At 43.1% G+C, this 72,089-nt stretch overlaps 1 long non-coding RNA gene across 1 annotated transcript; it reads right to left on the reverse strand.

Moving 5' to 3' along the window:
- Nucleotides 1-11,348: 11,348 nt before the first annotated feature.
- On the reverse strand, nt 11,349-38,259 carry LOC118905854. The gene is made up of 3 exons (XR_005022349.1): nt 38,187-38,259; nt 14,870-15,006; nt 11,349-14,434 (listed from the first exon to the last, which is right to left on the reverse strand). It is a non-coding gene; the product is annotated as an uncharacterized LOC118905854 (long non-coding RNA).
- Nucleotides 38,260-72,089: the final 33,830 nt, after the last annotated feature.

The following is a 72,089-nucleotide window of genomic DNA, read 5'->3' on the forward strand; positions in this document are numbered from 1 at the left end:
GAGAGGGAGACCAAGAGGAAGAAAGGCCGTGTGGAGGCCCATTCCGACCGGGGCTGCCTTCCCTTTCCAAGTAGCAGAGGTCTGAGGCCAGACAAAGCCTCCACTGATGCCTCCTTTAGGGCAGCCCTGGCCTGAGGGCTGATTCACCAACGAGGCAGCTGTTCTGCATCGTCCAATGAAGGGCAGGATGCCTGAGCACAGCTGGGATGTGATCACTACTGGGAGAATGGAAACCAAGAACTCCTGAGGAGAATAGGCATTCTTTCCAAAGAAGACATACAGATGGCTAACAGGCACATGAAGAGATGCTCATCAGGAAAATGCAAACCAAAACCACAATGAGACATGACCTCACACCTGTCAGGATGGCTATCATCAAAAATATAACCAAGTGTTGTCGAGGTCATGGAGAAACGAGAACTCTCATGCACTGTTGGTGGGAAGACAGCACGGAGGTTTCTTAAAAAACTAAAAATAGAACTACCATATGACCCGGCAATGCCACTCCTTGGTTTTTATCTGAAGAAAACAAAAACACTGATTTGAAAAGATCTGTGCACTCCTATGTTCATTGCATTGTTTATCCATTCATCTGTTAAAAATCTTCCTTTAGTTTTTAAGTTCTTAAAATATTTTTCCCTATTTATAAATGTAGTAAACAAAACTATAACAAACATCTTTAAGGATTTCTTTGGCTAGTAGTTACTTGGTTAATATTTGGTCCACTTTATAAGCGGCATTAATTTAACACATTCAAACATTTATAAATTTAACATATGCAATTTTTTCTTAAGTACCTCAATTGTCTGCTCAAACAAAATCTTACCAAGAACTTTTGAAAAACATATAAATCTAATAAGTTAAATGGATAAATATAGTAACAATTTAGGTTTTCCTAACTTTCAACACCATACATAAATTTATTAAACTTTCAGCTCAAAATCGTAAGTCTAACTCATTTACTCAATTACACTTTAAAATCTGAATTATAAGTCTCACCCTTCCTCTAATAGAGCAAATTCTCGTCAACTTTACAAGTACTTAAAATGCCAAATATGCATAGGGTACTCTTAGAACAAAAGAATCAATACTATAGGTTTATCTTTAAATCATTTCTATACTTGGTTATAAATCTTCCTGGGCTGAAAGAAGTTTTCCCAGACGGTGGGATTTTCCAGACTTCCCAGAAAATAAGAACCATGTGGGGCATTTCTTAAATATACAGATTCCTAGGCTCCAACCCAGATCCAATGAATTTGCATTTCCATGGAGAAGACTAGGTAATCTACATGATCATAAAAGCCCCAGGTTTATCTTAGAAGTTTGGAAACACTTTACTTAGGGAAAAATTTCTTCTCAGACATCTATAGACCAGATTTCAGCCAGGCTCTGACTAGATTCTTGTGAATAACTCTGAAAGGACACCTCAACCCTATGTATCTTCCTCTGCAGGGTCACTGTAAGCTAGGAGAGGTGGCCTTCCTGCCTTAGAGGTGTGTCACCGCTGCTTAGGATTTCAAGTTAGATTACAGCCAGTGGGCTTTGTCACTGGATTGGACTTTGCATTTCCCTGGCTCTCTAGATAGTATAAATGTCTTCTCCTATCTCTAGAACTTTGAGTGTCATTCTTAACATATTTCTCCAGGTTCTCAGGACCATACATCCTTATAGACACTAAAATGCTGCCCCATTGAACCCTGGTGTCTCCCTCAGCTTTGTCTGACTTGTCAGTCATGACTTCAAGGTCATTTTCCGGACAGGTTCCTAACTGGTGCCCTGATTCCAGCCCTAACCCCTCCACACAGCAACTAGATGATCTTCCCAAGATGCAGGACCAGGGCACACGCTGCTAAACCCTCCCTTGGCGTGGCATGAAAGGCCTGGCTCACGAACACCTGCCTGCCTCTCCCCGGGTCCATCTCAGGCTGCTCCCAGTTGGCCCTAGGCCCACAGAACACCCCGCTCCCCGCAGGGCTAGTCAAGCACCCCTGATTCTGGCTGGCACAGGGGCCAGTGTTTGCCAAAGGAGTGGTCAAAGATAGTCTGCATCAGAATTGCTGGGCAGAGAGAGGCATGTTTACTAACATGCAGATTCCTGGGCCCCACCCCAGATAATCGGGCTCTGAACCTCTAGGGAACGGGGTCCAGAAATACTCCTCGTTAACAAGCCCCCATCTCCACCCCCAGATAATTCTTGTGCTCACTAACATTTGCAAAGCATGGCCTGCCTAGTCCAAGAGCAGTAAAAGCAAGCTTCACTTTCCTAAAATAGGAAGAAAAACGTATTTCTGTTGCCAGGGTCCAGACTTCAGCAAAGTAAAAGAGTCACAATCATTAAACCCCCTCCAAGTGAGCGTTATGGTTGTGTATTTGTCACAAAGGCACAAAAACCCTGTGTGTGGGTGCACATGCCTGGGTGTGTGGGTGGGGATGGTCTTTGCACTTGAAGGAGGTTACGGTGGAAGACGGCAAGGAGGAGGCAAGAGGAGGGTAATTAGAAAGAAAGGGGGTCTCCAACGGGACTACCGGACAAAGACAAACCCAAAGCCCATGGCCCTTCAGGCTGCAGGGTCACAGGAAAGATGAAGGCTAAGGAGGGGCTGCCTGAGAGGTAAGATGACACACCACAGCAGGGCTGCGTACCAAAAACACAATATTGAGTGAAAAGAAAGCATCACAGAAGAAGAATACAGTGCATTCCATTTACATGAATTTTTTAAAACTAGCAAAAGCAAATAGCATATTGTGTAGGAACGCATACTAAGGTGGTTACACTGTAAAGAAAACCAAAGAATGATGCACTGAAATTCAAGACTGTGATCCCTGGGGCTACCTCTGGGAGAGAGGGGACCACAGGGGACTTCAAAGGTACCAGTAAGTTTCCTAAGAGGTGGGGGGGGTACTCAAGCGTGGTTATATATACGTAACACGTATCATTTTGCATGTATGATATATTAAGGTTTTTAAACATATATATGAAATGGTGAACAGCATGAATAAAATAAACCACTTGCTCATCAAATTCTGAAATACTAGGAAAAGGTGTCACCTTCTGGAATTTGTGGCAGGTATGGCTTGAGCAAATAAAATGAAGCCCCATTGACCAAGCAGATTATGAATGTTGAGCACTTGTGCTGGCTGACCGAGCCTCCGGGACAGCCATGGGCAGGTGAAGAAGGCCTGGGGACCCGACTCGGAGAGGAAGCACCACGTCTCATGTCCAGGGCTGAGAGCCACGCAGCAGAGGCAGTGTCCTGTGGAGCGTGTGGGCCCAGCTCAGCACCCACCTCCATGGAGTCCTATCTGTTCCAGAAAGGGAGGTGGTTTTGGACCCACTAACAAAGAAAAAAAAAATGCTGTTTCCATTTACAGATGCCTTCTTCACTGCAGCCTTTACTAAGGGTCTGGCGTTTCCTTAAAAGTTCCTTTAAAGCAAACAGGAAAGGATTTTATCTAAGAGAGAATCCTCTGCAACTCCCCACCGTGAGCGTGCTTCAGTGAACAGTCCAGAATGGGCAAGACTGCAAACACGCACCCCTGGGTGGGGCTGGAAAACCTCCCCATGAGCCGTGCCCATCACGCCTCTTCTGTCCCTTGGTGCCAGAATGGGATTTGCCAGCACAAACCAGCAGAACCACCTGGCAATTTCCACTCACTTGAAAAGGGTTTCCTTTCAAGTCTGTTTCCTTGCTTAGTCCCAGAGTTCTCAAAAGCAGCAGCTCCCTGGTTCTCCCTCTCTGGACCCCTAGTACTTGTTGCTCTTCCCCAATTTTGTGCAATTCACTGTGCCCTGCTGTAGGACAATTCCCAGACTGCTGGCCCTTCAGGTTATCTAGTTATCCCTTGCATTATTACTTTCTACTAATAACAAAACAACAGCCTGCTGTGCCTATGGGCACCTCCTGCAGATTTTTTGTAGGAAGAAGACTGTGCCAGGCCTCCTCCTAGCTCCTCCTCCTTGGATGTCTGTTGGGTTAAATTACAAGGAGCGATTTCTAATCCTTTCTTCTAAAATGACTTTTATTATCATCATCTCTTTTTTTCTAACTAAAAGAGAAATTTGTTGTATTAATTTCCTATTGCTGCTGTAACCAACTTCCACAAACCTAAAAGATTAAAACAACACAAGTTTATCATCTGAAAGTTTTGGGTGTCAGAAGTCCAAAATGAGTCTCACTGGGCTCAAAGCAAGGTGTCAGCAGGGCCAAGTTCCTTTTCTGGAGGCTCTAGGAGAGAACCGGTTCTCTTGCCTTTTCCAGCTTCTAGGGGTCGCTGGCTTTTCTGGGCTTCTGGCTCCCTCCCATCTTCAATAGCTGGTGGAGACTTTCTCCCAGGGCATCAATGTTCTGCCTCCCTCTTCCACATGTAAAGACCCCTGTGATGACATTGGGCCACCTGGGTTATCCCAGCTGCTCTCACCTTCTCCAGGTCAGCTGATTAGCAGTGACAGTTCCATATGCAAATTTAATTCCCTTTTGTCATGTAACCTAACATAGTCACAGACTCTGAGGATTAGGATGTAGACATCTCTGGTCATTATTCTGCTACAACATATATGCTCATTGTAGAAAATTTAGACGCACAGGAAAAGCATAAGGGAGAATATAGAAGCCACTTCTAACCCCACTTCCCAGAGATAACCACCACCAATTTATTGTGTATTCATCAAGTCCTTATTTTATTTTATTTTTATTTTTTAACATCGTTATTGGAGTATAATTGCTTTACAGTGTTGTGTATCCAGTCCTTTTAAGTGCATATGTTTCCTTTTCTTTGTAAACTAGGTTTGAATAATACCATATATATATATATGTTTATATAGACATATATATAGTGTTTAGTAATTTTCCTTAATAGTATGCATGTACTTCTATGCTATTTACTATTTTGTTACATTCCATTTTTTAATGGCTACCTAGCATTCCACTATGTGGATGTACTATAATTTATTTAACTAATTTAGTTAATCCTTTATTGTAGGACACATAATGTATCTCTAACTTTTCTTCGTGCCTAGTAGCCCCGTGATAAACATCTCTGGAAGCTACATCTTTGTACACATTCTTAGGATACATTCCCCAAAGGTACCCCAAATATTGGGTGGCCACATCATTTATCCCCCAAAGCAGGACATTTTTAAGAATGAAAAAGGGTAATCTTAAAATTTAACAGTAACCGGTAACTAACAATAAGCCAGGACGGACCTGGGCACGATACGTTCGGCAAACTGGCTTCATGAAATGTTGCCGTGGTTTAGTCCTGTGGGCAGCACCCAAGAATCCTGCTCTAAGCCCTTGTCAAAATTGCCAGGCCTCCCCGTGCCCCCAGCTCCCAACCTCCATCTTCCTAAAACTGAAAACCACACGGAGGCAAATGTCATCCTCACTTTCCCTGGAGAGGTAGCAGTGGCAGGCCTGTTTCTTGTGGCAGGGAGAAGACAGCTAAGTCCTGCTTTGCCCTGGTAGCCAGTGATTTTACTCTAGGTGAGTCTATTATAGCTCCTGATCCAGGTAAGGCTGGGTTAGCTTCGAGGCAGCAGTGACCAACCTGCCTTCCCTACACACAGGCCCAGGTACAGGCTCAGAGAGGAAGCTTCTCCCAGGGCCTTTCCCCAGACCCAGGCAGGTGCCCCCTGGGTAGCCCTGTAACAAGACAGTATTACCTGAGCAAACTTACCTGCCAAACTTACCTGAGCAGGAGACACTGACCCTGAAGAGCCTAGAGCAAGAGCTTGGAGCTGCAGTCAGCCCACGTTCCCTAACACGGGGAATGTTACAAGGAACAACTTACACTCTCTCATCAGAGGACTTCCACTTGGACAGAACCCTCTGAAACCATCAACCGTCAAGAACATACCCAAATAAAGCAGTCGCCGAAACCACAAAAGTGAAAAGACTAAATTCACTGTTTTGTAACATTCCCGTGGGTCTTGTTTTGTTTTTTTATTTTGGTAGCGGTCATTTGACCTGGCCACCCAGGCTACCGAATGCTCTCAGGGAAAAGACTGGGGCCCCTGCACAGGATTGTGAATGCAAACACTGAAGAAAAGCTATCAAGTCCTCGGGTTTCTTGTTGCGGGCATTTCTGACCTTCTGAGTCAAGTAACCTGACGAAACAGTCACCTCATCTACCCAGAGGCCACTCAGGAAGCATCTGACTCATTCTTGTTGACTCATATGCTGGAAAAGCAAAACCAAATGGGCTCTGATAGCAATCTAGTTTGGAGCAGTTTTACTTGTAAGCAACTGGCTCCCTGCCTACAGAGAACATAAACCTACAGAAATAAAGAAAAAAGCTTAGCAACCCACTCCCTACCCCCAAATAATGTTCCAGGTGATATTTTGTAAGCACAGCTGCAAACTGTGCTCTGTTAACATGGAAATGGAGCAAAACACACCTGGACACTGTGCATCATTTGTGAAATGAGCAAGGGGCAGAGCAGGCCAGCCCGGAACACGAACTGGCCAGTAGGCAGGTCTCGAACACTTGGGTGTTCTCTCTCTCAGAAAGAGCTGCTCTTTTTTTATTTCACCTTTGCATACTTAGTGGACATGTCGTTCAGCTGGAGATCTGGACTGTTTGATATAAGCAAAGGCAGAGTCGTGGGATCACCACTGGCCACATAAGGGAGTCCAAAAATTTGGGGAAAGCAAACACCGGCCCAGACAGTGAAGCGTGTTGGATTTCTCACATCAAAAGTCAGCTGCTCAAATAGGGGAAGACACAGCCAAAAGTACTAGACATGCATGCCTCTGGAGAAAGGGACTAGGAGGTAGAAAGGATGCTCTTTTTTATTATGAACATCGCAATACTATTGACTTTTAAACTACGAATATATATTACTTTGTTTTAAAAAAATTAAATGTTTCTAAAAAAAAAGGAAGCAGAACTGAAGCCCTAAGAAATGGGGTCAGTTCCATTTTTATGGAGTTTTAGGGGCATCTTTTGAGGCTCTAGAAATTGTAATTTTCTTGTTGTATGTTAATTAAGCTTCTCCACCTGGGGGGAGAAAGTCAGCTTCTGGATTTGGAAGGATGGGAGCCAGAAAAGGTCCTGACTGTGGACCTAGAGCATGGCCTCCCCACGTCTCTGTGGGCCCTGGGCAGGTGGATTTCTCTAAAGGTATCTTTGGATGCTGACAACAGGGCTGGCCAGAGAAGGGATACATGTCAGATCTATTCTTAGCCCCTAGACTCTAGACCCCTAGATCACTTCGTGTGTCATCTCCTACAGCTGCTTCTGGTAGAACCACAGGCCTGAGGAGATCCACACAGAGGCTTCAGGCCTTTGCATCCTTTACACTGGCGATTCCTTCTTCCCTCGGATATGCACCCGGCCTGCTCCCTCGCCCCCTTCAGGCCTCTGAGCAAATGTCAGCCGCTTAATAAAAGTTATGCCTGGTCAATTACTACCTGAAATGGCCTTAACAATTCTCCTGCCAGATTTCCCTTCCTTACACTTATTAGTACTTCCTATTATGTGATCTATTTATGTACCCAATAGAGAGAGACAGAGGTGGGGTGGGGGAGAAAGGGATGGAGGGAGGTAGGGAGGTGGGGGGGGAGGGAGGGAGGTGGGGGGGAGGGAGGGAGGTGGGGGGAGGGAGAGAGAGACTGGTTGTAATTCCTCCTCAGGACCACAAGATGGCACCATTGCTCAGAGTCTTTACTCTGAAAAGCAAATCAGGCAAGCAAAATCTAAGGCTGCTTTGGGATTCCGGTCTTCCCTCCCTCCCTCTCTGTCCGTCTATCTGTTTTAGTCTTTCTTCTTCCTCCACTCCCCCTCCCTCTGCCCCACCCCCCTTCTTCAATACCGACTTACTGAGCTTCTGGTGGCATTGGGCAATATGATAGCAGAGGCCCTTTTGTGACGCTCAGAGCAACAAAGATTCCTGAGACTGATGTTTGTCTACACAAAGTGCAGTGGTTGGCTCATGGGGTACGACTGGAAAGGCTCAGTCCACCTGCTTTTTCTTCTCTTTGGACCCTGCTGGTACTGCCCTGGCCCTTGGCAGCTTCAGGGACAATCTGTTCTCTCACCCTTCCTCTTACCACGTTCGCCCCACCTCCCAGCACGCACATCTTGGAAGCTTTTGCCCTGAGATCCGGTTCTAGGGGGTCATCGGAATGACTCTAGAGAAACTATAAACACGTACAAAATGTCTCCTGGTGGCGGTTCTGAGGTCTCCTTTGTATTTTAGCTTGAGGAAAAAGCAGCCAGTGGTTTGGGGATGGTGGGTGGAGCTTGCAGTATTTTTCTAAGATTTTTGTAGTTGGGGAATAAATCTCCAGGGATGGGCAGGGCTGCAGGCTAATTCCAGTACAGCAGGATCAGGGCTATGAAAACATGCACACAAAGGAAACTTCAAAGCTCTTCCTTGAATCTGAATGGGAAGGGGCCTGCGGAAGGTCGTGTTAACTTTGCACCAAACGACCTCTTGCTTTCAGATGGCCCTGCAGCTCTGCACACACTTCTGGTCCAACCCTCTCAGTGGGGTCAGGATTCAACAGGTCCCTGAAGGCAAAGAAGAAGGCAGAGCCCAGAAGTTGGGGTCTGAGTCTAACTGTTCTCTGGCCTGAAGAGCTGAGGCTGATTTCCTCTTTGCAAACTGAGCCCAATCACTGAAGGAACTCTCCCCACTTCAGTCCCGGCCTCTTCCCCAACCCTGGTCAAACCCCGACACAGCTACTTTGCAGGGAGTGGTGAGAATTACTACTGCTGGAAGGTCACTTAAGGTAATAATCAGAACAATCATTAATTCCTGAGGCCTAAGTGACTCATTTATCTCTGATATGCACAGGGATCAAAGGAGGGCATTTATGGCTTAGGAACAAGCTTCCCATACTTTCCCCTGCTATAGTAAATAATAAAGAGCTCCCAAGCCTGCCTTCTTCACCCATCTCTTCCTGGAGGGTTTTCTGTCTTTACTGTCCCTGTACAAAACCAACCCACCTCTGCCTTCTCCACTCCTCCCTCTTTAAGAACCCTGGCAGGTCAAGCTGCTTTCTGCCCAGCTTGGAGAGTCTTGGTTGCAGCTGTGCGGTGGAGTGAGTGGTGCTGATCCCTCCGTCCCAGGGGAGGGCACCAAGCCCCTGACCTCCGGCAGCCCCAGGGTGGGCATCAGGCGGGCTCTCCCTGTTAATTTGCTATCTTTACTTTGCCTGGGTATGTACATCTGTGCCATCAGTCTGCCTGGGTCAGCTGGAAACCTGGCCCTGTCACCTATTAGCTGTGTGACCTTGGGTGAGTTCCTTAACCTTTTTCAGCCTCAGTTTCCCAATCTTTGAAATAGGGATAATAATAGCATCTAAGACTGGTTTATGAAGATTTCCTAAGATAAAATATGTGAAATGCTTACTTAGCACAGAGCCTGATACAAAATAACATCAGCTACATTTGTCAGTGCCTCAAAATTCTTATTTCCAAAAACTTGTAGCTGCAGTGCAAACTGAGTCTTTCATGTTCTGATGTGGCCTCTAAGAGATGCTGAGGTGAGGATGCATGTTGCCCCCACCCCCAGGACCCTGGACCACCACCATAACAGAAATCAGATGGTGTGTGTGTACGTGTGTGTGGTGGAGGGTCCTCAGCCTCAAGGAGGCTGTGAGATGGGCCCAGGTCAGTTTCTCAACCTCGGCATTACTGACCTTTTGGACCAGGTAATCCCTTTGTTGTGAGGCCTGATCCTGTGCATATCAGAACGTTTAGCACCATCTTTGGCCTCTACTTACTAGGTGCCAGTAGCAGCCTTCTGGTCACAACAATCAAAAATGTCTCTAGACATCACCACATGTCCTTTGGGGGGCAAAACTGCTCTTGGTTGAGAACCACTGGTGTAGGCAGACGGGGAAGTGTGAGGGTCTCTCCGCAGGTGCCTGGCTGAGCTAAGGGGAGAAGGCAAGAATGAACGTGGTCAGAGAGGATATCCTCCTGCCCCAGGCAGGCCTCAGGCAGACCCTCAGGACTGAGTACAGAGGTTGACCTCAGAAGGTAAACCCCCGTGGTTTTCCCTAGTAAGGATGTAGCCTGGCTTCCTCAGGAGGCCATGCCCAGCTTGGATGTGGACCTCTGCATTCCCTGTAGGCAGAACTCAAATACATAACCCTGTCCAGCCCCAGGAGCCCTGGCCAAGAAACAGTGCCCCAGTGGCACAGAATGATCACCGAATGGACAATTCTTACCTCAGGACAGAATGCACAGCCAGGCTGCCCAGGTGCGAATTCCTACGCTGCTACTACTTGCTGTGTGACCTTGAGCAAATTGCTTAACCTCTCTGTGCCTTAGGATTCTTATCTGTAAAATGAAGACAACAATAGCACTGACCTCATAGGGTTGTTATAAGGATTAAATGACTTAATGTACTTAGAACAGAGCCTAGCACACAGCAAGCACTAAGTGTTTGCTAAATAAGCCAAAATCTGAAAAGAAGCTGCTACAGACCAGGAGATGCAGCTTCTGTAAGTCAGAGTTTGCCCCTGCTATGACCTCAGGTCCAGCAGTTGTGTTTCTGGGGGCCCCTGGCCACCTGTGCTGGGGTGTGGGGTTGAGACTCCCTGGGGCAGCTGCCCTGCTGAGGTGGTTGTTCTTAAGGAAAGTTCACGTGACCAGAGAGCAAACTCAATGCAAAGGGCTCCAGAACTTCTCAGCTGATAGCCCCTGGGGATTCCTTTGATTAGAGAGTATCGGGAGGAAAAACTTTTTTCTCTACCAATTTAGGTTCGGGGGTTGGAGGTAGGGGATAGATTAGCGGGAGAAAAGACAAAGTTTGTGCACACACTGAGTGCAGGAGCACTGTGTAATGAGTAAACTCACTGAGTAACCAGAAGCAAAGGTTCGTATACCAACTTAACAAAGGCGGGCGGGGGAGGGGGAGGGGGAGGGCTTCAAAGGATGGAAGGCTCTGATGAGGCTTGTTTACACAATTTCTTTGGGAATGTCCTGGTGCCCAAGGTCGGTGCCTCCCTGACTGGAGAGCAGCTGGAGGGCGGAGGTGGGGCGGTGGCTGTTGATTCTCCATGCTCTGTGCCAGGCAGGTGAGGAAAGTTCAGAGGAGAGTTCTGCATCTGCTGCTGGGCTATTGGTTCCATCAAGGGAAGCACCTGTGGAAGGAAGGAACGGGGTGAGTGGCTGTGACCTTTGGGAGCCCTAATATTTCTGCTGTCAGAGGAGGCAAAACCCCAGCCAGGAAACCCCCAAACCCATAGCAGGAAAAGCCACACAGTGTTGCCAAGGGCTTTGTGTTAGTTATCTATCACTGTGTAACAAATTACCCCAAACTTCAGAACTTAAATGATAAACATTTATCATCTCTAACAGTCTAAGAGTCAGGAATTTGGAAGCAACTGAGCTGGGTTGTTCTGGCTCAAGGTCTCAAGATGTTGAACGGGGCTGCTGTCATCTGAAGGCTTGACTGGAGCTGGGGGTCCACATGCAAGATGGCTCCTCTCATGGCTGTTGGCAGGAGGCCTCAGTTCCGTACCACATGGACCTCTGATAGGGCTGCTTGTGTGTCCTGACAACATGGCAGCTGGCTTCTTCCAGAGTGAGCAGTCCAAGACAGAAACTAATGCAGAAGTCATAGTGTCTTTTATTGAGCTAGCCTCAAAGGCATATGCCATCAATCTGCTGTATTCTGTTGGTCATACCGATCAATCCTGACACAATGTGGGAGGAGACTGCACAAGACCATGAAAACCAGGAGGTGGGGCTCACTGGGCACCATCTGAGAGGCTGAATACCAGGGCTTTCAGGTCTCCCTCTGAGAAGAACATTCACCTGGGCATTGGCCCAGATGACAGCCCGGTCAGGCATATCCTTTACAGAAGCCGCTAAGACTGAAAACCCAATGCACTATGTGGGATTTGGTGCCGCTACCCACCACCTCAGTCTGCTTCCCCACCGAACAGTACACCCACTCGGAACTGGGTGAGCCACCCCCTCGGTGGAGTGAAGGCTGGATGCAAGGCACTGGGTGGGAGAAACCCTGAGCTTGTGGGCCCCTCTCTAAGTTGAGACTGGGAAACAAAACCTTCACACTCACACACACACACACACCATAACAGTAGGGGAACATGCAATTATAAAAGGTTGGTCCAAGATTTCAGAGGAGGGGGATCTGGCAGGACTGGGGCAGTTCTGCAGGCTTCAGGGAGGAGATAGAACATGAGCGAAGTCCTAGCACCCAAGGCTCTTCCGGAGCCCCAAATCCAGACATGATGAACTGCTGACAGCTCCCTCTGTGTCCTGCTGTTTCATGCCTCCCAGCTATTGCAATAGAATACCTTTCCCCCATTATTCCCCTTCTTGTTACCTCTAATTTACCCTTTCAGACTCAGCTCAAGGAGGACCACCTCCAAGAAGCCTCCCATGTGATAAAGCTTCCCACCTCTGTGGTCTCAAAGCTCCCTCGCCCCTCACAAATCCCTACCATGCTTGACCACACTCACCACTTGCTCCCCCCTAGACTCGACTCTCCTTGAGGGCAGGGGACAATGCCAGATTCAATGGGGGCTGCCACGTGCCTTGTGCACACTCAGCACTGACTATATGTTTCTAAGGAAAGGACGGAGGGGAAGAGGAAGAGAGAGAAGGATGGATTCGGGAGACAGCAAATAACTCATCGTCTCTCTTTCTCCCCCTCACTCCCCAAGAGTGGGGCTTCGAACGGAAACAGAGCTGCTGGCCAGAACCGCTCACCTCTGTCCTCCACACCCCAAGCAAAAAAGCTGGACATCATATAACACTCTGTCTGAGAAAGTTTTTGGTACTGAAAGCACATAAAAAAGGAGGGCTCAGGGGCTGGAGGAGTACTTGTTCCCAGGATATCCTGACTTTGCTGGAGGAACTCGAGGCTAATAACAGGTTGAAAATACCCCAGGGTGACGATCTCTGTGGGAAAATCTCGTGATCCAACAGGTTTCCTGAGAGCAGTCAGCGGTGCTGGGAGGAGGCTGAAAGTCTGTGGATAAAAGCAACTCAAGGCCAAGCTATGGAGTGACCCCAGCAGGAGATCAGTGGGAGGGAATCACAGGGACTGCAGAACTGCTCTGTCACCTCTGGGCACACATCAGACCTCTGGTTATTCACAGAGTTCTCTTTCCACAGGCATCAGGTTAATATTTTAAACATTAACTGATGTTTTGCTTTGCTTCAGTTTTCTGTTTGCTGAGACCTCCTTTGCTCAGGATCAATTAGCCACATGCACGCCATCTTTATTAGCACATGCAGGGCTCACTTTTATTTTACTTTATTTTTTTGACCCCTTCACCCCATCCCCAATCTCATTTTTCTCCTCTTACGTCCTTGTGATTCTTTGTGTCTGGCCAATCTATATTTCTATTTGCATCTAGGCCCAATATTGGTATTATTTTGTGCATATTTTTAAAAATATGCTTAAGTAGTCTTTGGTAAACATGTCATTCTTTTATCACTTTTTTCTAGTCAAGACTATGAGATTTTTGAGATGGCTCCAAGTTAATATAAGTAAATATGGACCAGAGCATTCCTTTCATCTGCTGAATGGTACTCAGCATTTTCATATAACCTTCTATTTATCTACTTTACTATGAATAAACTTCTAGGTGTTTCCAAATCTTCATTATTACAAACAATTCTACGAGAACAAATCCACACGTTTCTTTGGGGGCCTGGGCAAGAACGTCTCTGGGCTCAGCGTCCCCAAGTACTGGGTTGTAGGACTGGCCCATATTCCATTTCACTTAACACTTTCAATCTGCTTCCCAGAAAGATTAGTTAACATTCCTATGAGATATTCTGCTTTCCTCCACCTTTGGTGGCACTTGATATCATCCAACTTTTTAGTATTTGCCAATCTGATATGTCTAAGACCCATATCTCCTGCTTAACCAAATTTCCCCCCTGGTTTCCTTCCCATCCTGTTCTGCTGTTCCCCCTTTTAAAGCCTCAGGTTGTTCTTTCTCACTCCCTCAGGGAAGGGATGTGATATGAAGCACTGCCCCGGAGGGGATGGAGGAGGGAGAAGTGTTTCCTTCTGGCTTTTGAGTTTCAAAATCTTCCACTCTTGGGGGACCAAAAAGGTTTCAGAGCACAGAAAAAAGATTTGGGAGAAAAACATCATGAAAAGGAGGGGAAAGTCAAGCACCTACTTTGGCCCAGCCCGACCCGACCCGTGATGGCTGGGCCCAGTGGAGGAGAGTGAAGGCCCAGAAGGAAGGAAAGGCAAGTTCCTATGGGTTGCAAACCAGAGGCTGATGTTGAAGCTGGAGCATAGATACAGGAAGTGGGCTTTAAGGGCACCAGGGAGTGGTGGGGTCTGTGGTTCCCTGGACGGCACCTTCTTGTAACACTTCTCAATTCGGCTGGTTGTTACACGGTGGAGGTCTGGGCTAGTGTTACCAGGTATTTCCATTTTTCCAAAAGAATACAAAATCAGAATTTTTATGTGGAAGGTCTCCTTCAAAAAAAAGAAAAAAGAAAGTCACTTTGGCAAATTTCAAAACATATGTAAAATTAGGCAAACTAGTATAATGAACTTCCTTGTACCCATGACTAAGTTTCAACTCATGGCTAATTTCGTTTCTTCTATAACCCCTCCCTTTCCCAGTCCTGAATGATTTTGAAGTAAATCCCAGACTCATCGTTTTCTTTGTAAAGGTAAGAACTCAAGTATTTTTAAACCATAACACAATATCATCACTAAATAAACTCCAATAACTTCCAATCAATTAGCCTGTCAGTGTTAAAATTTACAGTTTTCTCGTGGCGGTCATAAGTGTTTTATTTTATATTATTTTATTTTTATAGTTTGTTTGAAATAGGACCCAAAGTCCACACTGTGCAAGTGATTGATGTTTTTAAGTTCCCTTTCATCTCTAGGTTTGCTCCCCACCTTTTTGACTCTTGCGATGTATCTGTTAATGAAGCCAGGTCCTTTATTGTGTAGAGGGTTCCACAGTCTGGATTTTGTTGGTGTCATTTAACATACTTCCTCTGTCTTCTGCATTTCCTGTAAATTGGTAGCTGGATCTAAAAGCCAAAACTCTCATTTAAAAAGATGTTCATAATCTTTTCAAAAGAATCTTTAAATACTGTCTGAGCCAGATAAAAACCTCCTGGACTGGATCTAGACTGTTTGCTACCCCCTTCTTAGATGTTAGTGGATCATGGGCAAGAGGGTTTGGGGACCTGTGTCCTGAGCAGAGCCCCAGGGAGAGGGCAAAATCCTGAATGAACATGTAGGATCTGAGAACAGGGGGCCTGTGCCTCATTGTCCACATAGAATCCCATTCAGAGAGGTGCCAAGACCCCACAGAAGGGAGGGGGTGTGCAGTGTGTCAAGGCAGACAGAACCTGGCATGGCCTGGCAGGGTGACCTGCAGGCACTCAAGAGCAGCACAGCAGTGGAGGGGCGCCCAGTCCCCAGGGACCCTGCGTCCCCATAGCAACCAAGGAGCACCTGCTGTGCCATCCTCATGCCACAGGAAGTCCTCCAGAACTAGACACCCGGAGGAAAAGGGGGCGGACCGCATGTGGCTGGGATGAATCGGGACACCTTGATGGTCTGGGAGACTATACTAGAAGTTGAGCTGCGTCAAGGAAAACAGAGAAGCTTCTGTTTCTTTTTCACTTGAGTTGGTGGACTGAGGTTTGTACCCACTACAAGGGGAGCCTCCAGGGACCCCTGACAGCACACCTTAGAGCCGAGGCATTTGGGGGCAGTGGCCCCCTCTCCGTGGGAGAACCGGATTGAGGAGATGAAGGGCCCTCAAATGCCACTTGTGATTCTAGAAATCCTCCTTTCCCTTCTTTCTGTTTGATTTTGATAGAAATAGTCATCTAACTTACCAGGTTTTTTCTTTTAAAAAAACCTTTGAGTGTACCTCATAATTTACTAATGGATTCTGTTTTTCGATCTGAACTGGGGTGCTTTGTATACAGTAGAAGAATTTTGACTGTATTCATTTACTATCATGTTTAGTCATTTCCTGGGTTCATATTTTATTTTAATTTTTATATTTCCTTATCTCTTTTCCTTATTTGTATCTTGCAAGTAAGTATGTGTGGTAAGTCATATTTTGTTTTTAGCAGTAATGGGCAATTGACTTAAAACAAACAATAAACATTTTCTTTTCTACATTTGGTCCTAACTAACAACAATCAGAACTTTTAACTCTCTTCTATGAGAAAAATTTTTTTTTGCTTTTCACTGCCTACCAAATAAAAGGAAAAAGTATTCAAAAGAATGAAAAGATCATCATATAATGGAAAAGACATGTTTAATAATAAAATATTAAGAACATTGAATATATATGACCCTAAAATACAGTTATAAAATGCAGAAAGCAAATATGGGCATAAATACAAGAAAATTTCATTTTAGAAAAACAATTATAGTAAGAGATTTTACTGTCCTATCCTCAGTGAGGCTTGAATTCAACTGCATAATAATAGAAATGCAGGTATGGCAGATTAATCAAATGGAGTATTTTTCCTAACTAAGGTAAAGTCTGGCAGGCCTCCAGGGCCAGCGCAGAGGTTGTGGAAGTTATCAAGTGTTCCGGCTCCTCCTAACTTCAGGCTCTCCTACAGTGTGCTGTTCTTGACCTTGAAGGGTAGCAGAAAATACCACCCCAAAATATGCCAGAGAGATCCACCCCTCACTCTTTATCTCCTCTTTGACTTCTTTGCTTGTCTACTGTTGGACCTGCCTCACTGTGCGTGTGACACATTATTTCTCCACCTCTCTGGCCTGTCGTACCAGCTATTCTCTCAACTATTCCCCCTCTATTTCAGCAACACACTCCTAGGCTACTTGAGTGGTGCCCTTCCCAGCTCAGCCTGGAACCAGAGTCCCCCTGCTAATACAGTTTTAGATATTCCTCAACTCTCACTTTAGTTCCTGAGACTGTCCCAGCCCCTGAGAAAAAAATCTCTTAGAGATAGAATTAATGGATATCTTGTACTATGTATAATTTCCAACTGTCCATGGCAATTGCCCATATGGTGTCATACATCACATGCTAGACCACAGACATAATCTCTATTAGTTCAAAAAGAACAGAAATGAAATGTGCTATGTTCTCTGGCCAAAATAGAATGAAATATAAAGTAACAACCAAAACAAATAAAAATAAACCAACTACTTGGAAAAGTAAAAATACTTACTGAGTCAACAGTTGAATTGGAAAGGAAATAAAGAACACAAAAGGAGTTTATTCAGAAAACAATGCTGGTTAAAACATGCCACAGTAATCTCTGTGGAATGTAGTCAAAGCAGTACTTTTAGGAAATTTTATGATTTAAAATTTTCTCTTTTTTGGTGGTTGATAAAAGGGAATATTTTAGAAAGAATTCAGTTTACAATATGAGAAAAGGAAGGAAAAGACAAGCCAGACTAAAGAGGAAGAAGAAAATATGACCATAAAAGCAGAAGGAGATCATTTTGAAAGTAAAAAATAATTTCTCTGGACTCAGTAAATAAAACCAAAAGCTAAGTATTTGAAAAGTAAAGGCATTTCAATAAAATCTGAATTGAGAAAGGAGATACCAACCAATATATAAAATTTAAAAATAAGAATAGAACACAAAAGCATTTGCTAATAAGATTTGAACATATGAGTGAAAAGAACAATTTTTTTTTCTTTACAATATGGAAGTCCATACTTAACCTAGTAAATATTAAACCAATAACTTGTGAGGGAGAAGGAAATTTAGAAAGCTACTCAACCAGAAGTGTCCAGGTATATAGATATAGATCTATTTTATATATATATATATATATATATATATATATATATATATACACATACATACACACACACATACATGGCAAGTGTTCTGTTGCTGCCTAACAAATTACCACAAATTCAGCGGCTTAACATAATACGTATTTATTATCTTACAGTTTCCCTGGCTCAGGAGTCCAGGTACAGCTTAGCTGGGTTCCTGGCTCAGAGTTTCACAGGTGGTAATCAAGGTGCTAACTGTACAGTGTTCTCATCTGGTGCCTTGATGGGAAAAATCTGCTTCCAAGCTCATTGGCTGTTGGCAGAATCCATTTCCTTATGGCTGTTTGCCTAAGGCCCCAGCTTCTTACTGTTGGCTATCCTCAGGTCCTAAGCCACCTGTAGCTCCTTGCCATGTGATCCTCTCCACAGGCAGTTCACAACATGGCATTTTGCTTCCTCAAGGTCAACAGGAGAATCTCTCCAGTCAGTCAGTCTGTCTGTCTGTCTAGCTAGCTAGCTAGCTATATCTATATCTATCATATGTAATTAAGGAGTGACACCCCATCACCTTTGCCATGATACACTAGTTAGAAGCAAGTCACAAGGTTCCACTTACATCTAACGGGAGGGGATTATTATACAGGAGTGTTATTTATTGGAGGTCACCTTAGGGTGTGTCCACCACAATATGGGTGAATACTAAATCCTCCCAAACTTTCCCAGACTAATTACCTCCCGTGAAAAATGGAAATCAAGGAGTTCTAGCCCTTTAAGACAGGACTGAAGCTCCAAAAGAGGCATGTGCTACAGGCAATATAAGCCTTTGAGAACAGAGCCTGGGGCTCTCACCCTTGTGTACTTTAATACCTATTGCAACATCCCAATCTACAGCTCAGCTGGTGACTCCAACCTCTGCCCTCCACTTCTTCTCTCTGGGTTCAAACCCAGCTACTGTACTGTCAATCCTTGGCTTCACTTCTTGGCTTTACAAGCAGCTGCCCCAATGGAGTCTTGTTCTCCATGGCTGCCATGTTCTCCTGCTAAGCAATGCATACAGCTTTAGGGGTCTAGTGACATTCTAGGCCCTCACCCCTTGGTTTCCTCTCCTGTCCTATAACCTGTCTTATCCACTAAGTATTGCAAATACTCTGATCCACATGCTGAAGGGCCTGAGATTGATGCTGTGAAGAAAAGAGCTTGTGGGCTACAATTTACAAAGTCTTGCCTGGCAAAGTCTCTCTAGGGACGGACTGAACCAGAATTGGAAGGCCCTGGGGCTGACTTTGTTAGTGATGACAAAGGTCAAACGTATTTCTTGGTCTGTTTTTATTAGGATGGTCAGAGAGGAGCTGATGAATAGACTTGGTCTTTACTCAAAGCAGCTCTGCTATTCCATACATTGTTTCTGAACTTTGAAAAGTGTGACCTATTGCATAGTTCATTCCAAGATGTGAAGATACACAGGGCTTGATCCTGAAATCTAATAAAGGTAATGTACAGGGCTTCCCTGGTGGCGCAGCAGTTGAGAATCTGCCTGCCAATGCAGGGGACACGGGTTCGAGCCCTGGTCTGGGAAGATCCCACATGCCGCGGAGCAACTGGGCCCGTGAGCCACAATTACTGAGCCTGCGCATCTGGAGCCTGTGCTCTGCAACAAGAGAGGCCGCGATAGTGAGAGGCCCGCGCACCACGATGAAGAGTGGCCCCCACTTGCCGCAACTGGAGGAAGCCCTCGCACAGAAACGAAGACCCAACACAGCCATAAGTAAATAAAATAAATAAATAAAAATAAAATTTAAAAAAAAAAAAAAAGGAACAACCGCAAGAACAAAAACAACAAAAAAACCTCAAAAAAAAAAAAAAAAGGTAATGTACAAAGAATACAATAGGCCATGTATTCACAATGGGGTGACAGCTCCATGCATTCCAATGGAGCAATTTGGTTCTTGAAGGGGCTAAAGAATCTTACTCTTTTTTATGTAGGAAGTGCAGATATACAAACAGTACAAACACAGATAGTGTATCTGTGGAATTAAAATTACATGGGGGACAACTAAGGAAAAAAATTCTTATTAGGGGGACAATAGTGATAAAAAGAGTAAGAAGCACGGTCTAGGGAATCTTCACCTATAGATCAAAGCCACCCACAAATCTCACATTAAAATATACATAAATTTCATTAATATTTATTTATGGCCAAAGAGGCTTTATCCCAAGAATGACTGAAGGGTTTGACACAAAGGCAACTATTATTAATAATAACAATAAAATATCATCCAATTCACTAGATTAAATAATGAAAATGTGATGATTTCAACAGATGCTGAAACAGCACTTGATAAAATTCAATAGACACTTTTCATTTTAAAAAAGAGGAATAGAAATATATTACAATAACATAATACGGAGCTATTTAAAACAGAGCTGGTTTTATCTTTAATGCAAAGCAGACATTGTTATTAAAAATAGTAGCAAAACAGGAAGCCCTATGAGTCCCACCTTCACCCCAGCCACCTAAAATGATCGTCTGGCCCCTGTAGCCATGCGGAAGCTTTATATGAATTAATAAAACAGTTGAGTAAAGTGGATGAATATAAGATGCAGTGTATATTCAAAACACAGCTTAATTCCTTTGAACTGATTAGAAATATTAATTAAAAATGAGATCCTATTCACAATAATAACAAAGAAGAAAATACCGAATTTAGAATTTCAGTCATATTCAGTATGATCTAATTCATGTTTTCAAAAATCATGTATGTTTCATGTGTTTATAAATGTATGTAAGTGAATAATAGAGAGAGGCCTGAAGTCTGAGACAAGTGCTTTTCCCAAGAGAGGGGAAGAGGATGGAGAGAGTAAGGAGGAGCTTTCTGCTTCCTTTGAATTTCTTCCATTGATAATGTATTAACACAGAACTTTTATAATCTTAAAACTTTACAAAACAGCATTTATGACCTCATTTTGTCAAATTACAGAAACATTTATGTACACTTAGAAAATGTCTCAAAAGATGATTACACAAATTTTATAGTAGTTATGTATAGATGGTGGGATTTTAGGTGATTTTCACTGTGATTTTTCTTTTTAGTATTGTTTAATATTTAACAATGAGCATGTGCTATTTTTATAACAAAAAGTCATGAAGATATCTTCATTTTGAAAGCAAACAAAGAGAATCTAAGGAGTGCTATTCATGACATAAACAAGGACACTTTTAAAACTAAGATAGCAGAAGAATATAAACAAATGGAAAAATAGATCATGTTCCTATTTACAATTTATAGTATATTCAGATATAAATATAATACAGATAAATCTTCCCAAGCTATAAATAGATTCTATTGTCAATTAGCATTTCAAGACCAGAAGCTTCCTGTAAAATATTTATTCCACTCTCCTCTTATGAAGCCAAATGAACAAAGCAAAAGAAATGAAAAATAGAGGGAGGAGGCCTCTGTTTTCAATGAGACAAGGAAGGACCAAACCTGTCAATGAAAAACCATGAGTAAACCTGCTGATTACTGTGGGATCAGAACCGGAAGAGGGAAGAGAGATGCCAGGTGCCTCCTTGGACCCACGGTAGGACCCATATCTTTCCAAAGGTCCATGGTGGAAGGTTGGCTGATGACATCTTTATTCCATCTTTGAGATGTGGTAGCACAGGCTGCCTCCAGAGACTGGGGAATGTCCTGTAGAGAGTGGGATTCATCCTGCAGAGTGGCAGGGGAGGTAGGGCTGCAGGAATCACCTTGTTGACCTTGCCTCCAGAGAGAGAGACATGTGACAACAGTGCATGGGGTGATGCAAGGGGATGGTGCAAGTGAGGCAGCGACCACTGGATTGCACCACAGGAAGCTTATGAGTCTAAGTCACATGGCTTTCCAGAACACTAAAAGCTAAGAGGAGATGGTCCCCAAAGAAAAGGAAATAACTGAAAGGGTGTGTGAGACAATAAGACCTGTTAAAGTTGAAGGACTTTAATTCCCCCACCAACTTCTCTACTTGTCATACTATTATTCAGCCAGTAGTAGACCTCATTCAATGACAAGTAATAATCAAAAAGAAACCATAATGGGATTTACACATAGAAATTGTAGAGAAAGGGAATGTACACAAAAGCTGCTTAAAAAATAAATATCACAAGAAGAATTACCCAAGGAAACAGAAAAGATGTTCAGATAGATTTTCTATATTCTCAAAGAAATTTCAGATAACACTATCTTTCTAGAAAAAGACCCTAAAGAAAAGACATAAGAATTCAAAGAAGTGATTTTAAAAATGAAAGAAAAAGATAAAAAGCAAGCTAGTATATTCAGGATAAAAATGGAGGAGTAAACCTTGATAAAGATGGAATCTACATTAGATGCAAAAGAAAATAGGATACAAATAACTGACTATAGTTTGAACTATAGTGGAAAGAATCTGGGAAATCACACAAAATGAACAGCAACAACGAAACCAAGATTTGTTAATGTTTCTAGAGAAAACTGCCATTGTTACAGAAGACCAATGGGATCCTTGGCATTTCTGAAGGAATATATGCGTTTCTGAAGAAGGAGAATACAAGGAATTAAATATAAATTATTTTCAAAAATAAAATTGAAGAAGAGAACTTTCTTAAAACAAAGATGACTTGAACCTACAAATCACAAAGGGCATATACATTCCAAGAAAAATTGATATAGACTCTTCAACGTCAGAATATATCCTACTGAAGTTATAAAACATCAAGGATAAAGAAAATCTCACATGGATAGTCAGATAGTTAATAAACCATATAAAGAGAGAAAAATCAAGTTTCTTCAGGCTTCTTCCCAATGCCAAAAGACAGAGGACCAACATCTAAAAAGGTCTGAAAGAAAGTAAATTCAAGGGTTGTGTACATGCCAAGTTATCCTCCAAGTATAAAGACAAACATTCTCAGGCATGCAAAACCTTAGGGAATAAAGCATCCAGGAGCCTTATCAAAAAACAACTTTTGAATGAAATCTATCCAACCAAGGAAGGAGTCAAAATAAATTCTAGAATAGAGAACCTAGGTGCATTAGTTTCCTAGGGCTGCCATAACAAAGCACCACAAATTGGATGGCTTAGAAAAATATTGTCTCACAGTTCTGGAGTCTAGAATTCTGAAATCAAGGTGAGGGCAAGTCCATGCTCCCTCTGAAGGAGCTAAGGAAGGATCCTTCCTTGCCTCTTCCAGCTTTTGTAGCCCCAGATGTTCTTTGGTTTGTGGCAGCATAACTCCAATCTTCACATGGTGGTCTCCCTATGTCTCTTTATATGGTCTTCCCTCTGTGCATATCTGTGTCCAAATTTCCCCTTTTATAAGAACACCAGTCATACTGGATTAGGGCCCACTCTAATAACGTCATTTTAACTTGATCACCCTTGTAAACACTATTTTCAAATAAGGCCATGCTGAGGTACTTGGGAATTAGGACTCCAACATGCCTTTTTTGGGGAGAATACAATTGAACTTGTAACACTGAGGTAACATGAAGGGGTGAGCACTGAGTCCATTAAATACAGAGCTAAAACTAAACAACAGCAAGAAGTACAGTCAGAGAACAAAATGAAGTGAGCTAAACAGTAACAATGGAATATAATAAAAGTCAAGAGACAGAGTTGGGCATGGGATAAAATGTAAGAGTGGGTAATTCCTCATCATTCACAGCAGAAGATCAATAGATATTACTTAAAATTGAAAATTGTCTTTTTTTTTTTAAAGCATAGCAAATTCAATCTTCTAATGTTTTTCATTCTTTTTTTTTAATTCTAAAAGACTCTTTTAAGAACTTGTGGTGAAGAAACAACCAATTTAGTCATTTCTAAGTTTTGCTTCAATTCTTCTAACATTATAGTCAAGTAAAACGATATTAATTTTTTTTTCATCTAAAATGGTGTGCAGAGTATAATCCTATTTTTATAAAATTTTTTCAGTCATTCTATCTATTTATTCACATACCAATAGAGTCTCTAATGATGCTTTATAAATGTTGGGAATGGTTGTCTCTGGGCAGTAGGATTCATAGTGAGTTGGTTTTTTTACTTTTTTTACTGCACTTTTCTATATTACTTGAATTTTTATAATAAATATGTTATTTTAAACAAAAACAATAAAATCATTGTTTCACATTATTTTCCAAAAAACTTTCTTGGTAGGCATTAGGGGTGGGGCTCCACTTCAGGTCCCAGGAGGTGGTGGGTCCAGAAGGCAGGATATAGGATCTCAGGGTCCTGTGACAGCTGACACAAGGTGACCGGGTTGTTAGGAGGCCCTTTCCCAACTGGGGGTCTGTTTTCGCAACCACTGTGGCAGAAAACTCCTCAACGGCAAATGCCACTACAGGCATTAAGGACTTTCCACAGTCAGACTCTGTCCCCAAAGAAGCCACATGGCTTTAAGTTCAGCAAAGTGAGTCAGGCCTGCCTTCTAATTTTTGACAAAGTCCAACATTTGCTTTATTGTGACATCAAAGAAGCCAACGCTCCCAGAAATCAACCCGGAGGCTGGCTCTGTTCTTCTGGACCCCCAAGCAAGAGAGCTGCCCCTGTGACTGTCCTGCGCTCACAGCTGTGTGACCAAGTTCCCCACTCCATCCTCCAAGCTGGACTTTTTCGACAGGAAGGGCATCTGGGAGCATAACAGTCGTCATCATTTTCATATTTTATTGTTCCTCTCCTTATACCTGGTTGTCACCAAATGTTCGACAGGAAAATTTTCTTTGATTACTTCTTTTCTTGTATTTTAATGGAGGTGGTGGAGCTTTCTGTGGATACAGCAGGCAGTCAGCTGAGGTTTTGTGAGGCTGAGCACATCACAAAAAAGTTGTGGGCTTCCAGCCTTACTTCCTGCAAGTTGGTGCTGGCCCTCACATTCGATCTTTCTAGCCTGCATAACACAGCTGGTGTCCCAACAGGAGACACCAGCTCAGGGGCAGCAGTGGGTGCAGGAACAAGCTTGGGAGCAGCGGCAGGGCAGTCTGCAGTAGGAACAGGGTCCTGACCTAGGCCAGCGAGTCCTGTGGGGCCTGAGGCCCTAGGAGTGTTACCTAAACCTGAACACAGGCCGAGAGTGTGGCCCGGAGGACCTGCAGACTGGGCTCTGCCAAAGGGCTGGGGATCACATGCAACCGGTGTCTCCAAGGGACAGAACCACTGGACAGGTTGTCATAGTAACACAGTCATAGAGGGAGGGATAGGCCTTCAGGGAACACAGAGAAACACAGCAAGAGTCTGAGGGTAGCCCCTACCAGCGGTCTGGGGAAACTTCTTAGAAAATGTTGTCTGTACTCAATTTTTAAAACCAGAAAGATTATAACATTATTGATATTTGTTAAAACACACAGAAAATCAACGTATTTGAAATAAAATAATACTACAAGTCCCATGTTCTCTGTGTTCTGAATCTAAGTCTTAGGATTGTCTGTTGCAATTTGTTCATCTCCTCTTTGCTCTCTAGATCATCTAAGACCGGTGCTGATTATTCAGAGAGGCCGAGTGTCTCAGAGCTTATTGCATTTAGACAAGGCAGCAGAGACCACCTTTTCTCCCTCCCTGACCTTTGGATTACTTGCAGCTCCCTCACCACATTTTACCCTTTAGTTCTTTGATTCCTGATCAGCTTCTTGTGTGTCACTGTGCCTGGCAAGACTTTTTTTCTTCTGATAGTTCTAATTTGGGCAGATGGCTTTTGCTCACTTAGCTGCAACTTCTCCATACCAAAGTTTATATCTCTAGAGAGCTCCCTCAGTTTATTAAAGATATGATTTTATTCATTCAGCGAAAGTAGGTTATGAACAAACAGCAAAGTGAATATGGTCCTTTCGCCACAGCCTTCCAGCTGCCTCTTACACTCCTGCCCACGATAGTGTTGAAAGAAGTCTGCCTCATCTGGTTTCAAATCTTGGGTGACTCTGTTTAGCCATATTCATGTGAGCCACTTCCTCAGCTCATTCACTCGTCAGCCTGCTTGAATTGGCTTCTGTCTCCTCTATGCCACTGATATATGCTCTTTCCAAGACCATCAGTGAACCTTACTCATGCTAAATACAATTGACGTGCTTCAACTGTCACTTCCCTAATCCATCCTCTCACATTTGAAACTACTTTCTCTCCATCTTTAAACTCCCTTGGCCATTGATTTCTCTCACATCCTTCTCTCTCTTGGTTCTTCTCACCAGCTTCCCAACCATTCCTCCCACACTTCAATGGGCTTCTCTTCCTCCTCTACCCATAAGCTTTCAGGGTTCCATTCTCCGCGAGCAGGCTCTTTTATCCTCGTGTTTTAACTACCAAAAATCTCCCAACCCAGACCTCTCCAAAATTCCAGTCGCATATATCCAACCCCTATAGGATGTCTTAATTTGCCCCAAATTAACACACCATGGTGCCCCCAAAGCTCTCTCTCTCTCTTCCTGGGTTACATTTCCTGCATCGCATTACATACATTTCTGCAGCCCAGAGAAACGTGCCCATGAATAGAACTGAAAACCATTCTGGGTCCCTAAAGCAGAAGTAACTCAGAGCCGCAGTTACTGTTTGATCAGAAATCATGGCCTCCAGGGATTCAGGAGGTACTGACCTCAGAGAGGAAGTTTCATTGCTCTTCCTCCTGTGTCTGTGTTCCTTTTGACATCTTTATCTTCCCAAGTAGAAAATGGACAGGAATAACTCTGCTTCTCCTTTGCACCAGTGATGTCAGCCTGGAAGTGGGTATATGTGAAAACATGGTCTGGGGGCCTCAAGTGGATGAAAAGTGAGCTCAGTAGGATTTCCCCCAAAGCGCCAATGTTTCCCGAGAATACAAACCAGGCCAACTCATTTAGCTCTGAACTCTGGAGCTTTAATCTTTCAAGAACATACTTCCTTCCTGTATTTCTAGTAATTACTGTTTGACTTTTCTGGAAATCCCACGAGTTACCCTCTCTCTTCCAAAAGAATTGAATCACAAAAATAGAACCATGAGAAAAGTGAGCTTGACCCCTTTGCTCTTTGAAATGTGCTGGGTGGAAAGAGCCTGGGGGAATCGGGTGGGGGCGAGGGGTAGAGGTGAGGGTCGGGGAGAGTTCTTCTTTAACTGATTCTTCTATCTCAAGGAAAAATAAACTGAGGGAAAGAATTTTTTTTAAATGCTTTAAATTAGTCATCCACAGGAAAAGGATTCTGTGGGAAACAATTTATACTTGGACTATTCTAGTTTTAGAGAAGGCATTTTTAACCTGAGATCCATGAATGGGCTTTATCCGAATATACGATCCTCGAGAAACTGTGAGCTACATGTTTTTGTGTCTGTGCATTTTTCTAAGAGGGTTCATAGCTCTTATGAGATTCTCAAAGGGGTTCCTGATACCTCACCAAAGGTTCAGAACTGCTTACTTAGAGGTTAACTTAGTTGCATTGGTTATCTATTGGTATATAACAAATTACCCCAAAACTTAGCAGTGTTAATACAGCTGACATTTATTATCTCACAGGTTGAATGGGTAAGGAATTGAGCAGTGGTTTAGCCAAGTGACTTGGCTCAGGGTCTCTTGTGACATTGCAGTCAAGAAGTCAGCTGGGGTTGCTATCATCTGAAGGCTCGACTAGGGCTGGAGAATCTGCTTCCAAGATGGTTTGCTCACATGGCTGTTGGCAGAAGGCCTCAGCTCCTTGTTGGCTGTTGGCAGGAGGCCTCATTCCTTGCTACATGGACCTCTCCACTGGGCTGCTTGAGTGAGTATCCTCACAACATGGCAGTTGGCTTCGCCCAGAGTGAGTGACCAGGATAGAAAGCAAGGAGGAAGCCACAGTGCCTTTTATAACCTAGTCTCAGGAGTCAAACATTGTCACTCCTGCCACATGCTATCCTATAAGCAAGCCAGCCCACACTCAAGGGGAGGTAATTTGGCTTCACTTCTTGAAGGGAGAAGTATCAAAGAATTTGTGAATATATGTTTGAACTACCAAAATAGCTAAGAGGCCTTACTTGATAGTCTTGCTGAGGAGCAAATCCACGCCCCCCCATACAACCCTTCCCCTTCTTCTACCAGATCATTTTGCAGTGCTTGGGACTCCCCTCAGTTAGGGCTCCCCCATGACCTTGGACAAATTACTAAACTTTATGGTGTTGCAATTTTTTCATTGGTTACTGGGGATAATAATAGTACCTACTTCATAGGATTGTTCTATGACGATGAAGTGAAATGCTAGATTAATAGATGTTAAAAAATGTTAGTTATAATAATGGTGCCCCCCACTCAAATCTAGAGCTTTCCATTTCCATTACATAGAACTGTACACTTATGGATTATCAGTCTTCCAGATGGGGTAAGAAGTGATTGTCTTCTGAGAATTTATTTGTAGAGCAGGTGCTATAAGGCAGGGAGATACAAAAGAAGCTAAAATTAGACCCTGTCCTTGATAGGTCTAAAATGAAGTTGGGGAGAAAAGATATCTATACATGAAGCAGAGGAATGCTTTGGAAATCCATTGACACTCATCTCTGTTGAGAACAGGGGAGAGTCCCTGCTTTGAGTGTAATTTTGAAGGTTAATATTCAGGCCAGAGGGACTTCCCTGGTGGTCCAGTGGATAAGACTCTGCAGTCCCAATGCAGGGGGCCTAGGTTCTAGATGCTGCATGCCACAACTAAGAGTTCGCATGTCACAAATAAGAAGCTCACATGCCACAACTGAGACCCAACGCAGCCAAAATCAATCAATAAATATTTTTTTAAATGATTTTAAAAAAAAAGATTCATGCCAGGGAATGAGTAAAACTTTAAGGAGCAATGGATGCTGAAGTTTGAAGGGGGACCACAGAAAGCTTTTTAGGGACCATAGCAGGCAAAAATAAAGGGGACAAGAGAAAGATTTATGAAGTCAAGATTTCACAAAGAAAGGAATGGACTTAAAGAAAAAGGAAAACCACAGGGGTTTCTCCGAGGGAAGAACTGGTTTGTGCTGTGGTAATCTCTGAAGGAGAGCTTTATTATATTTATCAATCTATTTATTGAAACAGAAAGATATCCTGTTAATCTTTTAAGGGCAAGGAACATGTCTGTAAGTTTCTGTAATCTAGCACAGTGTGGAGGATACTTTCCAAAAATACACACACTGAAAAACTACTTCTTTGACTAATTCAGAATTTAGATTAAAATGTTTGCTGGCGAGCATTCCACTGGGCTGGTTCTCTGCAGCCCAGCTTTTCTGTGTGTTTCTTATTGTGGGAGGGGCCAGACTTACAGGAGCTGCCTGATTCTACTGGGCACGTGCACATTTTCAGACCTCACAAGCAACCTCCAAGGCTGGAGGAGGGAAGAGAAGAGAGGGGTCTCGAGTCTAGTCTCAAAGGCCCATCTGCAGCGTGGAGGGCCCGGGAAGCAAGGATGATGGCGTGCAGACTCCTGAGGCCTGCAGTTACCACCTCTCGTGGCTATGGTCTGGCTTCTCCATTTTCTTGTGGTTGGGAACCGGCCTAAGATCATTTTCGTCTATAAGTAGCCCAAACAGTTTGAAGTGGGTGAGAGTCAGCTGCTCACTCACCACCTGGCTATTAAGTTATAATGAAAGTAAATCTCAGACCAAAATGTTCCCCCTATATAGACATTTTTTTTTTTGGCCACGCCATGTAGCATGCGGGATCTTATTTCCCTGACCAGGGATCGAACCCACACACCCTGCAGTGGAAGCGCGGAGTCTTAACCACTGGACCGCCAGGGAAGTCCCCCCTATATAGACATTTTGTTAAAATTAGTTATCTATTTTGTACATATTAGTGCATATATGTCAATCCCAATCTCCCAATTCATCCCACCACCACCACCCACCCCTGCTTTCCCCCCTTGGTGTCCATATGTTTGTTCTCCACATCTGTGTCTCTATTTCTACCCTGCAAACTGGTTCAGCTGTAACATTTTTCTAGATTCCACATACATGCGTTAATAGACGATATTTGTTTTTCTCTTTCTGACTTACTTCACTCTGTATGACAGTCTCTAGGTCCATCCACGTATATAGACATTGTTTAAACAAATATTAACGAGCAATTAGGCACAGAACACTTCATGCAACTGGCTCCATAGGTTCCATGCAGTCCCAGCTCTTGTCCTTTTAAGGGATCCAACCACTACCTGGCATGAACAGTCCACTGGAGGCATAACCAACAACATTTCAGAGGCAGGATTTCATTATCCTTGTGGTAGCAACATCAGACAACCAGAACCCTCCCAAAGCTACGTCTGGAGACAGGAGTGGCTCAGGATCAAGTGTCTGGCACCATCCTCACAGGTTCATGCTAAAGGTCTTGCTAGGCTCTGATACTCTGTCCAAACAAACACGAGGAGTGCCTCTACAATATTTTAGCCTATTCACATACTTGACTACCTTTAACTTTGTCAGTGAGAGCCCTTTTCTATCATTCCTCATGCTAATTACCAAGCCACTAATTCCATCACATAAAGTCCATTTAGGATATTCATTGTGCTGATTGGCAGTGTCTGCTGTGGATCAAAATATAAATTAATTTATATTAATTTCTTTCTGATACAATGCTAGCTGATGCCCTGGGGTGTAGACTGCTCCTAGAATTGAAGCTTAATCTAACTAGTGAGTACCCAGCATTACACCATCTATGCTGCAGTATTTTCCAGTAAATTACTGACATCAAGACACTTGCTTTGACCTGGGAGGAAAAAAACAATCATTTTCATAAGTTTCAGTAAAAAGCTAGTCAATACCAGGACCATCAGTCCCAGGTTCTAGGACTATTTCATCAGTTGTAACTTCTGTCTGGAAAGAAGATGATGAATACGAGATATGACTGAAGTCTGTGAGATTGTACTGGGGACTCCAAATTCCTAAGCATTATGATACAGGGAGATACCTGTTATTTCAAAGAGGTTATTTTAGTGCAAGTAGAAGGAAATATTATTTCATGATTCTTATGAAAGTGGTTACTCTCAAAGGTAGTTCAGGCTGTAAACAAATAATTTATTCTGGGCTAAATCAAAGGTCTTAGAGTGGCAGCCCCAAAAATGTTTTATTTGTTCTGAGCAATATTGTAAAAGTATTGAATTTGATAGCCAGTACTTAAAAATTAGTTGCCATTCCCATAAAAATCTAGATTTCTAGGTTTTCTTGGGGAAAAAAAAATCTGGCAACACTTGATCTGCATTCCCTGCTGACATCAGGAAGCTGGAATCGAGGACCCATGTAACAGGCATTTTCTCTCCAGCTTGCTACAGTCCTCACTGTGCCCTAATAGTTCCCAACACTATTTGCCACTTATACTCTCACCTGCACTGCCATGTTTCTTATCATAGAGTTAAGAGAAATGTGAACTATTTCTTATACCCTGAGCAGCATTTTAGCATCATAGTTAAGAATATGGGCCCTAAAGGCAGACGGCCCTAGGGTTCTTTTGAATCTTGGTTCTTTTACTTTCCAGTTATGTGACTTTGGGCAAGCTGCTTAACTTCTCCAAGCCTAAGATTTCCTTATCTGTAAGATGAGCGTAATTCTGGAATCTACTTCATAGGGTTGGGAGGATTAAACCGCTTAGGGCAGCCTCAAATAAGTGCCTCTGAGAGGGCTACACATCCTACCCAGCCTACTTTAATCTTTTATGTCACCCACCTGGCCCCCTGCAGGCGTTGAGTTCGTAACCTCTGGTTTTAATAAATATGTGTGCATCATTTCATAATGAATTATGTTAATAATTCAGAGCATGTCCGGAAGATTCTCTTCACCTTTGAAAATCATTTTATGGAGCACCCCTTAACGATCTGCACCAGCTGAGCCTTGAAACTAAGTAATACACCAGGATCCTGAGGGGACTGTGGAACTTAATTTCTGCTCAAATGCTGCCTTGGAGTAAGATGATATCCCTGCCTCAATAGACAGAATGTCTTCATGAAAAGCAAACCACAAAGTAGGAGGAGATATTTACAACATATGTTGCTGCAGAGGATTTAGTATCCAAAATAATAATAAAGAATTTCTACGTACTAATACTAAAAAGCTCTATAGAAAAATGGGCAAAAAGATGAACAGGCAATTCACAGAGGAAGAAACAGGGACGGTCTATAAACATAGGAAAAGATACTCAATTCCATAAGAATCTAGAAAATAAATGTTAAAACCAGAAATAAAATATCATTTTATACCCATCATATCACCAAAAATTTTACAGTCTACCAATACTACCATCACTACCAAGTCTATGCATTGCCAGTTGAGTATAGATTGGCCTGGCCTTTTTGAAGAGCATTTGGAACTCTCTGGAAAATCCGGTTATCTAAGATCACAGGGGTTTCACTCCTAGGAATCAACCCTAGAGAAACCCTTGCAGAGGCGCACCAAAAGGCAGGCACAAAAATGTTTACAGGGCTTCCCTTGTGGCACTGTGGTTCAGAATCTGCCTGCCAATGCAGGAGACACGGGTTCGAGCCCTGGTCTGGGAAGATCCCACATGCCACGGAGCAACTAAGCCTGTGCGCCACAACTACTGAGCCTGCACTCTAGAGTCCTCAAGCCACAACTACTGAGCCCACACACCACAACTACCGAAGCCCACGTGCCCTAGAGCCCGTGCTCCACAACAAGAGAAGCCACCGCAATGAGAAGCCTGCGCACCACAACGAAGAGTAGCCCCCGCTCACCGCAACTAAAGAAAGTCTGGGGCTTCCCTGGTGGTGCAGTGGTTGGGAATCTGCCTGCCAATGCAGGGGACATGGGTTCGAGCCCTGGTCCGGAAGGATCCCACATACCACGGAGCCACTAAGCCCGTGCACCACAACTACTGAGCCTGCGCTCTAGAGCCCATGAGCCACAACTACTGAAGCCCTTGCGCCTATAGCCCATGCTCCGCAACAAGAGAAGCCACAGCAATGAGAAGCCCGTGCACCGCAACGAAGAGTAGCTCCCGCTCACCGCAACTAGAGAAAGCCCCCGCACAGCAATGAAGACCCAACACAGCCAAAAGTAAATAAATAAATAAATTTTTAAAAAATGTATGGGAATAATAAATACCAAATTTAGGATATTGATTACCTCTGGAAGGAAGAGAGGGAAATGAGATCCGGGGTGGGTCTGCAAGGGGTTTCAGGTGTATGAGAACTGCTTGATTTCTTGAGTCAGGTAAGTATATCTGGCTGTGTGTTGAATTCATCTTTGTACCTTTTTGTATATATTAAATATTATAAAAAAATTTTTAAATAAATGACATTTCTTAATTTCTATAGTGCAGTTTTCCTTTTTTATTTCAGAATTAATTAAAACTTTTTCCAGGCTGTATTAGTTTCCTGTTGCTGTTTTAACAAATCAGTAGAAATTTAGTGGCACACACATTCATTATTTTACTGCTCTGGCCCCTTCCTCCACCTTCAAGGCCAGCAGCATAGCCTCTTCAGATCTCTTTCTGGACTCTGTCTCTGTTACCACATGTCTGAATCTGACTCTCTTGCTCCCTTTTTAGGACCCTTGTATTACACTGGTCCACTCAGATAATCCAGGTTAATCCTCCCATTACAAGTGCCTTAACTTGATCACATCTGCAAAATCCCTTTTGCCACGTACAGTGACATATTCACAGGTTTGGGAATTAGAACACAAACATCTCTGGGGACATTTTCTGTCCGCCACACGGGCCTTAAACATTTTGTAGGCTCTAGTGCAGGGCCTATTGTGCCCAGTGGAAAGCCCCTGGCCTGCTCAGTGTCTAAATATCTGAATCGGTTTCCTTGCCGTAGTAGAGACCCAGACAGCCACAGAGCAATTAAAGGGAAGCCCCCAAGGCAGGGAATCACAGAGGCTGGAAATTCCCAAGCTGGAGAATGAATGGGTCCAGAACTACCATCCTAGGAGCAGGCCGAGTGATCACCTTAAAACATAAACTTGATCATGTCCTTCTCCTGTGCGAAACCCCATCATGGCTTCCCCTCGGCTTTAGAATAAGGAACTAAGCCCTTAAAGTGGGGTCCCACACAAAGGTTTCTCAACCTCAGCACTACTGACATTTTGGGCGGGGCCATTCTTTGTTGCCGGGCCGGGCGTCCTGGACACTGTGGTTTGTTTAGCAGCATCCGGGCCTCCACCCACTAGATGCTAGTGGCTCCCCCACCCCGGGCCCCGCCACACACACTTGTGACAAGCAAGTTGTGACAACCGTGTTAAATGTCCCTGGGGCACAAAGTCGCCCTGTCCCCCACTCCTGTCCAAAGAGATCCTATAGGATCTGGACCCTGCCCATCTCCCCACCCTGGTCTCTCTTCTTCAGCCACCTAAAGGGCATCTCCCAGCTGAACACAGCAGGGTCCAGATTTCTGCATACACTGTTCCCTCTTCCTGGATCGCCCCTTCCCACATCTCCTCACCTGGCAAGCTCTGTCTATATGTCTCAGTCTAACCATCCCCTTCTCAAATGACTGCTGAGTTCCACGGCAGCCCACCCCATCTCCTGCAAACCCTCTTCACACCTGCCATCATTCGTCTGCCTTCTCCATCAGACTGCCACCTCCAGGAGGGCAGGGCCTGTGACTGTCTTGTCCCACTGACTACAGTGCTTATTGATTAGTGGTCACATGGTCTGTCCCATAATCAGAGGCCCAGGAATCAGACCTTGAAGCCAGATAAATCCTCAAGGAAGATCTGGGATTAATTATCTGCTCTGTGTTGTGTCTGGACTCTGTTGACCCCATTAAAGATTAAACAGTAACTCGGGGTGTGATCTGGAAAAAGCCTTTTCCTAAGGGCAGTGAACTGAGGATTCAGAGGGCTACGCATCAGGAATCCTTTGCCCCAGGGGCTCCTGTTAATTTATGCCCCCACCCCGGGGAAGGGCCGGCACGGCACCGTGGACTGGCACCAGCTGCCAGGACTCTTTGGGAAGAGAGCCAGACAGCGGTCACCTGCAGACAGGGAACAGCCCAGCAGGGAGAAAGCTGTCACTTGTCAGCTCTGGCACAACAGACCTCTGAAAGAACAGCACTCTCAAATAAGAGATATCTAGACCCCAGCCAGGTTCCCTTTGTGCACCCCAACCTGGGGCATGTAAATGCAGGCAAGGCAAAGATCTAACACACCACAGAAACTTGGCCACATCTTGCCAAAGGATCCACGTGATTCAAAACTTGTAACTGAGACTCTAAAACAGAATCCTCTGAACAATGCTGAAGGGACAAAGCCCAGCCTCTGGGCAGTAGGTGCCTGAATTTCCCACGACAGGAAAGCTGTCCTTGCCCTTTGCCTGGGTTCAGCCTGCTCTTCCCCCTTCCTCAGTCTCCCAGAGGGAGCCCTGCCCCTGGCTGTCAACTATGTCACCAAAGCCATAGTCCTTGTGTTATTCTATACTTAATGTGTTCCTTTAAACATACTTTATGTAAACATACATCCTTTCTCCTTAACAAAAATAGTTATTTTCTGATTATGTAAATAACGTATGCTCACTGTAAAAAAAAAAAAAAAATGCAAACACAAAAAAATATAAGGACGGCAAAAAACCATGAGATCACCACCATCAACATACCTCTCTTTATCCAAATGCACACATAAATGTGATTTTACATACATAAAGTGAACTTCTTTGATCAAAAAGGAAACTTCCTATTAGCATCACTAACAGCAAACTGCCATCACTTGCCAGAATAGAAGGCAACTCCCCTAAAATAAATACAGTGAAAACAAAACAATGTGATTAACTATCTAGTCAGATACCATAGCTCCCAAGGCTGCAAAGACTGAGGTCCAATCTCTAGGAGTTAAAAGAAGGGATTAGCTAGTATTAGACAAATCAGACCAAAGGGAGACTTTCTCCCAGATACAATTAGAAGGATTGAAAGAGAATTAAAAGAAAAAAAATCTTTATCTACTCTGTTATCTGTTCCAAGTCTATGCAGTAGCTTAAACTTCTGGGGTGCCCTCAAGACCTCCCACATTCTGTGGAGAAGGCAGGGGCAGAACCCACAAGTACCAGACCCTGCAGGGTTTGCTCAAGGCCTCGTGGAGGGGAAAGGCCCCCTAGGCACCAGCCACTTGCCCCCAGAAGCCTCAGAAAATAGCACTTCAGGGGCACCAGTCCCAGTCTGCCCTTCTCCCCTGACCCAGTCCCAGGCACCCCTCCTTCCCTAGCCCAAGCCGGGGCTGACAGGAGATTCCAGGGCTCCTTTTCCTCCTTCTTCACAAAGATTCTTCTGTCTCAGGAACCAACATTCCTGGGCAGGAGACCCAAAGTCCATGTGTGTCGTTTATCAGGACAAGCCTTCCTGCCACAGTCTGGGTCCCCTGAAGGGAAGGGGACAGTGAGCTCAGGGCCCAAATAGGATGAGGCAAGCAAGGCACACAAGGCGCAAAACTGAAGGAAGCGCTCACTCTCTGCTGCAGACCCTCACGCCGCTGAGAGTGGGCACCTCACTTATCTCACCCTCTCCTGGGCCCTGGGCACCAGAGCCGAGCCTTGAACCACTCAATATGTGGTGCTGGGACAATTGGGTATCCGTGTGAAAAAGATAAAATCGGAGCCAATCTGATCCTTCCTTATCCTATACCATACCCAAAAATAAATTCAGTGTGCAAAGGCCTAAAGATGAAAAAGAAAACATGAAAACTTTTAGACAACATAGGAGAAATCAAACATAGCTTTATGATTTGAGAGCAAGAAGAATTTCTTAAAGAGATATCAAAGAACAAACCATAAGTTAAAATGTTGATAAATTCAACTATGTTAACGATTATCTGATTGCTTTTCTAAAGTCACCATTAACAAAGTTAAAAGACCAACTACAAGCTGGGAAAATACATGTGCACTGCATGTAACTGACAAAAGATTAGTAACCAGAATCTATGGGTTTTGTTTTTTTTTAACAACATAAGAAAAAATAGACAAAAGACTGAACAGCAAACTCACAGAAAAGCATAAGAAAAAATAGACAAAAGACTGAACAGCAAACTCACAGAAGAGGGAACATCCAATAAATATACAGAGAGATGTTCAACCACACTACTAACCAGGGAAATGCAAGTTAAAATTGCAGTGAAATGCCAATTCACACACGTTTGGTTGGCAAAAATGCAGACGTCTGATAATGTCAAGTAATAGTGAGATTATGAGGAAACAAGAACTGTCTGCTGGTGGGCGTGTGAATTAGCACCATCCTTAGGAAGGCAGTGGTGCCGTCCTGTAAGGGCAAAGATGTGTGTGCGTAGCCCCTTAACTGGCTTCTTTTGTCCTCAGTTCTTCTGAAAGTTGGCATCCTACTTCATCTGTCTAGGGTTCAGCTCTGAACATAACCCTTTCCTCTTAAGATGCCTTCAGTGGTCCCCCACTCCCAAACAAGCATCAAATTCTTTAATGACATTTTTGTGATGTAACCAACTCACCCTCCGGTTTATATCCCACTCTGCCCTACGTTCTTAACGCGCCTCCTGTAAAACCAACTGCACAGGCTGAAATATCTCTTAATCCTTAATCATATGAATCATATGAAATGTATAAATATGGGAGAGGTGGAGCTGGGAGATAATCTCATTGAATACCTTTATGTTACAGATGGGAACACTGAGGCCAGGCAGGCTGAATGTCTACCCAAGGCCACCCCGTGAGACAGAGAATCAGAAGAGACCCCAGCTTTTCCGAGTCCCCGACCAGGCGTCTTATCACTGTACGTCTCCTTCCGGGCTGACACATCGCAGGCCTGGCTATGGGGGTACGAGGAGCCCAATCCCCTTGGCTCCCTCCACATCACCCTACTTGACACAGCCGAGCAGTGACAGCCACCATTTGTCACGAAGTAAAAATATGCCAGAGAGCTGGACAGGCAAGTACTCTCTGTGTTGGCAGCTCGCCGGTCCTGAAGCATTATATCTCTGAACTGAGACGCCCTTGTGTTCCCCTTGTCAGCAGGGAGCAACCAGATTTCTCTTTTGCTGTAACTGGGTTAGTCTTGTGGGTTTGCCCTCCTCCCAGCTGTCAAAAGAGATTATACAGAAATGTACTGCTGCATCGACCACAGTTCAGGTGCCGGCTGAGGCTGAAGCAGGAGGAAATTTCCAAACGCGTTCATTAATCACCCTTAAGTACCCGGTGGGTGCTGGCTGCACTGCTTTCCTCCAGCTGCAATCACTTCTGCTCCAGCCGGAGCTCAGAGGTCTCCCTGTCAGCGGCAGCGCCCTCAGCAGGGGCCTGGGCACAAGCTCAGGAAGGGTGGGGATTGGGGCAGAACCCCAGAAGCCTGTGAGGGTCTGTACTCACCCCGCAAGTATCCCCTGCCTGAGAGGGCGTAACATTAAATAGCAAATTTTAAAACAACAAGACATGAGGGAGACCACAGACCAAAGAAAAAGGCTCTCCTCCTGCTTTTTGAACAAGGCGCCCTGCATTTTCCTTTCGCACTGGGCGGCCCTGCTCCTAGCCCAGCAGTATCTTAGTCCATTCAGGCTGCTATAACAAAATAGCACACGCTGGGCTGCTTAAGAACAATAGAAATTTATATCACAGTTCTGGAGGCTGGAAGTCCGAGATCATGGTGCCGGCATGGGCGGGTGAGGGTCACAGACTTCTCATTGCAGCTTCTCCAGGTGAAGAGGGCAGGGAGCTCTCCGGAGCCTCTTGTAACCACTAATCTAACTCACGAGGGCTCCACCCTCAAGATTTAAGCACCTCCCCAAAGCCCCACCTCCTAATACCATCACGTTGGGGGGGGTTAGGATTTCAACATACAAATTTGGGGAGACACAAACATTCAGACCATAACAAGCAGTTTCTAAACTCTAACAGGTAGAAGCGGAACATCTGATTCCTCCAAACCCCATCGGTGCCTATACAAGTGGAGCTGCTCTGGGGAGGCCCAGCCCTTAGGCCTCCTGCATCAGTACCTGGGAGGGGGTCTGTGGAGCCAGGTCTGTGAAGCCAGGTCTGTGAAGACCTCTGGCAGTCCACACCAGTGATCCTCAAACTTCAGTGGGCAAAAAATCACCTAGAGAATGTGTTAGAAAGGCAAATTCTCAGGCCCCAGACCCAGAGATTCTGACTCAGTAGGTCTGGGGCGGGGCCTGAGATTTCGCCCTTCAAATAGGCTCCAGGTGATGCCGAGGCTGCAGCCCCGTGGTCCACACTTGGAGGGACACTGGTAACCGCTCCACTTCACAGAGGAAGCAGCAGAGACTGGGTGTCTTGCCCGACAGCACACTCGTTAAGGGCAGGCACCACGGAACCCAGATCTCCACACTCCCGACACCTCTTCATGGCTCTGGTAGTTTGAGGAAGGATGGCGTAACTTAGGACCAGACTGAAAGTTTCCATCAATGCTTGTTAAGCAGATGAGTATTTTAGCAGTTGTATAAACCGCTCCTCACTTCTCCCTCCGACCTATGAGACAAGGCAAGTAGCACTGGGGAGCAGAGAGATCACCCTTCATCTGCTCTAAGCCTCAGTTTCCTTAGTGATAGCCAGTATTCACGAAGTACTTCCCAGGCCTTTTACATGCGTTGATCCTCTCCAAGAACCTAGGGAGTAGGTGCCATTATTGTCTCCATTTTATAGGTGATGATACTCAGGAGTGAGGTAATTTGATTAAAGTCACACAACCAGGGTGCAGAGGCAGGATTTTAACAGATGCACTCTGACTCCATAGCCCAAACTTCTCACCACCCTGCCCTAAAGAAACTACCTTGTGGGAAACCCACAACTCAGTGCTGGCTGCCTTGCTGGAGGCCTTCCCATTTCCCTGCTCTCTAAGCCCTCCCACCTTTAGGGTCCAGCTCAACCCACAGCTTGCTTTGAAGACTGCCCTCAGATGTGGGGCAGCTCTGCTCATTTACGCTCCTCGGGCAGCTCTCTGGGTCTGATCCAATCCACCTGGCCCTCAACCAGCACTTCTCATGAGGGCAGTGCTGGCCTTAGAGTGGGTGAGAGGAGTCCCTGGCCTTGGCCCTGTGCTTTGGAGGGCCTTGCTCTGCCCCTTCTCTAGCCATGTCCTTTCCAGTGGGGTGGGAGTCGGGAGGGAGGGGGCAAGGACTTGAATCCCCTCTTCTAAGATGTTCTGAGTACCCGGGACCCTGGAATTCCCTGCATGAATGGCCGTGAAATCGTCCCCTAGCCCACCCTTCCAAGGGCAGCATTGTTCTTAAGCTGGTAACACCAGCTTAAGATGTGCCCCCTCTAGGCCTGAAGGGCATCTAGGAGTAGGGAGTGGGGGAGGCAGAACTGACATGGAAGCTGGGGTGTCTATAAAGATGAGCATGAAGCCCCTCAAGATTCCAGATGAAGAGGGGGTCAGAAGAGAAAGTGAATAGCTAACTGGGGGCCGTGACTGAAGGACAACTCTTCCAGCAGTGCCATTATATTAGTTTCCTATTGTTGTGTAACAAATTACTGCAAACTTAGTGACTTAAAACAACACATATTTATTGTCTCACAGTTTCTGTGAGTTAGGAATCTAGGCAGGGAATAGCTAGGTCCTCTGTTTCATGGCCTCTCATGAGGCCAAGGTGTTGTCCAGGGCTGAGGTCTCACCTGAAGGCTTGTTTGGGGAAGCATCTGCTTCTAAACTCATGTAGCTATTGGCAGAATTTCAGTTCCTCAAGGGTCATTGGACTGCAGGCCTCAGTTCCTTGCTGCCTGTTGGACAGAGACCACCCTCATGTACTTGCTACAGAGGCCTCTCCAACGTGGCAACTTGCTTCATCAAAACCAGGCAGGGAAAGAGTCGGCTAGCAAAAGAGAAATCACTATCCTGTATAACCTAGCCATAGATGTGACATCCCATCGCATTTAACACATTCTATTGGTTAGAAGCAAGTCATGGAAAACAACTATACTTAAATTAAAAAAGAAAGAAAGAAAGAAGCAAGTTGTGGGTCACGTCCACACTCAAGAGGAGAGGATTCCACAAGAGTGTAAGAGGTGGAGATCAGTGGACACCATCTTAGCAGCTGCCTGACACAGCCTTATCCAAGCACAGAACTCCAAAGAATCACAGAGGGAATTCTACATTCAAACCTGGCCTTCTCTGGTGCTTTAAGTTATATTTATTAAGGGAGGAGAATAAATATTTTAGTCAACAGTGTGTTAGCCTGAGTTACAGCTTTTAAGTATTTGACATATGGGATGTGGGACTCTTTTGATACTCTCATCCTGGCCCCATAAATATTAGGACAGGCCTGCTTCTGTGCATTTGTCCTGGCTGCCACTTCAGATAGGCAAGGCCTTGTTGGAAGGGTCCTGTCTCCTGATTGTTTGCCCTACACACAGCCTAGCATGCCATCATGTGAGAAGCAATCAGTAAAGTCTGCCTGGGCATCTGCTGGCAGCTGCCCAGCTCCAGTGGTAGCCCTCTTCCAGCCGCCACCATGAGGCAGCTGGGCTGATTTGAAACCTCAGTGGTTGGGTTTCCTCATGAGCAAGAAAAGAGGATTCCACATGGCACAGAAAGAAAATGAGAAGAGCAAAAAAAGCTGACTCCTTCCAGGGGAGCAAAACTCTGCCTTTAGATAGGGTTTCCCTGGAGACGCAGTAGTTAAGAATCCGCCTACCAATGCAGGGGACACGGGTTCGAGCCCTGGTCTGGGAAGATCCCACATGCCGCAGAGCAACTAAGCCCGTGCGCCACAACTACTGAGCCTATGCTCTAGAGCCCACGAGCCACAACTACTGAGCCTGCACCACAACTACTGAAGCCCGTGTGCCTAGAGCTCATGCTCCACAATAAGAGAAGCCACCACAATGAGAAGCCCGCAACAAAGAGTAGCCCCTGCTCGCCGCAACTAGAGAAAGCCCGCGTGAAGCAACGAAGACCCAACACAGCCAAAAAAAAAAACTCTGCCTTTAGATGAAAACATGATTATTAGGTTTCTTTCTATTTTTTATTTTATATTTATTATAAAAATAATGAATATGGTTTATTTTTTTAATCTATAAGAAACAAAAGAGCTAGTTTCACCATTAAACTCCCTTTGTTGTGTGCATGTGTACACAGCATATACATATATGTACATGTATACTCATATATACTTATATATGTATTTTAATTTTGTAATGTAATATGTTACATTAATGTAATTTTGTATGTAGTATATTTTAAATTTCCTTCCCCAGAAAATGTTTTTTATGCTTAGCTGCTGCTGGTGGTCTTGTTGTTAAATTTGTGTGGTTTGGGGGTTTTAAAAAAAATAAAAGATCATACTGTCTATTCAGTTATATATCTACTTTTTCAGGACAGTGAATATTTTTTCTAGGTTAAAGAGGTAGAATTTAAAAATAACTTAAAAATAGATGATAGATTCACAAAGTCAAAAAAGTACTCAGTGAAAAGTCTCCCTCCCTATCCCCAGTTCACATCCCAGGCAGTAACCAATGTTAACAGATCCTTCTACGTTCTTCCAAAGATAATTTTATATACATAAGCAAATATATAAATATCTTCTCTTCTTTTCCACCTTCTACATAGTGGTAGTATATTATGCACACCATCCTGCACTCAATATATCTTGGAGATAGTTCCATATCTTTATATACCAGTGGTTCTCCACCTTGGCTGAATGTTAGAATTATGTGAGTAGCTTTAAAAAATTCTGGATGCCCAAGCCACACCCCAAACCAATTAAATTAGAATCTATGGGGGTGGGGGGCACAGGCATCAGGATTTTTTAACCTCCTTTAGGTACAGCCAAGGTTGTGTACTACTTATATAAAGAGCTTCCTGAGAAAGGAAATGAAAGGAAGAGGAAATATGATAATTCCATTATTGCTTATAAAAGAAAATTAGGGTGACCAACTGTCCTGGCTTTCCAGGGACTGAGGGGTTTCCAAGGACATGGGACTTTCAGTGCTAAAGCCAGGATGAGCTGCTCACCTTACAAAGAAAATTTGAAAAACTTCAATTTAATGTAGTACTAGATGTCTTTAGCCAGAGCAATTAGGCAAGAAAAAGAAATAAAATGCATTCAAACCAAATTGGAAAAAAGGAAGTAAAGTTACCTCTGATTACAGATGACATGATCTTATATATAGAAAAGGCTGGTGAGGGGTATGGTAAATAAGACTGTTTTGTTATGTGGTTAAGAGTCTCTCAGGTGATAAGCAGTTGTCTCCAAAGTAGCTCTCTTCTTGGTATGGAGACATCTTTGCAAATGGAAATTTCCTTCATAAATGTAAATTTCCTTTACAAAAGGGGAAATCCTTTATTTTTAGGCAAGTGGAGGAGGTAAAGAGCTTTTCCTGAGTCTTCTGGTCCTCAATTGCCTTTAAATTAGCTTAAAATAATCCGTATGTGCCGAAGTGGCATATTTTTGGGTGATATTCTGGTACCCTCCATAATTCTTCAATAAGAATTTATTAAAATTTTCAATAAATTCCAAAAAGACTATAGATACCATTCTCTAATCATAATGTAACAAAACTAGAAATTGATTATAGAACCAGAAAATAAAAAGACCTTACTGCTTGGTTATCTATAACTATCTGTCAACCCAAAAGCCCAAAACCCTCTTTCCTTTGTGTATATATTTGTGTACATGTGTGTATATTCCTAAAATGGAATATGAGCCTCATCATCTGGCCTCCTTCTTGAGTCTCATATCTTTGTGAAACGCCTTCTGCATATCGAACCTAGGAGGGTAAAAGAAAAAAGTTTCTTTTTTCTACTACAGTTACATTACTTTTGAGTTCATTGAAGTTTTTTTGGTGAACTAATTACTGTTAAGTCAATTTAATTTCATGTAACCAGAGATACACGAAAATAAAATAAATTTTTAGTTTTCAGATTATGTTTAATATACAACAAGCAGCTCTATTTAAAAAATTATATTATTTAGGTCTTACCTTAGCATGGCCTAAAAGAGAGGTAAATGATCTCCCTTACTGATGTTTCTATTTTTTCCATGTATTTCCTCTAGCTTTTGCTTTATTAATGTGTATTATTTGTTACATAGATGTTAAATGTTATATATCACGTAGATTAAAAAGTTATATCATGAATTTCACAACCTTATTATCCTAGAACTCATCCAAGTCTAGTATTAAGATAATGATGTCTGATAAACTTTTACACTTACTTGGTAAAAACACATTTTCTCATCCTTTCATTTGCAATCTTTCTCAATCATTTTATCATTAGGTTTAACTTTGTGATCTAATATTGAGAGTCTCTTTTAACAGGTCAATTTGGCCTAATTACACTTATTGCTATGACAATTACGTTTGGTTCTATAGGTTTTGTTTTATTATTGTGTTTGCGTTTTCAGTGATAATTTGGAAAGCTGGTGTTTCTTATCTAGTAATTACCTTTAGGGGCTTGTTAAAAAATAACTATCCCTTAATTAATACTTGGTTCAAAAAGGAAAAAGAAAGGAACTGTAGACTATCTAGAAAAAAATGTTAATAAAAACTATATATCAAAACCTATAAGATATAGCTAAAACAGTTCTCAGAGGAAAAATATATACTAAAAAATACGTCAGTTAAAAAAATTAAAAAATAAATTAATTAAGCCTAAAACTCAAGAAAGTCGGGGGGAAAAAGAAAATTATCCCTAAGGAAAGTAAAAGGAAGGAATTAATAAAGGAGAAGTGAATTTGAAAACATAAAAATTATAGCACTAATAGATAAATTTATTAGCTGGTTCTTTGAAAAATCCAAGAAAGAAAGAAAACAAAAGAAAGAAAGACAACATCCCCAAAGAAAAGCAAACAAAAGACATAAACAATTCATAGAAAAGAACATACAAAGGGTTCTTAAACATATATAAAGATGCCTAACCTTACTCATAAAAAAGTGATATGCAATTTAAAACTATACTAAGATAAACAGGCACATGAAAAGATGCTCAACATCATTAGTCATCAGAGAAATGCCAATCAAAACCACAATGAGATCCAACTTCATGTCCACTAGGATAGCTGTAAAAAAAAAACAAGTGTTGGCAAGGCTGTGGAGAAATTGGAACCCTCCTACATTGTTGGTAGGGATGTAAAAATGGTGCAACCACTGTGGTAAACAGTTTGGCAGTTCTGCAAAAGATTAATCATAGAGTTACCAGCAGACCCAGCAATTCCACTCTTAGGTATAGAGCCAAAAGAATTGAAAACATATGCTCACACAAATACTTGTACCCACATGTTCATAGCAGCATTATTCGTAATAGCCAAAAAATGGAGACAACCTAAATGATTAATGGGTAAATAAAATGTGTTACACAATTGAATATTATTAGGCAATAAAAAGAAATGAAGTACTAATGCATGCTACAACATGAACCTTGAAAACATTATGCTAAATGAAAGAAGCCAGTCACAAAAGACCACATATTGTATGATTCCATTTATATGAAATTTCCAGAATAGGCAAATCTATAGAGGCAGGAAGTAAATTAATGGTCGCCTAGGACTGGGCAGTGGGAAATGGGGTGTGACTGCTAATGGGTACGGGGTTTCTTTTTGGAGTGATGAAAATGTTCTAAAATTGATTGTGATGATGGCTGCACAACTTTGCTAATATACCAAAAACCAGTGAACTGTACACTGGAAGTGACGGTACAGTTCCAAGATAAGAGCTGCCTCTGCTCTTCCTCAATGACTCCTTTGTTTTAGAAAACTGAAAGTTTTCTTCCCCTTCTTTGAGACCTCTCTCATTCATGAATGTTTCCCCTATTGCCCTAGCCTGAAAAAAATGATCTCCTTAATTGCCAGGTGCATTTTGCCCTAGATGGTACTTAGTCATAGGGTGCTCTTTGCAAGGATCAGTTAGATTTTGTAAACTAGAGAATTAATAGAAGTGCCAGTGGTCTTATCTTGGAATTCTAGGTCTGAACAAACTGGTGTTGCAGATTTGAGTTTCAATAGTATGTGAAGCCTATCATGGCTCGGTCTGGCACAGTATATCTGTTCTGTGAGTCAGGATGTGTTTGACAAGTTGGGGTTTCTGTTTCAATTCTCAGTCCTTTACATTTACTTGGTTCCTGGTAGGTGCTCAATAAATATTTGTTGAATGACTAAAAAAATCAATATGTTGTTGGCAGTGGGACAAAAATAGTACAACTTCTTTGTTGGTTACAGTTTGGCAAAATCTATAAAAAATACAAATACACACTTCCTTGACCTCCTAGTAGTTCCACTTCTAGGAAATAATCCTACAGATAACTTCAACATGTGCAAAGGGCCACCTGATAAGGTTATTCATTGCAATCACAAGAGACCAAAAGTCTCCGAAATTTCCATAATAGGAGACTGCTTAATTAAACTATGATACACACACACAATGGAATAAAATGCAGATGTAAAAAATAATGAGAAAGTTCTCATGATACAGAATATCTGAGATGTATTCACTCAGTTCCAACTACAATGGCTGTCTTGTTGATCCTCACAGCAAGTGTTTTCCTCCCTCAGGGCCTCAGCATGGGAAGTTCCCTCTGCTTTGACTGTTCAACTCCAGATACATGCATGGCTCACTCCCTCATTTCTTCAGGCCTTGGCTCAAATACCACTTAATCTGCAAGGCTTCTGCTGACCATGCCATGTAAAATAGCAACAATTCCCCCACAAACACACACACACACACTACCTATCCCCTTATCCTGCTTTTTTCCATAGCACTTACCACTTATCACTATATATTTACTTGTTTATTTATGTCCCACAAAAATGCAAGCTTCATGAAGGGAAGAAATGTTTTGGTCACTACCAAATTCCAAATGACTAAAAGAGTGCTTGGCACATAGTAGGTACTCAGTAAATATTTATTGAATAAATGAATGTATTATGTGAAAAAAAAAAGATGCTGGGTAGTGTTTTTCAATATGTTTCTATTTGTGTTTTTTAAAAGACTATCCATGTAAATGCTTCTATGTGCATGAAATGTCTTTTAAAGTGTTACAGAAGGAGTAGGACATGCTGGTGGCCTGCAGGAAAGAGAACTTGATGCCTGGGAGACAGAGTGGGAAGCCGGCTTTTCACGATATTCTATTTGCAGATTATTAATTAGCCAAAGACTTTAAAAGTAAAAAGGAAAGCTCTCGTGTCACTTCTTTCTTTTTATAGCTCCATAGTAGGCTGCTGTGTGTTTGTAGGATAAGCCATTTCATCAGTCCTCTTTTGATGGACAATTATTTCCAAACTTCTGCTATCAAAAATCAGGGGGTCTAAAAAAAAAAAAAAAAAAATCAGGGGGTCTAGATATTTACCTTTCACACGTCATAACAAAAAGGATGCTGAGGTCTTTTTATGACTCCCTAACTTTGGTTCTAAATCTATGCAGTTGAAAGTATAACTCACACCCCAGACTAAACAAAAGTCTCCTACAGGATTTGATGGCTGGAAGCGGGGCTGCCTCAGCAAGCAGAGGGTCCTAGAAAAGGGAGAATGTCATTATCTTTATTTAAGATTTTTATATTCTCATTCATAAATTCACCCAATCCCTGAGCCTGTGGACATTTATTAATTACCAGGATAGTAGGGCTGTCTTACAAAAGGGGGAAAAACCAAAACAACAAGCTTCTACCAAGATGTGAAGACAGCTCAGTAGTCCTAATTCTCACAACGAAAGAGTCTGAACTGGACATTGAGAGTCTTGGTTCTGCTACTGAGGAGCTGTGTGATCTTGAAGAAATCACTTCCCCTCTCTGGGCCTCCACTGCCTCAATCCAGGGATAAGGAACCTGTTCTATTTCCTCCCATTCTACACTGAGTGAATTGTGGCAGCTACTAGACGTACAGATCTGACGGGGCTGTCACTTTGCAGTGGTTCCTGTAGGTAAATAGGGCTCTGGGCTGTGTTGGGAGGGAAGTGCAAACAGAAAAGCAGCTGCCTTCATTTCCAGAAGTGACACCTGTACCTACTCAGGGGGACGGGCGAGCAAAGGCCCAGGTGACTCCAGGGGTGCAGAGTAGGGGGCAAGAGCATCAGCCACGGGGGCATCAGGGCCCAGGCCCCATGGAGTCGCTCTGGCAGGAGTCTGTGTGGCTCTTTCTCCAGCCCCATCAGGGGCCCAGAGTGTCCTGGGGGTCTCATCCCTCCTGAAGAGTCTGACAAGCACAGACTTCTGGAAATGACTCTGCACTGTTCTGCTGCCTAATCTGAAAACAGACGCTGGAGAGAGGCTGACAGGCACATTTTCACCACCCCTAAGTCTCTCAAGTGCAAATGAAGGCCACGTACATTCTTATTCTTTGGATCTGTAATTAAATCCTCATTTAGTAAAAAAATATAAAGTTGCAGGGATTTCATTTAACCTGTTCAAGTCATGAATTGGATGAGAATACTTTTCTTGCTCATTTTCAGTTTTTAATCAGCAATTAAAAGTTCATTAGATAATTTTTGAAGTTCTCTGCTCACATATTTTATGAGAAACCTACTCAACAGAAGATTGCACTTTCAGTGTTTCTGGTTTTTAAAAATTTAAGCAGATCATCTTTTTGAATACCTTTCCTTTTCTGGCTTTTTTCTTTTCTGGGCTACACAGTCGTATTTTCTAAACCAATCCCAACTCAACTTGTACTCATTCCCAATGATCTAAGAGTTTACAAAATAAAGTCATTCTTCTAAAACATTCAAACTTATTGATATTACAAAGCAAAACACAAGAACTTTAATAAATATAAAATTTTAAAATCAAAAGTATTTAAATAAAGCTGAATTTTTTATTTATATATTTTACTTTTCAATATTGCTTCTGTTTTATGTTTCGGTTTTTTGACCCAGAGGCATGGGGTATCTTAGCTCTCCGACCAGGGATCAAACCCGCATCCCCTGTATTGGAAGGCGAAGCCTTAACCACTGGACTGCCAGGGAAGTCCCTTACTTTTCAATTAAATCTTATTAAATATTATTATAAAAATAAAACTTCAGAATTCTCCGGCGGCAGCTGATTGAGCAGAACGAGATGGGCCTGATGGGGCTCATGGGGAAACTCGGTCATCAGCTAGCCGAGATCAGGGAGCGCACTTTCAAGAATATTCTCTGCAAGACGGAGCACAGCTTAATCTGCTGTGCTGATCTGTTTCAGGAGAGGCTACTTTTTCTCCATTTGCTGGAATGGTTCAATTTTCTGTCTGTTCCAATGAAAGAAGAGGCTCTGAGTCTGTCGAACAGATTGGTTAAGTATCCCCAGCAGTCCAGCATTTGGTTGATCTTGGTGCAGTCGAATTCTTATCTAAACTTCATTCTAATGTGGAGTCAAATCTACAGGCCAAAACTGATGGCATTTTGGATGGACTTTTTATTCTTCCTTCAGAAGCTCCTGAACTATATTCTGCATCTTACCAAACCAGTCAGACTGGTAACTCTTTGAAATCAATCTGTTGAAATCAATCAATCAATCTGTTAAAATATATGGGTTCTACTGGTTAAGTCTAAGGAAAGGGACCTTAGATTTAAAAAAAAACACAAAAAACAAAAACCTCCCCCTTGCTCCCCCCCCCCCCCCCCCGCAACTTGTGTTAATTTACATGAATTTGACCTTAATTCCCCTCCTCTAATGTTATACAGAGGAGGATACTTGTGTATTTTTGCCTTTTTGGTCAAGGAGCATAAAAGATGCAAGTGACTTTCTTTTTGTGAGACTAGTCTGACAGATTATTTTTTTTTGAACAATAACAGCAAATGTTTATTGAGCACTCATTACTGTGTGCGGGATGTTGTTTTAAATGTTTTATACTTTCATTTTGGAGCTGTGTTCTTCATATAGTGACGATGTTGGCCCTGCTCATGATTTTGTTATGGGGTCCAATCAAAATGCGCTACACAAGGTATACTGGCTAAAATCAGAGTCAAAGAGACATGGATTTAAGTCCCAGTTCTGCCACTAGTTGTGTGACCTTGGCTAAGGTACTTAATCCCTCCAGGCTTTAGTTTTCTCATCCAAAAACTGGTACAATAAGCGAGAACATCTTGTAGGATTTTTGTGAGGATTAAGTGAGACAGCGTCTGAACGGTGCTCAGCATAGTGCCCAGCGTATATTAAGCACAGAATCCTTGTCTGCTACGGTTACTTGTTGTTATTTGATGTCCAGTATAGTGCCTTGCTCATGGAAAGCATTTAAATTGATTTGAAGAAAAGAAAATGCTCTTGAAATGTATGTGATTGAGTAGTAAAAGTATTAAAAAAAATGTATTATTGCTCATTTAATCTGTTAGACCCTGTTTTTTTCCACGCCAGTGCTATACTGCTACTGCTGTGACCCTCGGTCCTGCTGTTAACAAGAACAACAATAGCAGCTGCCACTTACTGAATTCTGTGATTGTGATTTTTAACAATGTATTTTACAATTTCTGTCTAAGCCATAACAAATAAAGTAGAATCTCAAATCATGAAAAAAAAAAAAAAACAACTTCACAATTCTGGGGGTTTAATGTGCACTTAATAAACAAAGCAAGGAATCTGTATTACACTTCAAATATCTTACAACTACAACTACGTGTATACAAATGTAAGAAAAATGTAAATCTCTAATATGGCAAAATGTTCCTCAGACACCATGGTATATTTTTACATAATGGTACCCAACACATCACACCTCCCTGCGTCCATCTCCTTTGCAATAAGATCAGGAGATAGAGTCTATTACCGCTGCTACCTCCTACCTTGGATCTGGGTGTTCCTTAAGGCTTCATTTGGTCAACAGAATGAGACAGAAGTAACACTGTACAACTCCCAAGGCCAGGCCTTAAGAAGTTTTTGCTTTTGCTCTCTTGGAACATTTCTACCATTATGTGAAAAAGCCCATTCTAGCCCAGAGGATGAAAGGCCATTTGGAGAACTGAGGTATCCCAGTCAACAGTCAGCATAACTGCCAAACATGTGAACAAAGCCATCCCTGACCGTCCAGTCCCAGTTGAGCTGAGCAGCTGCCTAAGTGACCTCAATGGAGATCAGAAGAAAAATTGCCCAGCTGCTCCCAGCCCAGAATTGCGAGCAAATAAATTGCTGTTGTTTTAATCCACCAAGTTTCACTGTGGTTTGTTACACAGCAATAGATAACTGACATAGACACCATGTACAACAGTTGTGAATATTCAGCTAACTTGTGACTGCCTCCAGAATCACAACTTAGACCAAAAAAAGAAGAAAATAGACTCTTGGCACTATTGAAAAATAATACTTGGTTATGCCAGGACCTGCTGAACTCATGCTCTCTGAGAGGAGGGATGCAACAAAGGAGTATTTTATCTACAAATATCAGCCCAATAAATTCTTTCTCCCTCCAAAGCTGTGACTGTCTACTAGGTCAGCAGGGGGTCAACCCACAAGCCTTCACAGCATTTGGATTCAGCTGTTTTCTGTTTCGAGAAAATAGGAGGAAAGGTGGAGACGGTGTTAATCACGAGCTTTCACGTTCAGGGTTGCAGGTCACACTGTGCCAGCCCAGTGCTGAATGCAAGATCCCAAGCGAGAAAAAGTCCCGTGTGGCCTTTAATAAATTTAATTTTTTGACACGCAAAGCCCTCTAAAGTGTAAGGGCCCAGGACAGAGGCCCCCTTGCCTGACCTAAGGGTAATCTTACCCTGGCCTCAGTTTGGGGAAATGGTTGAGACCTTGTTTCAGGATTTGCCTGTGAACTGTGATAGGAAAATTTGGGAATGGCCGTTAAATGTAAAATATGCCTAGCTCTTGATACGTCAACCCAGCTTTAGGGAAAACATCCTACAGAAATAAAAGAACCAGCATATTAAAGTAGCTATGCAAAAATGCTTATCACAAACATTGTTTAAAGTAAGAAAAAGTAGAAACAACATCATTAATAGGGGCTGGTTAAGTCAATCATGGTCCATCCATATTAGCAAATGTTATGCAACCTGTTAAAAGGTTGTTACATCTATTGACTTGGAGAGATTTATTCATGTTTTCATTCACTAAACATTTACCAAGCATCAGTTATGAACCTGGCAGTCTTCTAAGTACTAGGGATACAGCAGGGAAGAGGACAAGGTTTGTTGCTTATGAAATTCACACCTTAATGGGGAAAGACAGACCATAAATAAACAAATAAATAGGTAGTATGTCAGATGGCATTAAGTGCTATGAAGAAGAATGAAGGTGGGTGGGGAGATAGAGTCTGGAAGGAAGTGAGGGAAGGAGCTCTGTGGCTTCCAGGAGGAAGGGCAGTTAAGGCTGAGGAGACAGCAAGTGCAAAGGCCCTGATTTGGGAGTGTGCTTGGTAGGATTAGAAACCTCAAGGAGGCCAGGGTGGTGGAGGGCAGGGCTCAGAGGTGAGATGAGAGAGGAGAGCAGTAGACTGGTTGTGGGGGGGCGGTGCACACGCGCACGTCCACGCGCAGATCATGTAGGGTCTTGTAGCCCCTGATGAGGACTTTGGTTTTACTCTGCACTGGGGGGAGAAGCCACTGGGGGGGGTTTGAGCTGAGGAACAACACGACCTGACTTAGGTTTTTAAAGGATCCCAGCGGCTGCTGTGAGGAGAGTAGACCTAAGGGGGCAAGAGTGGAAGCAGAGGGCTTCCCTGGTGGCGCAGTGGTTAAGAATCTGCCTGCCAATGCAGGGGACACGGGTTCGAGCTCTGGTCCGGGAAGATCCCACATGCCGCGGAGCAACTAAGCCCATGCACCACAACTACTGAGCCTGCGCTCTAGAGCCCGGGAGCCACAGCTACTGAAGCCCGCGAGCCACAACTACTGAAGCCCACACGCCTAGAGCCTGTGCTCTGCAACAAGAGAAGCCACCGCAATGAGAAGCCCACACACTGCAACGAAGACCCAAAGCAGCCAAAAATAAAAATAAAAAATAAATAAATTTATTTAAAAAAAAAAAAGAGTGGAAGCAGAGAAGAATGAAGAGGTTGCTGCCGAGAGAGAGGATGGCGCTTACACAAAGGTGGAAGCAGCAAGGTGGGGAGAAGCGATGGGATTCTGGATAGGTTTTGAAGGGTTCGGGGGCTGTGGGATGCCCTAATGGAATTGGAGGTGGGTGTGAGCAAGGAGCCAGATGGCCTTTATTTATTTATTTTTGGCCATGCCGCGTGACATGAGGGATCGTAGTACCCCGACCAGGGATCGAACCCATGCCCCCTGCAGTGGAAGCATGGAGTCTTCACCACTAGACTGCCAGGGAAACCCCTAGATGGCCTTTAAATCGTATTAATGAGAAAAGCTAGTTCCACAGTAATGTGAGTATAACATGATCCCATTTTTGTTCAAATAAACAACAAATAAAACACCCTCTCCTCTTTGTGCCTGCATCTTTGCATAGGGGTTATATGAATGTATTCAATATTAGTCTTCTAAGGCTGCCGTAACAAATTGCTACAGCCTGGGTGGCTTAAACAACAGAAATGCACTTTCTCACAGTTCTGGAGGCCAGAAGTCCAAGACAAAGATGCCATCAGCATTATTTGTGGTGAGGCCTCTCTTCCTGGCTTGTAGACAGCTGTCTTCTCACTGTGTCTTCACATGGCCTCTGCTTTGGAAGGCTCTATTCTCACAACCTCACTTAACCTTTATTACCTCCTTATAGGCCCCATCTCCAAATAGTCACACTGGGGGTTAGGGCTTCAAAATTTGAATTGGGGGGCACAATTCAGTTCATAACAATGAGTAGAGGGTAAGTTGTGAAAGGTGACCCACAAGCAGGTAACATTGATCACCTGAGGGACTGTGGACCAGCTGAGGGTGGTTTGTTTTGTTTTTTCCCTTTGAATAGTTTCATTGGTTGCAGTGGGTACATGTCAATTTTTAAAATTTTTGAGAAGCCACCTTGGCTCAGAATTCATTCCCGCACACATTTTTAAAGCCACCACTAGCCTCTGGCTCTGAGCTCCTGTTCTTGGTCCCTGGTTAGCTCCTGGCCTTGGCAGGGAAGCAGGGGTGTTCAGGCAAGCTCGGCACTTGGTAAGAAGGTCAAGCGGCCCAGAAGAAAGGAAGAGGGCATGACTGCCCTACCTGAGCCAGGTGTGGGGTGTCCATGACCGGACCCCTTCCCAGCCCTGCAGGTACCTTAGGGGAGAGGGTCTGAGATGGAAGTGACTGGAAGGCAGTCTTAGTGAGGTCAGTGTAACATTCCCTCCCCTGAAGCTTTAGGTGGTCCTGCCGCCCCTCCCCAAAGGTGATTCAGAGCTGGCTCCAGCTGACACCTTCTGTGCTCAGTGACCTAAGCCAAGCTGCTTGCCTTCGCTCATCCTCAGCTGACTGTTGGTGGTGAACATTCAGTGAGAGAACGTGGACCATTTGCCTGTTTCTTCCTCTATCGAATGGGACCTGCCCCCCAGCACATTCCAGCAGCCGCAACACCGCAGCTCATAGCAGAACCTGCTGCGTGCTGGCGCCCCACACGGTACTCCACACACAGGCTCTCTGGAGCCTCACGGAGACCAGGATCCCATTTTACAGCTGAAGAAAACTAAGGCTCAGAGAAGAGAGGTAACGTGTACAAGATCACATGGCTCAGGTGGAGTTCAGGCCCAGCTCTCCCCACCCCAAGGCCCGAGCTCTTTCACCCCACCGTGCAGCCCTCGCAGGGCTGCTGAGAAGCCCACATGATTTAATTTGTATGAAATCACCTTGAGAAGCACAGAGCCCTGGGTAAACATGAGGTATTCGTGTCTCTTAACAGCTCAGAGCCAGGCCCAGGGCGCCCTGTGACTGTTCATGAATTCACCAGATACCTGCTTTTATGCCCATCACTGAGCTGAGAGTCTAGCCGCCCGGCTTGGTCGGTGAAGGCATATGCGGGCCTTTGCTTCTGTGTCCCGGGTGTGCTTTGAGGATGCTCCACAGTGAGGAGGGCTGCAGGGCCCCTCAGGGGAGGCTGAGCCCCATCCACACGCTGGGAGTCACCTTGGGCCTTGGTGGCACAGCTGTAAAATAAAGATGGGAACCTGTCATGTCTCAGGGTCCTTCCAGCTGTAAAGCTTTGTGATCCCACAGAGAGGCTGCCTCGGGCTTCCTCATCTGAGAGTAGAGACCTCATGGAAAATCATGAGCCTCGTAGCTTCTAGAAAGCTCACTCCAAAATCCCAGAGATCACAAATCCGTGCCGGGACCCCCTAGACCCAGCTCATGGTCTGGCCCTGCCTTCCTGTTCCAGCTCTTCTCTTACTTCTCTTCCTGTTGCTTACATTCTAGGAAGAAAGCCCTTTCTGCTCCAGGGACTCTACACACACAGTCCGTCTGACTAGAACACCCTCTTCTGACTCTTGGGGTGTGTAGCTAGCTCCTCCTCATCCTTTAAGAGTCCACCTTCATAGTGAAGGGGTCTGGAATATACCACAGTGAAAAGGTTTTTTTCCTGAACTCCCTTTTTCTGCCTAAAAGCGGAGTCTCCCCCAAAGAATTCAACTATCATAAATCCCCTCCCTAAGACTTTTGCACCAGGAAAGATTGACTCCTATCACCGAGGGAGAAGTTGCAAGGGGATGAGAAATCACCCAGACATTGTCACAAAACTATCACATCTCCCATCTAGTCTCCTAAGGGCCATCTTAGGAGAATCATTTCTACAAGTCATTTATTTTCCCATAAGTGCCTTTCTCCCCCTTTCCTTCCCCTATTAAGATGGCATATAAGCCCCAAATTGTACTAGCCTCTTTGAGTCACATTTTTCTGTGAACTCCTGCATACGTACATGAATAAAATTCTGTCTTTTCTCTTGCTAACTTCTTTTGTCACTTTAATTCACAGGCCCCTATCACTAAACCCAAGAGGGTAGAGGAAAAGTTTTTCCTCCCTCACAGTTGTCACCACCTAAGAAGGATCTTCCCTAATCATTTTATCTCAGTTAGGTCTCTGCCCCCTTTCATAGCATTTATCATAACTTATTATGACTTTATTTATTTGTCTGCTTATTAGGTTTGTGTCTGAACTTCCATTACAGCATAAGCTGTGTGGAGGCAGGGACAGTACCTATCTCATTCATCACTGAATACTCACGACCTAGCGTAGTACTTGGCATATAATAGTTCATTAAATACTCGGTGAATGAATGGATGAAGAACTCCATCCATAGCTCAGATATTTACTGTTGAGTCTAAAGCTCATCTCCATTCAACATTCACTCATTGAGAACTTATTAGGTGTCATGATAGTGCTCAGTGTTAGCAAGCCACAAAGACCTGCTCCCTGTTGCTGAGGAGCTTACAGGAGAATAAGCACCCTGCTGGGCCCTGTGAGGGGCAAATATGAGAAAGGAGACATAATTCCTCCCTGGAGAAGTCTACTGATGCAGTAGGGAGAGGAGAAAATGGAAAATATGTGAAAAGGAGCTTGGAAACAAAAACACCTCCAAGTACAGTTAATTAGCACACAGATAAAACAGATGGTTAAACTATTCTCTTGGCCTTTGTTTAGGAAATAATTCATGTCATTCTGCTGATTACGTTGGATGGAGTTCGTGTTACTTCTGCTTCATTTATACACCTGAGCCTGAGGAGCACCTGTTCCCTGGGCACTCGGACCGGCTGACTGGCACCACTGGTCCCCTCTTGGCAGCACCTAGGACAGATATGTAGACTCTAAAAAGCCTTGCACACAGCCTCCCTGCCTCAGTCAGGGCCCCTTAAGCCAGAAGGGCCAAAGATGTACTGAAGTTAACTCCTTCACCCCGCAAAAAGTAAATAAATAAGAGGGAGAGTTTATTGTAATTTTTCAATGCACAGGAACCCAAGAGAACCTGACAGCCAGGCCAGGTCTAGTGTTCCCAGAGCATGGCCTCGGTTCTTTAGATTCCCGAGTCCAGATTTCCATATTCTCCCATCCTTCCGCATTAGACCTCAAGTCCTAGGTGCTGGCTGACCTGTGGGCAGAAAGCCCCGGGTCAGGTGTCCACAGCGTTGTGCAATTAGCCTACCCCTGGGTAGGGATGCATGGTAGCAGACAAGGCCCCTAGGCCAGGGAAGATGACCCCAGAAGAGGACTGAGTTAGGTAGAGTGGTCAAACTTTGTCCAGGACTGACAGATTTCACTGGAAGTGGGACTTTTACGGCTAAAACCAGGAAAAGTTCCTGGCAAATCCGGGTGAGTTGATCACCAGTGCAGCCAATAGCACATCTGTTTCATGCCCATATATATTATTAATTCTGAGGAACACATTTCTTCACATTTAACATCACTGAAATCTGGATGTGTCTAAAAATTGGTGGTATCCTATGATGGCTGTCAGCGGGGAATGAAGCCCAGGTCTCTGGAAGAGGATGTGTGTTTGGCAGTCACTTCTGGGGCACTACCAACCTGAGACCACCTTAATTTTCTGCTTGACTTTTCTAGAACATACTGACAGTGCAAATTCAATTAACTTGGGCCTGGCATACCTTTATCAACTGCTAGATGGCAAGCTGAGGCAACTGAGAGATAGGAGCAGACCAATAGTTCAAGTAAACTTTGTTCTTCTAGCAGATGAAAGAAAATTAAGTTCAGATTTTACATAAGTAAACTTGATATTAAAGCTTATTTTTAAAACCCTTATAATAAATTATTTAATCTTAGTCAGCTTGATCACACATAAAATTCCTTTTCCAACATTCTTTTTTTTTTTAATTTTATTTATTTATTTTTGGCTGCGTTGGGTCTTCATTGCTGCACACGGGCTTTCTCTAGTTGTGGCGAGCGGAGGCTACTCTTCACTGTGGTGTGCGGGCTTCTTATTGCAGTGGCTTCTCTTGTTTCAGAGCATGGGCTCTAGGCGCAAGGACTTCAGTAGTTGTGGCATGCGGGTTCAGTAGTTGTGGCTCACGGGCTTAGTTGCTCTGTGGCATGTGGGATCTTCCCGGACGAGGGCTTGAACCCATATCCCCTGCATTGGCAGGTGGATTCTTAACCACTGCGCCACCAGGGAAGTCCCCAAGATTCCTTTTTTACAAAACTTCTATACCTTTTTAAAATTTTTTAATTTTATATTGGACTATAGTTGATTTACAATGCTGTGTTAGTTTCAGGTGTACAGCAAAGTGATTCAGTTTTACATATATATATTTTACATATATATATATATATATATATATATATATATATATATATATATATATATATTCTTTTTCAGATTCTTTTCCCATATAGGTTATCACAGAATATTGAGTAGAGTTCCCTGTGCTATACAGTAGGTCCTTGTTGATTACCTATTTTATATATAGTAGTGTGTATATGTTATTCCCAACCTCCTAATTTATCCCTCCCTCCTGCCACCTTTCCCCTTTTGTAACCATAAGTTTGCTTTCTAAGTCTGTGAGTCTGTTTCTGTTTTGTAAATAAGTTCATTTGTATCATTTTTTTAGATTCCTCGTATAAGTGATATCATATGGTATTTGTGTTTCTCTATCTGACTTACTTCACTTAGTATGATCATCTCTAGGTCCATCCATGTTGCTGCAAATGGCATTATTTAATTCTTTTTTATGGCTGAGTAATATTACATTGTATATATGTACCACATCTTCATTATCCATTCCTCTGTCAATGGACATTTAGGTTGCTTCCCTGTCGTGGCTATTACATAGTACTGCAATGAACATTGGGGTGCATGTTTCTTTTTGAAGTATGGTTTTCTCTGGATATTTGCCCAGGAGTGGAATTGCTGGATCATATGGTAGCTCTATTTTTAGCTTTTTAAGGAGCCTCCATACTGTTCTCCATAGTGGCTGTACCAATTTATATTCCCACCAACAGTGTAGGAGGGTTCCCTTTTCTCCACACTCTCTGGCCATTCTAACGGTGTGAGGTGATACCTCCTTGTAGTTTTGATTTGCATTTCTCTAATAATTAGTGATGTTGAGCATCTTTTCATGTGCTTTTTAGCCACCTGTATGTCTTCTTTGGAGAAATGTCTATTTAGATCTTCTGCCCATTTTTTTGATTGGGCTGTTTTTGCTTTGTTTGTTTCTTTTGATATTGGCTGCATGAGCTGTTTGTATATTTTGGAGATTAGTCCCTTGTTGGTCTCATCATTTGCAAATATTTTCTCCCATTCTGTGAGTTGTCTTTTCATTTTGTTTATGGTTTCCTTTGCTGTGCAAAAGCTTTTAAGTTTAATTAGGTCCCATTTGTTTATTTTTGTTTTTATTTTCATTACTCTAGGAGGTGGATTCAAAAAGATATTATTGCAATTTATGTCAAAGAGTGTTCTGCCTATGTTTTCCTCTAAGAATTTCATAGTATCCGGTCTTACATTTAGGTCTTTAATAACCCATTTTCAGTTTATTTTTTGTGTATCATGTTAGAGAATGTTCTAATTTCATTCTTTTACATGTGACTGGCCAGTTTCCCCAGAACCACTTACTGAAGAGACTGTCTTTTCTCCATTGTATATTCTTGCCTCCTTTGTCATAGATTAACTGACCACAGATGTGTGGCTTTATTTCTGGGCTTTCTATCCTGTTCCTCTGATCTATAAGTCTGTCTTTGTGCCAGTACCATACTGTTTTGATTACTGTTGTAGCTTTATAGTATAATCTGAAGTCAGGGAGCCTGATTCCTCTAGCTCTGTTTTTCTTTCTGAAGATTGCTTTGGCTATTCAGGGTCTTTTGTGTTTCCATACAAATTTTAAGATTTTTTTTTGTTCTAGATCTGCAAAAAATGCCATTGGTGATTTGATAGGGATTGCACTGAATCTGTAGATTGCCTTGGGTAATATAGTCATTTTGACAATATTGATTCTTCCTAAAACTTCTATAACTTTTAATGTCTATTTTAGTTTGTCAGTTGCTCTCTTTCCCATTCAGAAATAATCAGCTTTACTTTAGGACAAAATTACTTCCTTTTCCTTCAACAAAAATGTATCTCCATCCCTCATACCTTTTTTTTTTAACCAAAAACACATATCCTACTTTCCTTCCATACAGAGTTGTTTCCCTTATTATTTTTAGAAGCTTTAATTACATATACAGGCCTACCTCATTTTATTGCACTTCACAGATATTGCATTTTTTATAAATTGAAGGTTTGTGGCAACTCCACATCAAGCCAATCTATCAGTGCCATTTTTCCAACATAAATTGCTCAGTTCATGACTTCATGTCTCTGTGTCACATTTTGGTGATTCTCACATTTCAAACTTTTTTATTTAATAAATATTTCTTATGATGATCTGTGATCAGCAATCTTTTTTTTTTTTTTTTTTTAAAGGCAGGACCTTTTTTTTTTTTATGACTGACCCTCAGAGGTCAGAGTGTCATTTCTGCCCTTACTGTAGAGTCACAAGTCCACCCCTAATCAAGGTGGCCATAGGGGACACAGACCCTGCCTTTTTTTTTTTTTTTTTTTTTTTTTTTAATTTATTTTTGGCTGTGTTGGGTCTTCGTTTCCGTGCGAGGGCTCTCTCCAGTTGTGGCAAGCGGGGGCCTCTCTTCATCGCAGTGCGCGGGCCCCTCACTATCGCGGCCTCTCTTGTTGTGGAGCACAGGCTCCAGACGCGCAGGCTCAGTAATTGTGGCTCACGGGCCCAGTTGCTCCATGGCATGTGGGATCTTCCCAGACCAGGGCTCGAACCCGTGTCCCCTGCATTGGCAGGCAGATTCTCAACCGCTGCGCCACCAGGGAAGCCCAATCAGCAATCTTTGACGTTACTATTGTAATTGTTTTGGGGCACCACAAACCAAGCCCATATAAGACATGAACTTAATTGATAAATACTGCGTGTGTTCTGACTGCTCCACTAACCAGCTGTTCCCCTCTCTCTCTCCCTCTCCTCAGGCCTCCCTACTCTCCAAGACACAACAATATTGAAATTAGGCCAATTAATAACCCTACAATGGCCTCTAAGTGTTCAAGTGAAAAGAAGAATCACATGTCTCTCACTTTAAATCAAAAGCTAGAAATGATTAAACTTAGTGAGAAAGGCATATTGAAAGCCAAGATAAGCTGAAAGCGAGACCTCTTGTGCCAGTTAGCCAAGTTGTGAATGCAAAAGAAAGGTTTTTGAAGGAAATTAACAGTGCTACTCCAGTGAACACATGAATGATAAGAAAGATAATCAGCCTCATTGCTGCTATGGAGAAAGTTTTAGTGGTCTGGATAAAAGATCATACCAGCCACAATGTTCCCTTAAGCCAGAGCCTAATACAGAGCAAAACCCCAATCCTCTTCAATTCTGTGAAGGCTGAAAGGAGTGAGAAAGATGCAGAAGAAAAGTTTGAAGTTAGCAGAGGTTGTTCATGAGGTTTAATGAAAGAAGCCATCTCCATAACATAAAAGTGCAGGGTGAAAGAGCAAGTGATGATGTGGAAGCTGCAGAAAGTTATCCAGAAGATCTAGCTAAGATAATTAATGAAGGTGGCTATGCTAAACCACAGATTTTCAATGTAGATGAAACAGCTCTCTATTGGAAGAAGATGCCATCTAGGACTTTCACAGCTAGAGAGGAGAAGCCAGCGCCTGCTTCAAAGCTTCAAAGGATAGGCTGACCCTCTTGTTAGGAGCTAATGCAGCTGGTGACTTTAAATTTGAAGTCAGTGCTCATTTACCATTCAAAAAATCCTAGGGCCCTTAAGGATTCTGCTAAATCGACTTTGCCTATGGTCTATAAATGGAACAACAAAGCCTGGGTAACAGCACATCTGTTTACCACACAGTTCACTGAATATTTTAAGACTACTGTTGAGACCTACTGCTCAGAAAAAGAAATTCCTTTTTAAATGCTACCCTGGCAATGTACCTGGTCACCCAAGAGCTCTGAAGGAGATGTACAATGAGGTTAATGTTGTTTTCATGCCTGCTAACACAACGTCCATTCTGCAGCCCATGGATCAAGGAGTCATTTCAACTTTCATGTCTTATTACTTAAGGAATACACTTCATAACATGATAGCTGCCATAGATAGTAATTCCTCTGATGGATCTGGGCAAAGTAAACTGAAAAACTTCTGAAAAGGATTCACCACTCTTGATGTCATTAAAAACACTCATGATTCATGGGAAGAGTCAAAATATCAACATTAACAGGAGTTTGCAAGAAGTTTGTTCCAACTCTTGAGGGGGTTCAAGACTTCAGTGGAGGAAGGAAGGACAGACATGGTAGAAACAGCAAGAGAACTAGAATTAGAAGTGGAACCTAAAGATGTGACTGAATTGCTGTAATCTCATGATAAAACTTTAAAAGTTGAAGGGTTGCTTCTTATGGATAGCAAAGAAAGTGGTTTCTTGAGATGGAATCTACTCCTGGCGAAGATGCTGTGAAGATTGTTGAAATCATTTGAAGGCAAATGTTGCAAACATTTGAAGGCAACAAAGGATTGAGAAAATTACATACACAGCGGCAGGGTTTGAGATTCGACTCCAATTTTGAAAGAAGTTCTACTCTGGGTAAAATGCTATCAAACAGCATTGCATGCTATAGAGAAATGGTTTGTGAAAAGAAGAGTCCATCAATGTGGCAAGTTTTATTGCTGTCTTATTTTAAGAAACTGCCACAGGCACCCCAGCCTTCAGCAACCACCTCCCTGATCAGTCAGCAGCATCAACACTGAGGCAAGACCCTCCACCAGTAAAAAGATTATGATTTGCTAAAGGCTCAGATGATAGTTAGCATTTTTTAGCAATAAAGTATTTTTAATTAAGGTATATACATTTTTTCTTTAGACATAATGCTATTGCATACTTAATAGACTATAGTATAGTGTAATTATAACTTTTATATGCCCTGAGAAACCAAAAAATTCTTGTGACTCACTTTATTGCAATATTTGTTCTGTTGCAGTGGTCTGGAACCAAACTCCGAGGTATGCCTGTACTAATTAGAATTCTCAATCCTTAAAAACCTTAATTTCTAGTGAAAAATAAGAAGTAAGCAATTGTGAATTGTCTGTTATACCAACATACTTTAGTTAGGCAAATTTATGAATACATTTCATAATTTCTTAAAACACATTTCCTCATAGCTCAGTTTTTCAATGTGGTACAAAACATGTTTTCTAAGAGACTCAAGTATCTTTAGCCTCCAAAATAAAAGGTCAAAAGTAGGTAAACTTTGGGCTTTCCTGGTGGCACAGTGGTTAAGAATCCACCTGCCAATGCAGGGGACACGGGTTCGAGCCCTGCTCTGGGAAGATCCCACATGCTGCAGAGCAACTAAGCCCGTGCACCACAACTACTGAGCCTGTGCTCTAGAGCCTGCGAGCCACAACTACTGAGCCCATGTGCCACAACCACTGAAGCCCACGCGCCTAGAGCCCGTGCTTCACAACAAGAGAAGCCACAGCAATGAGAAGCCTGCGCACCGCAACGAAGAGTAGCCCCTGCTCACCGCAACTAGAGAAAAGCCCGCACACAGCAACCAAGACCCAACGCAGCCAAAAATAAAAAAAAATAAAAAATAAAGTAGGTAAACTTAGATTGGTTTTGCAATTAATGTTTCAGTATTTTATCTTATTTGGAAATGATATAGACATTCAATGAATTCCCATCATTTAATTTAACTTAGCAAAATTCTAAGGGTAGAAGTTACCAAAGAGACTTGGGAAACTAAGTAGACTTATCATAAAACAGCCATGGCTAAAAAGTTTACCTGAAACATCTCATTTACATCTATTTAATTCATTTGTTCTTAACAATCATACTCATGAAAATCTCATGATACATTAAAACAGGTAATCATTACGTTGTTATTTTTCTTGCTGAAAAATTTTGTAACAGAGATAACATGGTTTTATTTGACCTAGGTAAGTTAAAAGTATTATACTTAATGCTGATTACTCTAAAACATGCCTGTATTAATTAAACCAACAAACTTAAACTACCTTTTATTTACTGAACATTATCCTAGATCATGTAGATTTGAAAAATATTTGGGTTAGTTTCTACTATATTTCTGAGACTTAGAAATAATTACTAAGCACATATTTTAAGCCAATTAAACAGAGCTCTTTTACAAATTAAGTTTGGCAATGCCATCCAAAAGTAGAAAAATACTATACCTATAACGTACATACATAGACATACATAAAAACAAACACAGAGCTCTTCATTTTAAAATTTTAGTCATGAATCAAGTATATTGATTCAGATAACAACAGTATATTCTAGTGAGTTTATAAATAACAGTTGGAAAAAGTTGAGTTTATCCGTCAGATGGCTAAAGCTTTTTACTATTTGTGGAGATAACTTTTAATATTTGTATTTGTCTTTGACAAGTAATCTTAAAGAAGCTGTGGTCTAGAGTTTGGGCAAGAGAGCTCTTTTACCAGTTTGTATTTTTAAAAGACCTCTTTCCTCCTTTTATTTTTTCCTTCAGTCTCAGGCAATTGAGGGCTGTATTTACTTTTCAAAGACATGATAAGATTTACAACTTTAAGAGCCAGAGAAAGAATGTAAATTGTCTCCTAGGAATTTTGGGTTTATTTTTCTATTACCAGAAGTTTAGAGTATTTACTATTTAAAAATTTCCTGCCTTTTCTTAAGTGCAAAACAATTGTACTTCCAATGTCCTGGAATATCTGCTATATATATATATATAATATATATATATATATATTATATATATATATATTATATATATATATGTATATGTATATATATATATAATATATATAGTAGATATATATGTATATTTTTTAATATATATAAAATAAAAATAAATATATATATATATTTTTTACAATATCTGCAAACATTTGAAGGCAATTAGGACAAGGTTTGAGTGGATTTTGAGTTGCTTTTTGAGTTTTGCTTTTGTTTTTGTAAAGAGTCAAGTTGTAAATTAAGAATTGTTGATTTTAACTCTTTTTTTCATCTGTATTCCTGCAAGGTACCTTCAAAGAATTGGGTAGCCTTTTCCATTATGTTTAGAGGTTGGTTTGCCTACTCAATCACACTGTTTTGAATTTGCCTTTTTTATACCATGGAGAAATTTTCCAACTAAATGGAAATCAAAAGATCTCTATGTTTTGTGGCCCAGGAGAAATAAATTCTTTGGGTGGAGATCTAGGATATATCTGCAAAGGACGTTGCATAGGAAGGCCTGAAGCTGGCAAAGCCTGATTATAGAGCCCAGCAAAACGAGACTTACTGCCCATTCCAGACGCTTCTGCTAAATTTATTTCCTGGCTTTTAGCATTTATATGAGTTACTTGTAAACCCTGGGCCTAGAGATTAGGCTGTAGTGCTCTCTGTAAATCTTGTAAGGAAAGGGAAGTTAAAACAAGCAGCTGAGCGTTTAAGGGATTTTCTGAGGAAGGTAGAGGAGTTTTGGGATTTAAGGGAATTTGCTGAGGAGATGGGGTCAGATTTTTGAGAAGGGGAACTTATGTTGAATGGGACAATTTTTTTTTTTTTTTTAAAGATTGATTGATTGATTGATTGCTATGTTGGGTCTTCGTTTCTGTGCTAGGGCTTTCTCTAGTTGCGGCAAGCGGGGGCCACTCTTCATCGCGGTGCACGGGCCTCTCACTATCGCAGCCTCTCCTGTTGCGGAGCACAGGCTCCAGATGCGCAGGCTCAGTAGTTGTGGCTCACGGGCCCAGTTGCTCCGCGGCATGTGGGATCTTCCCAGACCAGGGCTCGAACCCGTGTCCCCTGCATTAGCAGGCAGATTCTCAACTGCACCACCAGGGAAGCCCGGGACAATTTTTTTCTACGTTTAATTTCTATTCTTTCATCTTGTTATGGGAGTCCCTAAACTAGGTGTTATATTTCGTTGTATCCACTTTTTAATTTGGTCTTTTTTTAAATAGGTACAAAGAAGACAATTGTTTAAGATAAGAGTTCTCCCCACCGCCAAATTTTTTTCAAATATAGAAGCTTTTCCACTTTAAAAAGGTTCATCATCCTGGTCATTGATGAGTAGGATCTATTAATCTCAATAGCGACTCAGTCTGACAAGCCTTTTTATAGCTTAACCAAGAACGCAAGAGACCTCCACAAAAGACTGCAAGAGATGCAACCCTCACAAGATCCAGAAGTTCCCAGATAGCCTAAGAAAGCAAAGGCCTTTTTTGCACAGGGTAAGGATGGTGTAGTGAAAACGGTGTCTCTGGTCTCTCACAGGAATGTGAGACACCTCCAGTGACAGACCCACTAACCTGTGACACCAGGCAGGCACTACTGGAATGGGACTTTTCCAGCACTAACAAAGCAAGGAAGGTTGAGACGACAAAGGGCCCTTATAGATCGGGACCCTTTATGACAAAGTTCCCGGAATGCTAGCATGGCTGCTTTTGAGTTCGTGTTTTGGAACCCCAGTCTATTCAAATGGCCACCAAGGGGCACCCCAGACCGAATGGCAAAGACCAGACAGAATATTCTCACTGGTTACAAAGCCAAGCTCTCAGAACATAGAACAAAACAAAAGGAAAAACCTCATCTGGTTTTTACATAAGGGACCCGCAGCATGGTTGGTCTAAACAAACACCAGTCTGGTGAGAACCATGAACTTAGCAGTCTTTGAGGTCCGCTCAAACAGCAGGCTTATAAGGCCTCTGCCTGTGTTCTGCCCTAAGGCTTTTTTTTTCTCCTTATAACACACAGCACAGCAGAGACAAAGAAAAACAGTGACCATCTCCGGGAGGAAAAGGATCAGTTAAACCAAGAGTGCCCATTTACCAAATCTTTACCAGGGTCACTGTACACAAGGAACTAATTCCACAAATATTTTCTCCTGCTAATTTAAGTTTAGAAAAGGAGAAAAAGGACTCTTACTACTTTCACTTCCATCAGACCCCCAGAGTCAGAGATCCAGGAGGCCGATGTGGTAAGAATTCTCACCTTCTGCCAGGTTTTTTTCAGAGGTTCCAGGGTCTCTTTATCTGCAGCAGTCCCAGGAGCAAGCAGTACCCAAGCAGTATCCAGCCAACTACACCAAAACTGTCGGGGAGGGGAAAATTTCCCCCTAGCCCTCTTGGTTCTTTTGGCTGATCTAAAATTAAATTGACACAAAACAGATTAACAGGAGGAAAAAAAATTCAATTTTGTACATGCAGAGGTCTCATAGCTATAGGACCCAAGAAGTAGCCAAAGCAGGCTGTTTATATACCTTTTAGATAAAGAAACAATAAATCTGTAAAGAAATGACAAGACAAACAAACTTAGGTTTATGTACTAATTAGTGAAGAAACTAAGCAAAGTTTGTTTATAAGCCTTCTTGGCCCTGAATTCCCTGTCTCTTGTAATAAGGATGTCTCTCTACCTCCTGGTGCAAGGAGGATACCTTTCACATGGGAGATTTATTTTCTGCTTTCAAGGGGACAGAGGAAGGTCAGAGTGTGCTCCTTGCACAGGCTGTTTCTCAAGTAACTTTAATTCTAAATAACCAATATGCCAAAGTGGCATATTTTGAGGTGGCCTGCCCTGAGTCCTATTACCTACAAACACAGAGCCCACGTGTTTGAAATGCTGGTAAACCCCTCCCAACTGCTTCCCTATGTAGAAAACCCAAGGAAGCAGAATTGTCAAAGAGAGAAAGAGAGAGAGGCAGTATTTAAACTTGGAAACCAGTATCCACGTCTTCTACCCACAGATTTTCTTTCATTTACCCAGGCCTGCTCAGCATTTCCTGGATGTGTGATGTCTGGTTTATTTTGTCTGTTGAGTGGACATTTCCTGAGGTGCCCCTCCACCCAAAGCACCTTGTCCTCAGGGTCAGCTCACCCCTCCTCTGGGGTTGTCTTTCCTGCTATCATTTCCCAGCTTCCTGCGCTAAGCCACTCCCACCCCAGCCCAGGGCAGGGACTATGCCCTCCTGCTCTGCTCGGAGGCCACGTGAAGGCCTGAGGCAGGTGCTGGGGCCTCGCGCCCTGGGGGCAGGTGCACCTGCACCCTGCAAAGGCCTTGCTAGCTCTGCCCAGCCACCTGGGGAGGTATGGACCGGTACGCTAACTCCAGGCTGACAAAGGGGGAGAAGTGTGAGATTTTTGTGAGCACTAAGAATCCAGCATATGCAAAAAGGCTTACATTGTCTAGCTTAACCTAAACCATACCATAAGAGTTGGGAGTGTTGTATACAGTGGGACTAATGTTAGGGCACCATTGACTGAAACTGCCCGCCCTGGCCAGGCACGATAAGAACCACTCGCATGAGTCGTCTCACTACAGGAGGTCCCCCCAGTAAGGAACACGGTGCTGCCACCGAAAACTAACCAGGAGAATTCAGGAGGAACCAAAAGAGGGAGGAGACACCGGCACGTAATATGTCCTGCCAACCTCCCAGAAACCCTCGCACTAGAATCCATCATGGCTGAGAGTGTGCCTGCCGCCAGGAAGGACCCTGAGTCAGACTAAATACGGGCACAAGCAAGATGACTGGCCAGAGACGACCCGGAAACTAACCCCATTACCATAAAACCTGAGACAGAGAGCCACGTGGCAGAGCAGTTCTCCTGGGTCCCTTACCCTGCTGCTCTCCCCCTGGGAGCCCCTTCCCAATAAAGCCTCTTGCTTTGTCAGTACGTGTGTCTCCTCGGACAATTCATTTCTGCGGGTTAGACAGGAGCCCACTCACAAGCCCTGGAAGGGGTCCGCCTTCTGGTAACATCAGTAGGAGTCTGGTTTGGGTGAAAAGAACACTAGGTTTAGATTCAGAGCTTTGTATCCAAAATCTTCCCTTTCTGGTCACGTGACTTTGGGCAAAGCTACTTCAACAGTTTAGACCTCGGTTCCCCCATTTGTGAAAAGGGAGTTATTATTTCCATTTTTGGGTCGTGTGAGGGTTAAATGGGATAACCTATGCTTTAAAACCTGCTTCGTAGGCATTAAAGCATTACACAAACACTTATGCCTGGGAGGGGAGAGAAGGGGCTACTCTGTTTAGTACAGTGTTTTTCAAAGAGCAGGTTGTGAGTCATCAGCAGGTCACAGAAAAAAATTCAGTGGGTCCTGATCACCATTGGAAAATTTTAATAGAGTAGAAAATATCAACGTGTATCCCAAGTAAGAAGAGTACGTATTGTTTCTTTTACTTAAGTGGTGTGAGGGTGTGTATTGATTAGTATGTGTTGTGATGTAAAATCCATGTCTTTTACAAAACAACACACATACTAGCACTTTACTTCTGTGGCAAATAATGGAACTAGAAATAAAGGGAGCTGTTTGTGCTTTGTTGTATTTTTTTAACTGCAGCATTTCCACATTCCAAGAGTGGGAGAAGAATTCCTCTTGGCAAAGAATCTTATCTTTTGTTTGGGAAACACTTTAATGGGCCCTTCGGTTATGCAAAGGTAGGGCCCTGAGGCCAGGTTGAAGTGAACCGTGGTTAAACTGCTCTCCACAATAAAAGTCGATATTGGAGGCTTCTTTTTTTCTTTGGTGGTCCTAGAAGCAGCAGTTTGGAGCCTGGGGTCTCAGAGAAAAGGGGGGTTGAGCTGGGCCCGAGAGGAGCCCTGAATAAAGGCCTCAACACAGTATGACCAGAGGATGTGGGGAGTCTCTGCACTGAGTACTAGATGGAGTTCTCCTGGCCTGTTTCATTAAGCCCTAACAGGGGTGATTAAGCATCCTAACCTGGTTCTCTCCAGACAGCCCTGCCTCCGGAATGATGGGGAGAGGGCAGTGTGTAGAGCCTGTGACGGGGGAGTTAGGAGGATTCAGGAGCAGCACGGAGTGAGAAACGACAGGCCATGAGTGTGGATGTGCATCCGAGGATACTTAGCAATATTTGGGAGGGGACTGGAATTCCTCTGGCCTCGGAGCATGAGTTATTTCCTTTGAATATTTAAGTGAAAGGTAATTCTGAAAGGCTGGAAAATGTGGGAGCACCAACCACATTAAGGGCTGATGAGGCTCAAACACAGCTGAAAATTGGAACGGTACTGACCTTTAGCTTCAAGCAAGACGCAGCTGGGCTGTGATCGTCACCACCGCTCTTAGTATGATTATTACCACCCTCTCCTACCGCAGGGCATAGACCCATGACCCTGGTAGGCAGAATAATGGCCCTCCCAAAGACGTCTGCATCCTATGCCCAGAACCTGTGAATATGTTAGCATACTCAACAAGGGGGAATTAAGGTTGCAGGTGAAATTAAGGTTGGTGATCAGCTGACCTCAAAATGGGGGAGAGAATCCTGGATTATCCAGGTGGGCCCAATGCAATCACTAGAGTCCTTAAAGGTGGATGAGAGAGGCAGAAGTGATGTGACTTGAAAAAACTCAACCAGCCATTGCCGGTTTTGAAGATGGCCTTGACTCGAGGAATTCGGGCAGCGTCTAGAAGCTGCAAAAGTCAGGAAAACGTATTCTTTTCTGGAGTCCCCAGAAAGGAACGCAGCCCTGCTGACATCTTGATTTTAGTCCAATGAGGTTCTGATCTCCGGAACTGTTAGATTAAAAAAAAAAAAAAAGTATTGACTTCATTTTTTAAAGAACAGTTTTAGGTTCACAGCAAAATTGTCAGGAAGGTACAAGGAGTTCCCATATACCCCCTGCCCTCAGACAGGAAGATCCTCCCCCATTTCGACATCTTCCAGCAGAGTAGCGAGTTTGTTACAATTGATGAACCTACACCGACACATCATCATCACCCCAAGTCCGCAGTTTACATTAGGCTTCACTCTTGGTATTGTACATTCTTTGGGTTTTGACACATGTATAATGACATGATTCATCGTTATAGTCTCACACAGGGTATTTTCACTGCCTTAAAAATCCTCTGTGCTCTGCCTATTCACGTCCCTGCCCAACCCCCTGGGAACCAATTTATCTTTTTAGTGTCTCCATAATTTTTCCTTTTCCTTTTCCAGAACGTCATATCGTTGGAATTTCACAGTATGTAGCCGTATCTGATTGGCTTCTTTCACTTAGTAATATGCATTTAAGGTCCCTCCCTTGCTTTTTTATGGCTTGATAGCTCATTTCTTTTTAGTGCTTAAAAATATTCCATTGTCTAGCTGTATCACATTTTATTCATCCATTCATCTACTGAGGACATCTTGGTTGCTTCCAAGTTTGGGCAATTATGAATAAAGCTGCTATAAACATCTGTGTGCACGTTTTTGTGTAGACATAAGTTTTCAAGTCCTTTGGGTGAATACCAAGGAGTATGATCGCTGGATTGTATGGTAAGGGTACATTTAGTTTTATAAGAAACTGCCAAACTATCTTCCAAAGTGGCTGTACCATTTTGCATTCCTGCCAGCAATGAATGAGAGTTCCTGTTGCTCCATATCCTCACCTGCATTTGGTTCTGTCAGTGTTTTCAGATTTTGGTAGTGGTATCTCATTATCTCATTGCTGTTTTAAATTAATTTGTGTTGTTTTAAGCTACTAAATTTGTGGTAATTTGTTACAACAGCAATAGAAAACTAATACATTGACACTGTGCAATGAGGTGACAAGGGACCAGGAGATAGGAGGCCCGACTCAGTGCTGCCACAAGCTCATTGTGTTTCCTTGTGTAGGTCACCTTACTCTTCTGGACTTCAGGCACCTCTAGACTAAACTAGGAGCAGTAATTCCTGCCCTAGCTACAGCAGGAAGTGGTGAGTCAATCTGGGGTATGATGCCTGTAGTAGCAGTAACATGGGAAGCTGCCAGTGAAGAAAGCTGGAAAGGCCTAGGGGATGGTTTTGTGGCTCCATCAGTAATTGGTGCTTTTGGTGGGTTCAGCCTCTTGGGGAGGCCATCAGCCCATGTCATGACTTAGCCCATGATGACTCAGCGCCTGCCAAGAGGAGCGAGCAGGGGCAGGAGCTGGCCCTGTTGGGGAGCCCAGGCAAGGCATGAGTCAGGCATGGTATGTACATGGATGAGGTTGGGCAAGGCTTCCACCCAGACTTCCTTTCTATAGTAGGAACTGCCTTAGGGCAAGGCCTTGCTGCCATCTGGATTTGGTACAACTTGAATTCCTGGCAGACCATGCTTACTCACTGAAAATATGCAGTGCTCAGCAGGACTTGAGCCAGACATAGACTCATAGGAAGCATCATTTAATAATAATGGCCAGGTGTTCTCCACTCACGGTCCCTAATCCTCCCAAGAAGTCTGCATAGGTTTTCACCTTTGACGGATGTGTGAACAGGTTCTAGAACTGGCACAAGGGCATGCAATCATTAAGAGGTAGAGCCAGATGTAAATTCAAATCTGCTTGGCCACAAAGTATCCTGCACCTTGTGTACCTAGCTGAAAGAGAGCATGATATAAGTGAGTCCTGGCCCTCATTTTACAAATGAAGAAGAGAAATGACTTGTCCAAGTTTACTCAGTTAGTTAGAGCCAGCCAGGGTTAGGACTCAGCTCTTGACTCCTGCTCCATTATTCTTTCCATTAACCTTTGGGGGTCATGGACTTCTTTGAGAAGCTAGTACAAACTGGACACATCCTCTCCCAAAATGAACATCTACACAGATTATTTAGGCTACAATTTTGGGGTGAGTTTGTGACTCCTCTCCCTCTATCTATGGACCCCAAGTTAAGAGCCCCTGCATTGTCCCCTCTGCCTCTCTTGAGTACAGGGCTATGAATGGGGTGGGAACTCCAGGGTGCCTGTATATTAACCAACCTTGTAAAAGAGAGGCTTTATTTTCCCTATAAGTCGTATACCACCACCC

Source organism: Balaenoptera musculus, chromosome 13 (genome assembly GCF_009873245.2).
Source record: "Balaenoptera musculus isolate JJ_BM4_2016_0621 chromosome 13, mBalMus1.pri.v3, whole genome shotgun sequence".
Taxonomy (NCBI): Eukaryota; Metazoa; Chordata; class Mammalia; order Artiodactyla; family Balaenopteridae; genus Balaenoptera; species Balaenoptera musculus.